Source organism: Lissotriton helveticus, chromosome 6 (assembly GCF_964261635.1).
Source record: "Lissotriton helveticus chromosome 6, aLisHel1.1, whole genome shotgun sequence".
NCBI classification, from domain to species: domain Eukaryota; kingdom Metazoa; phylum Chordata; class Amphibia; order Caudata; family Salamandridae; genus Lissotriton; species Lissotriton helveticus.
Window position 1 is genome coordinate 35,371,732 of NC_136067.1, and position 72,089 is coordinate 35,443,820.

Here is a 72,089-nt window from a genome sequence, read left to right on the forward strand (position 1 = left end):
AGCTGCCTCTCGTTCTGATTGTCAGAGGCTAGAGCGCGTCCCGAGCCGTCCCAATATGGCGGCTGTGCTCGTGGGCGGCTCTGAATACCCTGACTCCCTCCTCTCTAACGGGACTTCCCGCGGCGGCAGGGAGAGGGTTGTGCAAGTGGCAAGTGCAGTCACAACACCAGACAATGAGCACAGTGAGTGAGCCAAGTTTAAAAAACACGTATCAATCACGTTTTAAAAATACTCTTAGCAACACATATTAAAAATGAATTTTAGCAGCAACAATAATTTTTAGCAGCAACAGTATGTTTAAAATTCTAACAGCAGTGGTGTGTGTCTCCTAGCAATCAGGAAAGTCTACAAGTGTGAGCGCGATGTGCATGGGTCCAAAAAGTTAATCAAATGCACCCAGCCTCGCTCCGCCTAAATAGCTGCCTCTCGTTCTGATTGTCAGAGGCTAGAGCGCGTCCCGAGCCGTCCCAATATGGCGGCTGTGCTCGTGGGCGGCTCTGAATACCCTGACTCCCTCCTCTCTAACGGGACTTCCCACGGCGGCAGGGAGAGGGTTGTGCAAGTGGCAAGTGCAGTCACAACACCAGACAATGAGCACAGTGAGTGAGCCAAGTTTAAAAAACACGTATCAATCACGTTTTAAAAATACTCTTAGCAACACATATTAAAAATGAATTTTAGCAGCAACAATAATTTTTAGCAGCAACAGTATGTTTAAAATTCTAACAGCAGTGGTGTGTGTCTCCTAGCAATCAGGAAAGTCTACAAGTGTGAGCGCGATGTGCATGGGTCCAAAAAGTTAATTTACGTTAAGAATGTAATAATCTGGGGGGAGGGCGGCCAGTAAATCTGGGGTGGAATCTGAAGTGAGCCAGGTTTCGGTGATCGGTAGCACGTCAGGTTTTTCCGATGTTAGTAAGATAAAGATATTTAGCTGGTGTTTGACTATCGAACTCAAGTTGAGGTACAGCACCCGGAGAGACGTGTTGTTGCTTGTCGCAGGAGGCATAATGTAGGGGGAGGGGAGGGTGGCCGGGCGAATTTTATTAGCGGGAGAACCACTGACATTACATAAGATGCCCAAGGACCGAACACGATCAAGGACAGCTGGAGGAACCGTAGCGGGCGAGGGCTGCAGCTCTCTAAGTGCCCCTGAGGAATAGGAGAGGAATAGCATAGAACTTTTGGCCCCTGGGCCCGGTTTGGCGCAGACAGGCGCAGACGGGCTAGCCTTTGGCGCGCCGTCGGAGCGCCCGCTGCGCTCCCGTGGGGAGACCTGCATTTGGGCTCACGTCCAGCCTCCAGGCTCCACCCCGTCCAGGCCGGTTGGCTAAGGCCTGAGGGAGGTGAGCAGGGGGAGTGTTTAGGCAGCCCTGAGGATCGCGATTCGAGTGAGGTGACCAATTTTAAAAACTTTAAAAGCAGACAAATTCCAAATCAATTTGCACACAAGCGCACGTTTTTTCAGGTCAAAACAGCGCAGATTAACGAGCAGCGTGCGATAACAACATACAATTGCCTGTTTACTGCGGGGAGCTGGCTTTTAACCCAAAGATCCCGCCTCCAGGCTCACGGAACACCTTGTGTGCCCCAGGCAGTCTTTCATTTCATTCAGCCCTCCCTGCCCCAATACACTATGGCCTGTCTGGGGTGGTGCTAGCACCTCCCAAGACAGGAAACCTATTGTCCAAGCCTCCCTCGCTGGAAGGACTCCCAGCAGCAGGAGGTCAGACTTGTGTCTGTGGCAGCAGCATCCATTTTGTGATGCTGAGGCTCTGGTTAACTTTAACCGGGATTAGTAGGAACAACATGTCTTCTCCCTCTAGAAGGGTGGAATGCTACCCCCGTCACCAGAACTGGCGAGGGGGTAGTATTCCAAAGCGTATGACAACTTACACAACATGTTTTTATAAAGCCAAACCAGAGTTAGCATTCAACCGCGAGGTTCACAATGCACTTAAGAGTATATGGTATGGCTATATCCTAGAACAGCTATAAGGACATGGTTCCGAAAGCTGCAGACAGGCTCAGCTCATACTAGAGCCTCATCTCACATAAAACCAAGCACTCTGCCTCCAGAATTGTTAAGGCCAGCCATAGGAGTGACTTATAGGTGTATATGTGTCTAGATATAAAGGTAGATATAGGAATATTATATCTAAGCAAGGGGTGATTACACGACCTTGCCCCAGCTGAGTGATCAGCCAATTGTGTCAGTTTGGATGGCCAGCCAGGGGTGGCATAATACATGCTGCAGCCCCTGGTAGGCCTTGGGTGCACCTATGCCCTGGGTACCTATAGTACACTATACAGGGGCTCATAAGGTGACCCAATATCCAATTAGGTATGTACCTAAAGTACATGGAGTCCATTTTACAGTGCGAGCAGATAGCCTGGGGCCCTGATTAGCAGGATCCCAGGCCAACTAAGTCGAAAACCAGCTAAACACTAGGCAAAGAATCTGGGGTAACCATAGTCAGGTATCCACCTTCCTACACCATATATCTAAAAAAACATAGACAGGACAGCTGTACCCAGATTTAGCAATGGGGGAGATCTGAGTGTCCTTAGTTGGAATGTGGCGGGTCTACGTTCAAAGCTTGACAACCAAGACTGGATAAGCTTGATAAGGGAACACAATATTGTGATGTTCCAGGAAACCTGGGCCACAGAAGAACTGTATATTGAAGGGTTCCACTGTTTTAGTGTGACAGCCTTATCACCCAAGATAGGCAGACCATCGGGAGGGATTAATGTGGCCGCTGGCGGGAGTTTTAAGGTTATTTCAACCTGCAGTCATAAAAGTGGTGTTCTTTAAAAGGCGAGTCTGTTTCTATTTGGTGAATTTGTATAATAATGATTTTCGCTCTGTCCCAAATGAAAAATGTATTAGGCTTTTTGATTTTATTTCAAATTTGGAAACACAGTCCAATAAGAGGGACCCAATACGGGTCCTGCTCGGGGGGGTGATTTTAACACTAAAATTATTAGCAGGGTTATCAACGGAGGGTCGGGTTATTCCGGGCAATCAGCTCGTAGGGGTGATGAACTTGCTCTGCTCTTAAAATCAAATAATTTGGTCAATGTTATGGATTTGGTTGGCGGGTCAAACACAACTGACCAGATGCAACCAACATTAAGGGGCAGGGGCTGTTTCTCCATGATAGACTTTGTTTTTATCTCTCCTCTACTTGAAGACCTGCTAAAAGTAGCAGAAGTCATTGCATCAGATCATGGGGATCATAAACCCATAAGAATATTCCTGAACTCGGCCCCTAGACCTGTATTCCAGATTGAAAGTGGGGCTTCGAATCTGATGCTATCGAATAATAAGTTAAGATTACACTGGAAAGGGGTTGATAGTGGTAAAGTACTTAGGGAATTAATCAAGGGCAATATGCATCTTGTTGATTCCTGCCTGTCACTGCAATCCCCACACACAGAGATAATCCAGGATTTTAACCTCTTATGCCAAGCTATAAAAACACTTCTATCAAAACCTGTACCCCAAATAGTATGTAGCCTAAGGTGGTTCGACCATGAATGTACATTGGCAAACAGGAACCTACGTAGGGCACTAGCAGCCAACCCGAGGTGTGCAACGGACGTCCAACTAGCCAGAAAGAAATATAATGTGGTGACCGTAAACAGAAAGAAGGCCGTCCTTACTAACGCTGGGAAACCCTTTCTGAGGCGCCCAACACAAAAAAAGGTAATGTAATGTATGTATACTTGTAAAGCGCACTGTTACCTCGTTACGTGGTGTCCTGGCGCTGTATACCGCTGGGGAACCCGTCCTGGCTTTCCCTGTGAGAGGGCACCCCCAAGGTGAGGCCAGGCATCCCCGGCGCTGCTAGGGCCGTTGTGGAGATTAAGCAAGCTATTGCCCAGAGTTGCAGAGTGGGACCCATGGTTAGCGTAGGACCGCGAGAATTATCGAGTCAGCGGACATTGACCCAAGACCCTGCCACGTCGGGAATTGAACCCTGGTCCCGGGCCGACCTCTGCTTCAGGGTCTGCCGCTTCTAACCAGTGAGCCACACTTCTCCAATACTTTACTTACTCCAATACTTTAATACTTTTTGGGCAGCAGTAAAGGACCTCCGTTCAATGGGTCAGATATCAACCCCGATCAGTTGTAATATCTCTAGCTATGCCTGGGTAAACCACTTTTCAGCAATATATACAATACCATTATCGGGGGTAGAACCATATGTACCCGGCCCTTTAGCCCCAATAGAGATAACCATCACAGAAGTTCAAGAGGCCATTCGGCAGAGTCTAGGGAATAAAGCTCCTGGTCCAGACGGATTGCCAATTGATTTAATTAAATGGAACCCTGATTTTTGGGGCCCACTGCTTTTTAACGTTTTTAATAACCCAACTCTTGCCAGCTTACCTGTTACATGGGCCAAGAGTATTATCCTACCGATTTTTAAGAAACGAGATAGGTCCGAGCCGTGTAATTACAGACCTATATCCCTAATAGATAACACTTTAAAAATATTAGGAAGAGTCCTGTATAATACAATTTTAACATGGACGGAGGACAATGATATTTTGGAACCATGCCAGTTAGGATTCCGGAGCAAGGTGGGAACAGTGGAACAATGCCTCAACCTTAATTTGGTTATTGGTAAATACACCATTGCACGGAGGTCACAGATTTATATGGCATTTATGGATTTGTCCACAGCTTTTGACCTTGTTAACAGGGCAAAGCTGTGGACAATCCTTCTGGCGGGCGGGCTGGATGAGTTGTTGGTACATTTGTTAGCGTATCTTCATAAGGATCTTAAGGCACAGGTGAGGATCGGTATGGGAGGGGAGCTGTCGGGGGCAATTGATATGGGAAGGGGGGTCAGACAGGGATGTGTTCTGGCCCTCCTTCTCTTCATCATTTATATTAATGGGCTGAACAATCTTTGAAAACAGCCACCCAAGATGTCCCTGAAATTAATGGGAAACCAATCCCCGTACTTTTATACGCGGAGGATGCTGTCCTCATAGGTCGCACCCCCAAATCCCTGCGCAATTTGGTCCAAAATTTTAACAAGTATATGAATGACTTAGACTTGCGTCTTAATTTTAAGAAATCTTTTTTAATGTGCAGTGGACCGGGGAAGAGAGAGATAGGTACTATCATAGTAGATAGCCAAAAATTGACATGTATACGTTTGTTTATCTATTTGGGGTTGGTCTTTGCTGCAAATGGCTCCTGGAGTGAGCATTTAGCTCACTCCAGGAGCAAGTTCTCAAACGCCACCAATTAAATTTTGAGCCTCCCTCATCCTAATACTACCGGGCCATTTTAGCAATTCAGAAAATTTACAAACTGCAGTGTATCCCGGTGGCCACATATGGTGCTGAGATTTGGGGCATAGTAAAAAGCTCATGTATCCAATAAGAAGAAAACAGGTTCTGTAGGAAACTGTTGGGCGTCCCAATCTCGACCCCTCAATATATATGCCACAAGGAACTTAATGTTAACTTCATATCTGATTTTATTCGTGCCCGTCCTGCTCTTTTTGGGCTTTCAGTGTGGAAGAACCAAGCAGCTTCCCTCACCCGTGAGATTATTAGCGACTGTCTAAAGTGTGATAAGGGGATGGAAATCCCATGGTTAAGAGGTGTGCAACAAAGCCTGTGCAGCATTAATAAAGAACATATTTTCTTAGATCCTAGCACAGTAGTGCCAAAAAAGGAACTGAGGAACGCTCTTTACTCTCGTTATAATAAAGAGAGGATTGATTTAGAATCTGGGAAAACATTTGTGTGCAACTACATATCTATTGAACAGCCTTTTTGCCCCCTCCATACATATCTCACTTTACCTATGAGTCGTTGGGAGAGGAGTTTATTATGTCGTCTAAGAGCTGGCACCATCAGATTTGCACTTTGTTTTCCCCTTGGTTACCACCCTAATCTTAATCAAATACCCTGTCCATGTGACGGGAGGAGTGGTCAATAAACCTTTTTGTAAATATTTTTTTGTAAGTATTATATCAAATATTCCATGTGGCTTTTAAACTCTCATTTTAGAAAGAAACATCCTATTAGTCTGGACGAGGCTTATTTGTGTATAGTAACCTTGGATGATGAAGATTTGATCTTTCGCACATGCACTTGTGTTAGAATAGCTATTAGAACACGTAAAGTAAAGTAAAGTCCACATTTGTAAAGCGCACAATCACCCGTAAGGGTCTCTAGGCGCTGGGGGCCGTCGGGAAGATTAAGCGAGCTATTGCCCAGAGTCACATGGTGCTGGGCTAACCTGCCGCCGGAGCAGGGGATCGAACCGTGGTCCCCAGATTCCAGCGTCAGTCGCCCTGGCCGCGGCGCCACACCTCTCCGTAAGTCTATGTTGGATCCCTGAGCCCCGTGATGTATTTGAAAAATGTATAATGATTTAATGGTTTTATGACATATTTTATTAAGAGCAAAGTCATTATCAACTGAAATATTAATAACCATGTAATTCATTTTATATTGCTATGCCTTTAATTGATGGTGTATTTTCTTGTATTTGTTATGAATTTGTGCTTTTATGGGTACCGAGGTACCCGAATAAAGTTAAAGAACAGAACAGAACATAACTAATGCAGTCCAGTTTAGAGGAAAATCAATAAGTTCTTGGTGTTCACCTAATTACATTAATGAATTATAGTGTGACACACAGAACCATTAGATATACTGTAGTATCGGCCACCCAGTAAAACAGCCTCTACATGCCAATCATAATTTTCAGTGTAATTCCATATCAGGTGTATATTTGTTTACATCATTTGTCTAGGCTGCCTGTTTCGGAAGATATGAAAATCGTGCTTGATATGGAATAAAGGATATACAAAGAAAAATCAAGACCGTTTTATGGACTTCTTGTTTGATATTTGAGTGGCTAAAGCCAGTTGCACTGTATTGGACTTCTTGTTGTGCCTCAGCATTTGTGTAGCCTTTAGTTATTAGACAGAATTGTCTCAGCATGACAATTTCGATATAACATACTAACCTATGTACACGTGCTTGTTTCGCTTCAGAAGATGGGCTATTTGTAATGTTTTCACCACAGTATGAAGGCTACAGGTAGCATAATCTTTAGAACCTTCAGACCTTCGATATTTTAAGCAAACCGTTTTCTTTTTTACAAGTGTTGCATAGAGTGTACTCTGTTACTTTTTAATACTCTGTAGCATTTTTCACATCATAGTTTCACTGTCTGAAAACGGTGTGGTACACAATAAGGGCCAGATGTAGGTCACAAAATACCGGTCGGTAACGGCCAAATTCGACCGTTACCGACCGGTATTTAGGATTTGGCATGTAGGGGCCAACATTTTACAGAATCGGTAAATTTACCGATTCTGTAAAATACCGAATCGGTATTTTTACCGATTCGGTAAATCCCAGATGTAGGTGACCCTCCTAAGAGTGCCACAGGCCCTTAAGAGTCGGTATTTTACCACCCAATCCTATTGGGTAGTAAAATACCGAATTCAGGTGTGCATGCACATCTGTGCATGCACACCTCTGCCATGTGACACACAGACATGGCCTTAGGGCATGTCTGTGTGCCACATGTCACACATGCCTGTATTTGGGATGCTAGAGGGTGTCAAAGTGACACCCCCTGCACCCTGGCAGGATTCAGTATTTACCGATTCGGTAATTACCGAATCAGTATTTCCCATTGATTCCTATAGGCTATAGGAAATACCGATTCGGTATTTACCGAATCGGTAAATACCGAATGTTAACGATTCAGTATTTCTATTTAAAAAAATACCTACATCTCACACCTTCATATTTACCGATTCATAAATACCGAATCGGTAAAATTCGGTATTTATGAGTCGGTAAATGTCCCTCACCTACATCTGGCCCTAAATTCTCTCAATAGGGTAAACACTGCTTACAGTACCCACTTGTCTACTCATATCACATCGATTTCTCATTGTAGGTTTGGTGACTGCATAGTGGGGCATGGTATTTGGAACAGATGTTGAGTATCTTGAGGAACCTGGCTTTCTCTGAACAGTTGTATACAGATGGAACACTGTGTGCAATTAGGGATTCCCATATATCTGTGGTTGATTGTTAATATGAAGGAAGCTACCCATGAAGTGTATGGTATTGGGTCAATGTTGCACATAACATATGCTTGCTACACCTAAGGGATTTTTATCTGTGATGGTATTAATGATATTTCATATTATTGTGAATTATTTTGTATTTACTTTCAGGTCTCTAATGCCATATTAATTGATAGAGTAGTGTGTAGAAAAGAAGCTTGGGTATAATTATCAGTGATGTCAGAGAACATAATGAGTGATGCAATATGTGAGGTCATGCAAAAACAACAATTGATGGACAGAATGCAAAACAATGTCATACATTTACCCTAGTACAGAGATCTGGACCTAAATACATCGTTTTTTTGCTCACCATGCCATTCCAGTTTGAACCCAGCCGTATGCAAATCAGTCTTGACCCGGTGTCCCATGGGAACAGTCCAGCCCGAACTGCCAAGCCAGGTCCTCCCTGGACTAGAAACAAGCATCCTAGGACCGGTTTCAGGCTTTCAGCCCTCATCAGCCAGGATAGCTTGATTCCAGTGGCATGGAGAGCACGGGATTCACGTCTGAGCATACCCTGCCAACTTAGGAGGTGGTCTGTACTGTCCCCTACCCCATTCTGGCATATTTACACCCCGCATGCCCCTCTCCTTTTTAAATGTGGCTCCGGGGTGGGCTCACTGGAACCTATAATAGTTCGGGGTAGGGGGCCTCGCGCCCCCCCTACCCTTATTAAATGCAGCCACAGGAGTTGGCTCCTCAGGGCCTATAATGGTTTGGGGAAGGGAGCATGGGCACATCTCTCATTAATTAATGAACTGCCCCCAGAATGTTGGGTGTTTCATGGCTGAAACTGCCTTAAAAAAACAAAAATTGCAGAGTATCCTTATATATATTTTTTTCTCTACTTGAGGACAGGGGACTTAGTCCGCGAGTACTGTAATGGCTGCCAGCATTTTCCTGATATTGCTGGCAGCTAAACAGACTGCCCACTCTCTCTGGAGTCGGACTTCTACTGGAGTAGATTGGTCCAAGGCAAAAAAGCTCCCTGGGCCAATCAGAACTATCCATTTTTAAATTGCCACTACTGCGAGGTTCTCTTGAGCCTGGCGCTGTATACCGCTGGTGAACCCGTCCTGGCTTTCCCTGTGAGATGGTCCCTGCTGGGAATCCCCAGGGTGGAGCCCTAGTTAGGACACCCCCCGCGCCGCACGGCCACCAGCTGCTGCGTGTGCCTCCTGCCGCCTGCCTCGCTGCCCCGGCCGCCGCGGTGTGACCACGCCCCCTGCCACCGAGCGGCGTAGTCTCCCACGGCGCTGCCCCTCGACACTGTCTGTAGCTTCTTTTATTGTATTTACTGTTTTTTGTTGTAAATCCTGCCTGTTTGCCTGTTCTGCCCCCGTAGCGCGTAGCCCCTTTGCACTGTTTGTATTTCTTGTATTTACTGCTCTTTGTTGTAATTCTTGCCTGTTTTGCCCCGTCTCCTCCCTACCCGCCTCCCGCTTCCCGCCACCGCCGCTGACCACGCCCCCTTTCTCTTCTGTACCCTCCCCGCTCCCGCCTCCCAGCTGCCCCGCCCTCCCTCGCACTTCGCCATATATGGCGACCGTGCGAACGCGCAGCGGTCACGTGCAGCGGGAGCGCCGATTGTGCGCCGAAGGCGCGCCAAAGGTAAGCCCGTCTGCGCCCGTCCGCGCCTGGACCGCGCCCAGTGCCAGGACCCCTGGCCCCCACCGACGGAAGACGACCCGACTGTCCTACAACGCCACCGAACTCATCGCACTCCACACCGGCGGGATCCCTGGATGCTACCGAGCAACCCCGAAGCACACCCACGGACCCTTCAGCTGTAACGCCTGCAAGTTCACATGCATCCGGACCTGCCCCACACCAGCAGCCGCTAAGCCGATCACCAGCGGCAACCACCTCAAGTGCATCCTGATCAACACCCGCTCCGTCCACAGGCACGCCATCGAACTCTGGAACCTCCTCGACACCACAGCTCCAGACGTCGCCTTCCTCACGGAAACCTGGATGAACGACTCCTCAGCGCCCGACATCGCCATCGCCATCCCGGACGGCTACAAGATCATCCGGAGGGACCGCGTCAACCAGACAGGAGGAGGCATCGCCATCATCCACAGGGACACCATCCACATCACAACTAACACCGACGACACCCTGAAAACCGCCGAACACCTACACTTCCAGATCCGCACCGACCCGAGGACCACCCTCAGAGGCACCCTGATCTACCGACCCCCGGGACCACGCACACAATTCAGCGAGGACATCGCCGACTTCGTCAGCCCGCATGCCCTCCCCTCCGCCGACTACATCCTCCTGGGGGACCTCAACTTCCACCTGGAGAACAACAACGACCGCAACACCATCACCCTGCTCGACAACCTCGCCAACCTCGGACTCAAGCAACTGGTATCCACCCCCACCCACCTCGCCGGACACACACTCGACGCCATCTTCTCATCCAGCAAACACATCGCCTTCAGCCACGCCACTGGAGTCAACTGGACGGACCACAGCTGCGTCCACTTCACCTTCAGAAGAACGACGATCCACCACCACCAGCAACCGGTTGCTCGAAGAAGCTGGAACAAGATCACAGCCGTCCAGCTCGCCACTTCCCTGAGCCAGCACCCCCCCCGCTAGCTCAGCGAACCCCAGCCAGGCCGCCGACAACCTCACGAAGTGGATCATCAACTGCGCGGACGAACTCGCCCCACTGAGGACCCCGACCAGCAGACCCGGCAGCAAGAAGGCCCCTTGGTTCACCGACGAACTCCAGAGCTCCAAGAAGAACTGCCGAGCCCACGAGAAAGCCTGGAGAAGGGAACCAACACCGGACAACATGACCGCCCTCAAGCTTGCCACCCGGAAACACCATCAACTCATCCGCGCCACTAAGAAAAATGCATTCAAGGACCGGCTGGACAACAACGCACACAACAGCAAGGAACTCTTCAACATCGTGAAAGAGCTCTCCAACCCCAACGCCGGAAACAACAACATCACCCCATCGCAAGACCTCTGCAACTCCCTCGCCGCCTACTTCCACAACAAGATCGCGGACATACACAACAGCTTCAGCACTCACCCGACGCACGCCACAACCGAACAACCGCCCCCCACCACCACCCTCCGCACCTGGACTCCGATCAGCACCGAAGACACCATCCACATGATGAACTCCATCCACTCCGGATCTCCGACCGACCCCTGCCCTCACCACGTCTTCAACAAGGCCGACGCAGTCATCGCACCCCACCTGCGGGACATCATCAACACCTCCTTCGACACCGCCACCTTCCCGGAGAGCTGGAAGCACGCCAAACTCAGCGCCCTACTAAAGAAACCTACAGCGGACCCCACCGAACTCAAGAATTACCGCCCCATCTCGCTCCTCCCGTTCCCAGCCAAAGTCATCGAGAAGACCATCAACAAGCAGCTGGCCGCCTTCCTCGAGACAAATGGATCCCTCGACCCCTCACAGTCTGGCTTCCGAGCCAACCACAGCACCGAGACCGCCCTCATCGCTGCCACCGATGACATCCGAGCCCTGATGGACAACGGGGAAACAGCGGCCCTCATCCTCCCAGACCTCTCCGCGGCTTTCGACACTGTCTGCCACCGCACCCTAGTGCAGCGCCTCAGCAACGTCGGAATCCAGGAGAAGGCACTGGAATGGATCATCTCCTTCCTCGACGGAAGAACACAGAGAGTCCGCCTACCACCGTACAAGTCAGAGGCCACCGGAGTGATCTGCGGCGTCCCTCAAGGATCCTCGCTGAGCCCCACCCTCTTCAACGTCTACATGAGCCCCCTCGCAGCCATCGCACGCCAACACAACCTCAACATCATCTCCTACGCCGACGACACCCAACTGATCCTCTCCCTGACCAGCGACCCCACCGCCGCCAGAGCCAGCCTTCACGAAGGGATGAAAGACGTAGCCGAGTGGATGACGACCAGCCGCCTGAAACTGAACTCAGACAAGACGGAGGTCCTCATCCTGGGTTCCTCACCCTCCGCCTGGGACGACTCCTGGTGGCCCCCCGCCCTGGGCAGCGCACCCAAACCGACAGACCACGCACGCAACCTGGGCTTCATCTTGGACTCCTCCCTCACCATGACCAGACAAGTAAACGCCGTCTCCTCGTCATGTTTCAACATCCTGCGCATGCTACGGAAGATCTTCCGGTGGATCCCCACCGAGACAAGGAAGACGGTCACCCAGGCCCTCGTCACCAGCCGACTGGACTACGGCAACGCACTCTACGCCAGAACCACCGCCAAGCTCCAGAAGAGACTCCAGCGGATCCAGAACGCCTCAGCCAGACTCATCCTCGACATCCCACGACACAGCCACATCTCCGGACATCTGAGAGACCTGCATTGGCTCCCCGTCAACAAAAGAATCACCTTCCGCCTCCTCACCCACGCACACAAAGCCCTACGCGACCAAGGCCCCAGCTACCTCAACAACCGCATCAACTTCCACGTTCCCAAACGACAGCTCCGTTCAGCCAGCCACGCCCTCGCCGCCGTCCCCCGCATCCGGAGAACGACAGCAGGAGGAAGGTCCTTCTCCTACCTGGCCGCCAAGACCTGGAACTCCCTTCCGACCGACCTGCGCCTGACCCAAGACCACCTCTCCTTCAGGAAGAAGCTCAAGACCTGGCTGTTCGAGCAGTAGCAGCACTCCCCCCCCCCCTAGCGCCTTGAGACCCTCCGGGTAAGTAGTGCGCTATATAAATGTCATTGATTGATTGATTGATTGAGGCATCCCCGGCGTTAATGGGGCCGTTGTGGAGATTAGGCAAGCTAATGCCCAGAGTTGCCGAGTGGGACCCCTGGTTAGAGTAGGCACCGAGGCGAGAATTATCGAGTCCGCTGACCCTGGTCCACGACCCTGCCGCGTCGGGAATCGAAACCCTGGTCCCGGGCCGACTTCTGCTTCCGGGTCTGCCGCCTCTAACCAGTGAGCCACACCACTCCACCTGAATGGATTCTTTAATCTGCTCTGTAAATGGAGACCCATATTCATTTTCAATTTCAGAGGGAGCGCATTTGGGTAAAGATACATTTTCTGAGTCAGAGGGGGTATCAACATACAGATAGCATATATTTAATCAACTCCTTGCTACTAATTGGCATTGGCTTTGAATCACCTTTATTAGAACGAGTCTCTGCTATTATCTTCAAGAATATTTTTTTATGTTTCAACATTGCTCCATGATGCAGTTCCACCATGTGCCAATTGACATAAAGCTTATTAATCAGAGCATGTTGTCTAGCTCTTATTCTCTTTATTTTTCTGCTTAGTTGGTAGTAATATAGAAACTGTATTTCCTGGGTCAGATAAAGCTCAGTGAGGGTACCCTTTGCGAGCACTGGATTTCTTAAACTGTACCATCTCTACTTTGAAATTCTAGGGTAATAAGTGTTAGAAAATCAATTCTTACACATATTTTATGGTCAATTATTGATGATGGTCATATCAGACAGTAACCCAAAGGACATCCTTTACCAATCCACTATTCAGAATCGAACATTTATGATAAGCTTCAGGAGAGAAGAAACTGTCTCATTAGGTGAGGGGAAAGGAATGGCCGAGAAAAACAGCTTATATGACATAAATATCAATGTTGATTAAAAGCAGAGATGGTTATATATGTTATAAGGTGTATCCTATTCTCTGAAGGAGGCTGTTGAGATCAGTCAAAAGGGATTAAGTATTTCCAAAATACGATTGTCAAAAGGCAGAGCTGAGCAAGTTCAGTGTGGGCAAAAAGCCAGTAAAAATGATACCAATTTCCTAGGATAAAGTAGTTTTGGGTAAAATAGTTCAACTTAAGATAGTAAAGAAATCAAATGTGGGTGAGTCTAGCAAGAATTTGAACAATAGCCGGATGAGAAGATCAGCCAAACATAAAGACATACATACCTTAAAAGGTGTTCTATTGAACAGGAACCAGAAACTATTGGCAGAAATAGGAGAACGGGGCCCTCAGTATCCACCCAAAAAGGAGTACAAGTTAACTACATGCTGAGTCATTCTTAAATAGCCATGCTGGTTTAAGCAGCTTTAATTTATATTTTAATGATGAAACATGTGAGATACAAAAGAGGTCTGTTGGGTTTAATAGAGGAAACTTAAAAGTAACCTTGCCTCAAAACATAGTAGTATATGGTACAGATTTACAGACTGATAACCATTATGCTTGTCTGAGTGTCTTTTGGGATGAAGATAGGACCACAATTAAAGATACTGAAAAAAATCTGACAATCAACCCGTTGCTTTTCTCCAGGAACGTCCTCGGTTAAGTTAGAATGATCAAATGAGAGTGTATAAAAAAGTGCTAGAATGGAATAATGTAATTTGGTTCCAGGAGACTTGGTTGTTTGGAGTGAAAGCTATGTATTTCCTCAAATCTATTCCACTAGCAAGAATCTTGGGGGTACAGACCACCCTTCCGGTTTAATACCCCTAATATTCACAAAGATTGCAGTAAGTATAAAGCAAGTATGGACAAAATGTGATTGATACAGACATACAACAATAATTTGCATAATAATCCTGCATCAATAGAGAATTTAATTCTACTGAATGTACATGTAACAGGATAAGGCATTTAATAAGACCCAACAAAATATTTTTACACGATAATTTTAGTAATATATGTCCTAGTCTCTTAATGCCTCAATTATGATAATGGGGGATTTTAATTTATGCGTGAGCTCAAAGCAGGAGGATCAATGAAAAGCTGGTCCTTTGTCAGTTTACAACATACCTACATTGGCACTTCCAAAATGAGTTCAATCTAGGGCAGCTAATTATTTCTTAGCTGAAAAACATGTTCCCATTTTGCATGCCATTTCCACACAATCCTGCATGACCATCGTCTGTCACTCTTATACGAGTCTCACAGTAGTCTACCAATGTCTCTATGTATCTTGCCGGAGTACCGAGGTACCATTGGGAACATTACAAAAATCATTAAAGCAGTCACATCTACACAAAGTTCATTAATAGAAAACAAGACTCAGGTTTCAGAAATAAGCAGGCAACAACTACCACTCACCTATTGCTATTTCAGAGACAGACTAATTGAAATGCAATCCATCTCCATCAAAGCTTTAAGACACAATTAAAGGAACCAGGCATCTAGCAGTGAATATACAGGATTGACACCTTCTCTAGAATCATAAGATGCTGATTTCACTAGGCCCGAAAGGGAATCTGTAGTGTTGAGTCAATGGCCATAATGTGATTCGCACTTGGTGTAATAAGGTGCTTCAGAGGGCCAACCTAATTGCTTGTACCAGAGATGCAGAAAAACATCAGCCACCAAGAAAGGGGGATGAAACTGCACAAGCTGAAAATTCTGCAACAGCATGAGAGAGATGATAAAAACATGCAGGATTTTGCCATCTACTACAAACAAGGTATGAAAGTTGTGGCTTCTGGTGAAATGAACAAGAACGTTTTTGTAAAAGCTATGGATAATCATTTTATACACCACCACAAAAATGTGTACAAAAACATAAGAAATACAAAAAGATACATACTTTTTTTAACAAGACAATTAAAAAGTTGTAACAAACATTAGTTTATCATTGTTAAAAACATGAAAATAATGGTTCAAATCCATTATAAGGTTTAAAAGAAAAACAAAAAAAAACCTTAAACGACACAAAAAAAGATAAGATGTAAAATTGGCCAGACGCAAAGCCTGTTGTACATTTTCTGTATGTGCAGAGCTAGAAATTGTGTACACAAGGGGTGAGGATGGGTGCCAGAAGGGTATTGGATGCATGGGCAGGCCGTGTGCCCAAACACCACTGTGCACGGCCATCATTTGAGATGCTATCAGTAAGGTCATCAATGATGTCATTTAACATGTTACGAGTGAATTAATATGCGTACTGATAATTAGGGCATGAGGGGGTGCAAAATATAGTTAGTACTCTAAATTAGAATTGGTGAATTAGTGTTTTTTTTACACTTAAGTTCTTGTCTCATTCTGTCGCCTAACTAAAATGCTATTTTAACCTTTAGTATTGCACATTTTCCAAAACAATGATCTCATCCTGATCACAAATTGAGGGGCGCACGCTTGGAATGCTTGATTATTTAGATTTTAATTGCCAACACGACCACAACACCGAACAGATGCGTTTCAGCTTAACGCCTTTCTCAATGTCGGTGTGGCTTCCTAGAAATATATCTTTTAAAACAAAATTAAACATAAACATAAAAGAAGGAAGCAATTCATTCAAAAATTGGAAATAGAGGTCTCCTTCCAATAACAGAGTTTGATTCCATTGTCAGCCATCTTATAATGGTGTATTATAAAACAATTATAATGCAAAATACTAGGAGACGGGTCTTAAAATAAACATGCATACATTGATACCGCATTGCTTTTAAATCAAATTCATACTCTTACATTCCTGAGTTCAAATCATAAAATGATCATTTTTGGATCGAGCGCTCATTATCCTGCATTGTTGATAAATAACTCCCTAAATGGGCAAACGCTCCTAGACTTGGTCTATTATTATATGCAGTGACCATCTATATTAAACTCAGTACAGATTAGTACCCTGATAAAGCATCAAAAATCAATAATGCCCTTACCCTTCAATTTCATTTTTCAAATGAGGCAACTTGCACTTCAATAAGTAATTTGATATTATAAATTCATTGGTAATATTCTGTCATATCATTTCACTACAACCTGCTTAATGATCCTTTATCACAATCTTACGGAATATGTACCCACAACTCCTCTTCATTATTGAGACCAGTAACGGGTTTTTGTTTGTAACTGAAGTATGTATTTTGATTCCAGTGCCATAAGTCTTTTAGTTCTATCACCTCCTCTTTCTTCTTTCGGTACCTGTTCCAGACAAAAGAATTTCAGTAGATCTTGGTTGCTATTATGCTTTTCCTGAAAGTGGCAGGCCACTGGGTACGTTTGGTCGTAATTTTTAATCGCCCGCATGTGTTCTAAAACTTTGGTAGGGTGTATTGTACTGCCAATATACTGCATCCCGCATCGGCAAGTAAGACAGTAAACTGTAAATTCGGAATTACAATCAAGTAATTTGTTGATTTTACATTTTGTCATCCTGCCTGGTATATGAAATTCCTTAACTTTCAGACTGTTCTTACATGCCTTGCGTCTCATGCAGGGGTAAAATCCAGTAACCATATCCGACTTCCTCTGTCCTTTTATGAAGTGGCTCCTAACCAAATAATTCTTTAGTGCGGAGCCTCTTCTGTATGTAATGAGGGGTACTTCAGGAAAGTGTGGGCCCACGTTGTCAGTTTTTAATATTCTCCAGTTCCTGCCAAAGATCTAGTATACCTCAGAGGCACTAGTTGTATAGTCAGTAATTGTTGTTTCTTTCTCCTCTTGTGTTACCCCTATCCTGTCAGTTTTTTCCATCAAGAGATCTTGTCTTTGTAAGTTCTCTGACTTCCTTAATGCTTCTATAGTATCCCCTTTCTCTGAATCTACAGAGGGCCAGATCGCTTGATTTCAAATATTCTTCCTTTGTGAAGCAGTTACGGTTGATCCTCAGTATTTCTCCACAAGGGACACTGCTGATCACACTCCGAGGGTGGAAACTGCCTGCGGGCAGTGTACTGCTCCCTGACGTAGGTTTTCGATACAGCGTAGTTTGTAAAGTGTTATTTTCAATATAGACCAACAGGTCCAGATAAGCCGCCTGTGTACTGCTAATATATTCAGTGAATTTCAAATTAAGATCATTATTATTCAAAGTTGTGATGTAGCTGATTGCCTCCTCGGGTGTGCCCTTACAAATAATAAAGAGGTCATCTATGTAACGAGACCAAAGGGTTATCTTATTCTACCATTTTTTGGTTCTGCCAGACCAGGCCACGTGCATCCCACGAAAAGATTTGCGTAACTGGGGCAAAGCACGTGCCCATGGCTGTTCTCTGTTGTTGATGGTACAGCTCCCCTGAAAACAGAATTTATTTTATTTTTCAGACAAAAAGTTATTCGCTCCAACATCTCATTGGGTTCTTGATGTTTCAAAGTTCTCCTATTTAGGAAGAACTGTATGGCAGTCAACCCTTTATCATGAGTAATGCTGGTATAAAGACTTGTTATATCAAGAGTTATCAGCAGCATATCTGTCTCCCACTGAGTGTCCGTTACAATACGTAGAAAATCTTTTGTGTCCTTTTTCGAAGATACTATCGGCCGTCCAGGAGGATTCATTAAGTGATAAGCCAGTCAACAACAGGGAGAGGTCCTCAGGGGACCCCTTCCCTTTTGTGACTGGCAGCGGAAACATTTTCCAAGAGCAAGCAGTGGTCCCACGGATCACGTCTACTCTTAATTTATTTTTTTTTTAAACATTATCTTTTTGAAACGCAGCTTGTTTTCCTATAAGGAAAACAGGCTTCATTAATAAAAACAAGTTGCTTTATTTACAAGCAAAAAGACATGGAGGTCTGCTGTCCCCAGCAGGACACCATCCTTGTGTTTTTAGCGATTCCCAATGGGTCGCATACTGTGACACACTTCATGAATATTGATGAGGTAGGTCAATTGCGATTCTATTTGAATCGTAAAATGTGTCTGAGACACATCAGTACATCGATTTTGCGACTTTCTAATTGTGAGTAGCAATTAGGAAGTTGCAAAATGCTTCGGTCATTGTACATGTGGCCCAAAGTTCGGAGTAAATTCTAACCTTTTGCCACATTCAGTGCAATTCCATTCAGCCATTTTTTTCTGTATCAGAGATCAAAGTTTCCTATGTGATTAACATATGAAGCAAGAATGGAGTGTTGCACAAAGCTTATATAAAACCAGAAAATAATTAATTCTAACAAAAAAATACAGATTAGAATACGCCTATGCTTTACCGTAGCAAGAGGTTATTGTATTTCTGTATTCATTCTGGAAGATATAAGTAACAGATCAGTTCTGGACACTGGCTGGACTAAGTTTGTAAATTCAAATGCAAAACTACAGAGGATTAAAAGAGATTACACAGCTCAACTGCTGGATACAGATGCTCTGTTAGTGACGGGGGGATTGCAATTTCAAGATAAGCAAATCAATTATGCAGATGGGTACTCTGTAGGGGAGGGTGTGGCCAGGACTATGTCACAGATAACCGTCTGCACACATATTTTCATAATTATTATGAGTTTAGTGAAGGAACTTCACCTGGGAGCAGGCATTAATATCTTTGATTATAACTAAGTCTTCATCAATGAATTGCCCTTCATGTAAGACAAAGGAGGTAATATAAAGTGTGGCTGTGACAGGGCACGTCAAACATTGGGGAATATCATGTTCCTCCAGACTCAAGGTTACCCTTCTTCATTTAGATTCACAAGAACTACTTGGTATCAACTGGCAGAGCCTCAGTTCGGTCCACCATATAAAACCTTTACCTGCAGAGAAGAAACTGTTGCAGACTAACACTAATCAGAAAGGAAACCAAAAGTGACAGAAGCATTTATAGATTTGAGTCCCAATCTCAGCTTACAAGACCAAGTGCCCCAGAATCTTTCTGACAGATTTGAAGCCCCCGGTGTCTATCCGAATGTCTAAGACAGATATGGGTACTAATTCTGTGCACCAATTTCTTGGTCTGATCCAAAGAACCCTTTAAATATTTACAATCCTGTGAATCAAAAATGTATTCAGTTTCTTCTTATTCTGTAGCATTGCATAATCATTAATCACAGAGTATATGTCGCTTCCTATGTGTTAGCCCCTTCAAGATGCATTGCATTCCATTAAAGGAAAGCAGCACCAGGGCAGATTTCAAATGTTCAGCCCAAATTTCGAAAGACAGCTTCTATTTTTTTTAGTATTTTACAAATTTGTTATATCTGCCTTTTTTCCATTATACATTAACATCAAATTGTTTTTTCTAGCATCACACCATCTTGTCTTGCACTCAGCTTTTCTGAGTCCAAGACTCTTAGTGGGGAAAGTGCCATAATCATACTGTTACTAACAACAAAGCAAGGGAAGGAGGCTTTGAATTAATCTTAGGCACAGGATATGGCGCACAGCAGCTTCCCAAATTACTGTTTTTCACTTGTGCCTCTCTAAAAAGTGTTCCTTTGTTTCCCTGTTTAGAGTGGTATAGTGGCCAAAACAAATTCTGAACTGGAATGCCACCACATTAATTACCAGTGACTTGTTTTTAGTCAAAACATGTTACCCATCACTTTTTTGATTGAGAATTTGTGAGATTATTTTACTGCCAAGTCTAGTTTTCTGTAACAGCTTTTTATTGGCTATAAGTTTGTGCCCATAGTGATTATTAATTCTTGATTTTCTATAACTTAAGCAAGGCCATGATCCTAAATTCCTGCCTGTTCCTGAGGAGTTATAATACTTACATATTCTCCAATGATTGAGACAAAATATTTATGGTATCTGGTTGTATATTACTATTCCCAGTAACTTAGGCCCTAATGTAGTGTTCGGCGAGCCAGGGACTGCCAGACTCGCGGTCTCCCAATTAGTAGTCGGACGGTAGGACCTCCACAGCCCTGCCGCAGCTGCCAGGGAACCGCCGTTCCCTGGTGGTGTTGTGGCGGTTAGAAGGCCGCAATATGCTTGGCAGGACTGCTGCGGTTCCGCCAAGCATATTACGAGTTCTTCTTTGCCGGCAGTGTCCTTCTCCATTAGCACTGCGGGGAAGAGGAAGCAATGGGAGGGGCGGCGCTGCAGGGCCCCCTTTGCCTCTGCCGCATGGGGATGCACACAGGGGGGGCATGTGCCCCAGTTCTTCCAGGGCATGGACCTTTTAGTCTATGCCGTGCAGGATCTAATTTTGGAGTTCCCACTTCAATGCCTATTTTTAGAGGCACCACCATGGGAACGCCAAAAACCAGTCTGCCAGGCGGAAGGAAACTTCTAATCTGGTGGGCAGTCTGACAGCAGCTTTGACGGTGCAGTGGGCCTGGCGTCACAGCGCCTAAGCCCTAATCTGGCCCTAAATGTAACTTTTAAACAGCTGTTCAATTACACACACTACGGTCCCACATCCCACCAGGGGAGGAAACTATGGAAGAATCTCCTCTAGAAAGACGATTGCTGGACAGACACAACCACAAAGGCCAGCTCCCCAACATACTGCACACTCATGACAAATACACAGGAAGAACGGAGCAAACTTCAAACACGCTGGCAGGCAGGTGTAGGAGATATAGATGACAACGACTGAAGAGAAGCCCTGCAGTTCTCCCAGAGGTGGGGATACAGGTGCCTGATCAAAATTAAAATATTGCACAGAATATACTACAGTAAAACGCTATTGCACAAAACAGGAAGGGCACCTGATGACAGGTTCTTACAAGGCTGTGGCCAACAGAGACCCTCCCTCCACACACACACTAGAGATGTTTTGGACGGGGTGCAGACTAGGCCCAAAGCCGCTGTGGGTACACCAATAGAGGAGCAGGTGACCATGCTGCTACTAGCAGTGTAGGGAGACTCCGGCAGACCATCACACCAAAAGCACCTGGTAAACCTACTGCTCAAAAAAAAATTGAGAAGAAATGGGGGGTGATGAACAAGACATGGGTGAAGGAAGTGCAGCTCTGTAAAAACTGGTGTATGAAGGCAGGGGGTGCCCTCAGTAATTTGGGAAGCTATAGGACAGCATGTGATACAGAGGAATGCTACTCAAGCCACCCGGGGGTGGGGGCTGGACAGAAGATCACAGTATAAGTAACTCCAAAGACTGAAGGAAACTATGGGCAGCTACATACTGATGCGAACGATGGGACAAAACCCAGAAACTATTGTGAAGCGAAATTTAGAGGGATTCTAGGTAAGAGAAGAAGCATGGGGTGATGGGGCAGTCTGTGTAAGTGTTTAGTTATTTCATGGTTACCTTGTTGGGAAAGCTATGTCAAGTTACAAGTGTTGGAAACCTAAAACTAACACTTATGTACATTAAAACTCAATTAAATGTGACATAAAAAGTGTGCATTTCCACTCCTTTCTGCATTTATTTGATTTACATATTTTTTCTATTTATGTGACCTATGCAATAATTACAATTCTCTGTAGAAGGATCGTAGTTTTTCCCCAAATAGCACTGATGTATATATTTCTGGTCAATGTGGGATAGCTCTAACAGGCCTTGATGATCACAAACTTTCCAGTTTTCATGTCTTTTCCATAGCTGCATTTTCTAACATTTTAACAGTTACTTTTTCTGCTTCTGTAGCCCGTTTTACTTGTGCTTTTCATATTGAAGGACACCTGTGCTGTTGGTTAACGCACGTACTAATTCTTTTTGGGGAAAAAAAATAATTACAGTAGCTTCAGTACATTAGTGTTCTTGGATACAATTAGCTGTCCATAGACCTAGTACTGTAGTCAATTTTAGTAATGTCCATGCTTCTTCCATCTCTCGCAATACATAATCTCTGGCGTATCGTTGTTTAAAAAGCTGTACCTGTGACCATGCACTAATTTAATGAGTTTCATATCCAACTGTTTCATTTATTTGTGGGCACAATTCGAATCGGAGGTTACAGGCTAGAATAGGGAAGGGGAGCAGATTCTCAGGACTTTGTTACCTGCGGTTACAGACACTTCCGTATTTATTTTACTCTTCTGTAGTTTTTCTTTTCTATGGTGCATGTTCTGTATCTCTGTTAATAGCAAACAGTTACTCCGTCATTATGTACTAGATTGTATTAACCAATATAGCATTAACTCTCCTCTTGATCAGAATGCCTGCTCATATTCAGTACTATAATATGGTATTTCAGCTCCGTGTTTTCTGAGATGTTTCTCCAGCCATGTTTTCCCCTTGAAAGTCTTGTCACATTCCTTACATGTGTAGGAGCTCTCTCTAGGGTGGGTATTTTGATGGTACTGAAGGCCTTGCTTATGTCTAAAAGATTTTTCACATTCAGGACATTTAAATGGTCTTTCACCAGTGTGGGTTCTCTGGTGTGCTATTAGCGCATGCTTTGTCTGGAAAGCCTTGCCACATTCAGAACATTTAAAATGTCTTTCACCGGTATGGGTTTTTTGATGTAGATTTAAATGTGCTTTGCTTATGAAAGCTTTGTCACATTCTGTACATGTAAATGGCTTTTCCCCAGTGTGGATTCTCTGATGCAGCATCAGCCAGTCTCTTGATTTGAAAGTCTTCTCACATTCAATGCATTTAAATGGCTTTTCACCGGAGTGGGTAGTTTGATGGTACTGAAGGTGTTTCTTCAATTTGAAAGCCTTTTCACATTCAGGGCATTTATATGGTCTTTCACTAGAATGAGTTGTTACATGTACAATTAGTTGTCCGTTTGTTACAAATGCCTTGTTGCATTCAGTACACTTGAATGGTTTTTCCCCAGTGTGAATTTTCTGGTGTTGTATTAGTTGTACTTTTGTTTTGAAAGCTTTATCACATTCAATACAGGTATGGGGTCTTTCGTCAGAGTGGGCTCTCTGATGCCTTATTAATGCACCTTTTGATATGCAAGCTCTGCCACATTCAGTACAGCTATAGGGTTTTTCACCAGTGTGGGTTCTCTGATGAAGCGATTGCTCAGCTCTTGTCTTGAATCCCTTACCACACATCAGACATTTGTACGGTTTCTCACCAGTGTGATTTCTATCATGTAGCATTAGCTGTTCCTTCGATTTAAAAGCCTTATCACATTTGCCACATTGATGTGGTTTTTCACCAGTGTGAATTCTCTGATGTAGCATCAGCACTCGTTTGGTCTTGAACGCCTTCTCACATTCAGTACATTCATATGGTCTTTTCATGGAGTGAGTTGCACGATGTACCTTTAGGTGCTGGTTGGACCTAAAACCCCTGTAACATTCAGTACATTTATATGGTTTCTCTAAAGTGTGGGTTCTCAGGTGTAGCATCAGCAATTGTTTTATCTTGAAAGCCTTGTCGCAATCTGTACATTTAAACGGCCTTTCTTCAAAGTGGAGTCTCTTATGTACTAGTACTTCCCCACTTGTCCTAAAAGCCCTGCCACATTCAGTACAATTATATGGTTTTTCCCCTCGGTGGATTCTTTGATGTACGATTACGTATCTTTTTGTCCTAAAACCCTTGCCACACTCAGTACATTTATATGGTTGCCTATCAGTGCAAGTTCTTTGATGTGGTACAAGACGTTGCTCCATTTTAAAGTGGTATCGCGTTCATTACATAAACAATGCCATATTAAAGGTTGCTATGAAGTCAATCTTTGCTCATTTAATTCCTTAAAGTCTTTACAGTTTGTGCACATGTGCCAGCTCAAACAGATAAATGTGACTAAGAGAAGCCAGGCACCTTTAAAATGTGTTTGTTTTCTTGAAATCACATTCTGATCTACGAGTATCTAAGAAGGAGGTTTTCTTTGAATAGTACTGCAATTGAAAGTTGATCCTCTGTACAAGCTGCTGCTGCTATTTTTTTTCCAATGACAAAAGGCATCCAAAGAGAAAATCGTTTTTTCCTTTCTTGCTGTAGGCCAGGCACCTGTTGGATTAGGAGAAAAAAAGAATTTCACAAGAATGAAAACATATGCCTCAAATTTAATAACTTACATGAAAACACAAACAGTAATTGACTGCATATTGAGTCGAGCTTAGCAAAATCTAGAAAACATAACAAAGATATGAAGGGCATTGAGGCAATAAAACAACTTCTTAAGCCTTAATTTGGATAAACAGAGACATCTCGCTACATGAGGTCAATTAGCCCTGCTTACAACAAACACCTAGAATGCCTTTCCTCTTTACCAGCAGCTTTTTCCCCTTGTTATCCTTTTTAGGTCTTGGCTGTCGAAAGAAGCGTGCATGCGCTGCCCTCCGCATCCGAGAGCTTCTTGGAATCAATACAGATTCCAAAGCTCTCGGAAGCGGAGTTGAAGCCCTGCCCATCTTTGTAATTGGCTAGTTAGTGTCAGCTTAGATGCAAAACGCTGCCTTTTGATTGTAAAGGAGGCTTCTTAGTCCCGCCTTGTTGCAACATTGTCTTCTTTTGGCCCCACCCATCAGGATTTGATCTTTTACTGGCGGCATGATACTGTGGGCTTTAATTACTGGGTAAGCACTATTTGTTTCCCCTTCCCTCTGACTCTCTCCCCGCGCAGACCATTCCCTCTGTCTCAGAGAGACAGCTGCTTGCTCGTTTCAGTTTTGCGAGGCAATTTCTTCCCATTCCTATAAAAAAAAAACCTCTCCCCGCAGTCCGATGTCTTCTCGCTCGTCCCCGCCGCTTGCTCGTTTAAGTTTTGCAAGGCAATTTCTTCCTGTTCCTATAAAAACCCTCCTCTCCCCCCCAAGTCCGATGCCTTCTCGCTCGCCCGCCGCCCCACCCCCCTTTGCGTTTCTTTGTCAGTCCTGCTCCTTCCTCTGCACAAGACCCGCCTTCACCACTTTCAGACTCGTGACCCGGCCATTGCTTGCTGGTTTCAGTTTCGTGTTTTGCGCAAGGCAATTTATTCCTGTTGGAGCTGGTTGTTCTTCTGTGTGTTATTTTTTATTCTTTCTACCACTGCCACTGTTTTTACTTCACTCTGACTGTGCCGAGCAGCACCGGTTCCTGGTCTTTATCTCTTCTACAATCTCCTGTGCTGTTTGTTTGGAAAAGGAGCCGATGTGGGGAGAATCAAATACTTTAAGATCGGAGGAGCCCCGCCCAATTTGACTCATTTGTAGTGTCAGGGGGAGGGAGAGGAGAAAAGTGCTGCATTTAAAGTGCAGACTGCGCAGTGACATAACAAGCCGACAGGCACACATGTGGATTTCCCATTGTGCTTGTGGGCAGATCAATGCCTGAATGCAGGGGATGTTTTTGTTTTCTTTTGGTACACCACTGGAGCAAGTTTGGAATACACTGAATCCAGTCATGGGTACTGGGGGTGCTGGTGAGGTTTCAGTATTCTTTGTTCAAGCCCCTGCTGATATTTATCTTGTGCCGTCTTTTGCTGCCAAACAAACATAACAGACTTTTCAAAACAAATCTCTCATTGGGAAATAGAAAGTTGTCTTTCTTAGATGTATGTATCATGTCTCCTTCCGCCGCTTCCAAGTGGTCTCTCTCCTTACGCAAAATCTCCTAACAGCCATGGCCAGGAGAATTTTACGGTCTCGGAACACGTTTGAACGACTTGCTGTTTAAAAAAAATAAAAAAAGAATACATGTGCATGCGTGTTTCACACTTGACATCTTCTGCCTTGTGCCATCCGTGGTCGTGTCGCGGTGCTGCTCTGGCTTGTCAGGAGTTAGAGGCGAGCAGGAGGGTGGCAGAAGGTAGAAGGATGTCGCTGAGAGGCAGCAAGGTGTGGGGCAGAGGGATGGGGACAGGCGGAGCATGGGGTGCACAGGATTGATGGCAGGAGGGTAGTGAGTCGGGGAGTGGGCAGCAGTGTTGAATGGAGACCACAAAGGTGAAGGGATTAGAGAGAGAGAGAGAACGAGAGCAGGGTTCGTTATTGTATGGGTGAAGTTTGTTGCTTCATTGGAGTTTACCCAGATGCTGCATTAAATTAACTTACGTTTAAGTGATGCCTTGTATTTAAGTGATTGAGAATTAGAGCTAGGGTGTTAATGCATTACAGCATGTCTTTTAAGGCACACAAACTTTACTACACTACCTAACTAGAGTAATGTGTCAATAATTATTTTGTGCCTTCAGCTATTTAGCGGGCGACTAACCAGCATGGCTATTTTTAGGTGTTAATGTACTGAGTTCTGTGGTAGCTGCAAACTGCTGCAGAATAAAAGGAAAATGCTTGGTAAAAGTAAGAAAAGTAATGAAGGGGTTTCTAGCTGAAAGTGAATGTCATTTTCAGTATGCTGCAATAGCCATTCATGGTTAAAGACAAAAATGGGTCCGTCGGGTGAATCAATTGCTTTTACGTGAAGGCTAGGTTAGCTCATAACAGAAGATAACAAATTTTAAGAGAAAACCTCTCTGACAACAAATAAAATTCAAAGTATTTTTATGAAAGAACAAAGTCACATTAAAACACCGGAATTACTTCATTCCATTTCAATTTCAATTATAAGTGAAAAAGTGACTATTGGTGAACAAGGTGAATAGTGCAACAGTTTCAGTGACACTTATTTACAAATATTTACAAAGTTTATACAAGGAAGAATGGGCGAGGGGAAAGATTTTTGGCGGTCAGAGTTCTGAGTTAATACTCCAAGGAGACAGATGGTGACTGTGCCTGTTGATCGAGCGACCGCGAGAAATGAAAGCCGGTTCCCTGCTCTATTGGAAAGTGTTTCTCCATGTGAGATTGACCTATTGGCCTACGCACAGCGTGTGACTGTCGCCTCCTGTGTATCCGGAAATCAATACAACCAAGTCACCCCCCCCCCCTTCCCCCTGTACCACCCCCCCCCCTTGTCTTGATAAAGATCCGCGTGACCACCAACCGGGGCACATTAGGATCGAAACGTCGACGCACAGTACTGGTCAAGAACCCTCCGGGAACAGGCACAGTCACCATCTGTCTCCTTGGAGTATTAACTCAGAACTCTGACCGCCAAAAATCTTTCCCCTCGCCCATTCTTCCTTGTATAAACTTTGTAAATATTTGTAAATAAGTGTCACTGAAACTGTTGCACTATTCACCTTGTTCACCAATAGTCACTTTTTCACTTATAATTGAAATTGAAATGGAATGAAGTAATTCCGGTGTTTTAATGTGACTTTGTTCTTTCATAAAAATACTTTGAATTTTATTTGTTGTCAGAGAGGTTTTCTCTTAAAATTTGTTATCTTCTGTTATGAGCTAACCTAGCCTTCACGTAAAAGCAATTGATTCACCCGACGGAACCATTTTTGTCTTTAACCATACATACCCAGGTTCTGAGGGACACAGGGTTACCCCTTTTTGGTACAAACGCAATAGCCATTCATAGCTGGTAAAGCCTCGGGTTATTGCTAGGGGGAGAGGGGGCAGGGTTCAATGGCTTTGGCACCGGTGTCACTGCACCTGCTGCTCTAATTGTAGCTACGCATTTAGCCTTTCCGGTACTACCATGCCCGCTGCCAAGGCTTGCCACCCTCGATGGCCTCTGTTGCTCCAGTACATGTGTTTTTACACAGGGAGATGGAGTGAGTTGCCGAGAATCCCGTGCTCTCAGATTCTTTACGGGCCAAAACTGTACCTGAGATCTTCAGATGCAAAGTCAGCTGCTCTATAAATATCCCTATTGCACCCTTACACTGAAAGTACTGCTGATGTAGACATATTTTCAGGTTGTAAATATGTCACTGCTCTGAGATGGAGAAAAATGCCCGGCATCACGGTTGTCGTTTGCTCAACTACCAAAACTGGGGTTCGAACTCAGGTCTTATGCTGCAAGACCACTTATCAATATGGGCTTGAGCACGTGTCCCTGTGCACCAATGGTGTGCCTGCTGTTTACTGTGGCCACAGGTGTGCAACACTCCAGATGCCTCTGCTGTTTGTTATCTGGATTCCAGCGTGGCCACTCTTGTTAAGTCAACTATAATTGGGCACATCATTAATTATGCAGCATTCCATAAACTTTAATTATGGGGTACAATGGTGGAGGAATATTTTTCTCACTGCGGGTTGACATCTGTGCTATATAAACAAGCTTTAAAAATGCAATAGGTCTCGCCTTTCATTAAGGTAAAGCCATTTGCTTTGCTATAGAATACCATTAGAAAAGCAAATGGCTTTAACTTAATCAAAGAAGAGACCAATTGCATTTTCAGTGCTTGTTTTGTCCTTGGAGAGAGGGCTGATTAGGGAGTACAGAAATTATTACTATGGTCATCGATTTGCATGTAATGGTCCCCTCTACATTTATGTAGCAGATTGGTGGTTAGAATTATGTAAGAGGATTAGGAGTTTTGCATTAGACAAAGCCAGTATACGGAGCTGAACTGTCAGAGTGCAAAGTCTACATGTCTCCTTGGATATCCAGCACAGCTCCTCCCTCTGCAGGGCATGATCTGGCAGTTCCTGGCATAAGATCAACTAAGCCCGATACTTTGCCCCCTAAATGTTGGGATGAAGTGCACCCAGCATTGCACAAAAGACATCAACCAGCCAAACCTTGGGCAAATCAACGCTTCTGGACAGGATAAGTGTTCCATCTTGTGTGCAGCTTCTTCTCTCCCTCCTCACCACTACTTATTGCTCTCCCAACAGCTCATATCTTTATTTTTGGGGGGAGGACCAGGCAGTAAACTACTGCCAGCCTCCCACTCCCATAATTTAAAAAAAAAAACTGCTTTGTACCACTACTTTGGATTGGTAACTACATTTTAAAAGTGCCCGGTAGCATATAGCCATGCATGCGTAATGATGAGTGTAGATAGTACCTATGGGCTTTGCCAATGCTTGTTAGCTATCTGAGGGCTGTCACACATGCCATATGGGAACAACTATAACATAAATAGGCCCCTGGGTCTGGTGGAGGATAGCAGAGAGTGCAGGAGTGTCCCATTTATAGGACGGTTTCCCTCACTCACCTGAAGGTGGCATGCTTCATCACAGGGTAACCTCCCTGCAATGTAACCTCGTCACTAAGCGGGTTACAACCTCCTCTCTGAGAGGGAGGAGCACAGGGATGTTTAAGGGTAGGCTTGGGTATACTAAAACCTGTGGATGAGCAGGGTGCGGTTACGGGTGTGAAAGGGTTTGTAGAAAGAATGTGCAAGTTAATAGTAACTCAGAGGACACCAAAGACTTTATTGGAGTATCCCAGGGTTAGGATTAAGAGCAAAACCTATAGCAGGAGTGGATTCAACCTGTCATAGTAATGTGTTGAAGCAAACACAAGGAGATGACGGACGGAGCACTGAAACTTTTCAGACACTCACCCACAGTCACAGACCTGGGTTGAATCCATCATCGTTCTTTAGCTCACTTTGGCACCCCAGTTCAGACACAGATATATGCAAATCAGTCTTGATCCTGTGCCTCATGGGCACAGTCCAGCCCGAACTGCCAAGCCATGTCTTCCCTGGACCGGAAACAAGCATCCTGGGACCAGTTTCTGGCTATATAGCCATGTCTGAACTGGGGTGGCGGAGTGAGCTAAAGAATGATGATGGATTAAACCCAGACCAGTTGACTGGGGGTGAGTGCTTGCAATGTTCAACACTCCGTCCATCATCCCCTTTGGTTTTGCGTTGTTCACCCTAAGTTGGCAGGGTATGCCCCGACGTGGGTCCCCTGCTCACTTTGCCACTGGATTCAAGATAGCATGGCTGATGAGGGCTGTGAGCCCGAAACCGGTCCCAGGATGCTTGTTTCCGGTCCAGGGAAGACATGGCTTGGCAGTTCGGGCTGGACTGTTCCCATGAGGCACAGGGTCAGACTGATTTTCATATAGCCATGTCTGAACTGGGGTGGCGGAGTGAGCTAAAGAATGAGGATGGATTAAACCTAGATCAGTTGACTGGGGGTGAGTGCTTGCAATGTTCAACACTCCGTCCATCATCCCCTTTGTTTTTGCATAGTAATGTGATGGTCAACATGCTTCAGCCTCGTACCATCTGTAGAAGTGTAGCGGCATGCTTCAGGACCAATAGTGAGAAGTATGCCATCTAGTACACTGCAGAAACATACACATCCATAAATAGGTATACTAGACCAGTGGTTGGATGGATCGCAACTCAGAGTCCCACCGGTAAATGTGTTACCTGAAAGAAATAACTTAATGAAAGAATCAAGCAATAACTTCATGCGATGCGCTCACTCCAAATACCATTGGTTTTGAGGGAACGGTGATTAACACTCTATATCTTTATACTAGTTGGCTACTATCAACCATCCACTTCATTTGATCAGTGACAACATTGGCCTTTTGACTAATTGGTAAGCTTACCCTCTGAGTCAGATAACCACAGATACCATCACCAGAAAAGGCCATCTGAGTAAGCCCAATGCAACACGGCGGTTATAAGATCAAGAAGGAAGGCATTTTGTCATGTCAGCTCACCTCACTTATATGCTGCAATTCACTCGAACAATAACACAAACCCCCACTAGGGGGATAGAACATATTAAAGGATTTGACAATAAGACTACATTGGCGTCCTGCCAATAGATCATGGCGCTATCCACTATTCAAAACAAATAGATTTATCACAAACATTACCCTTAGGAATTCTTTTGGAGTCAACGGTTTACCGTTTATTGGTCTAGGTGCCATTCACCTACAACTGCTTAGCCACCAATATTTCCCCTCATAGAACTTAAATACACCTTGTGTTTTGCGCCGAGGTGAGAGTGTCTGTGGTTACCCAACACAGCGGTAAGCATACTAATTATTCAAAATACCAATTTTGTCACTGATCAAATGAAGTGGGTGGTTGATAGTACCCAATTAGTATAAGGCTATAGAGTGTACATCACCTTTCCCTCAAAAAAAATTGATATCTGGAGTGAGTGCATCGCATCAAATTATTGTGTGATTCTTTAATTTTGTTATTTCTGTCAGGTAACACATTTAGCGGTGAGACTGAGTCGAGGTCCACTCCAACCATTGGTCTAGTATACCTTTTTATGGGTGTGTATGTTTCTGCAATGTACCAGAAGGCATACTACTCACTACTGGTCCTAAGGAAAGCTGCTACACCTCTACTGAGGATATGAGGCTGAAACATGCTGACCATCACAATACTATGACAGGTTTAATCCACTCCTGCTATATGTTTTGCTCCTAATCCAAACCCTGGGATGCCCCAAGGAAGTCTTTTGTGCCCCTGGAGTTCGTTTTAACTTGCACACACTTTTCACAAACCCTTTCACACCCCTCACCACACCCAGCTCATCCACAGGTTTTAGTATACCTCAGCCTACACTTAAAACATCCCTTAGCCCTCCCTCTCAGAGAGTGGATTGTAGTCCACTTTGTGACCAGGTTCACATTGAGAGGAGGTTATCCTATGATGAAGCATGGCACCTTCGGGTGGGTGAGGGAAAATGGTCTATAAAAGGACACTCCTGCACTCCTCCGCTATCTTCGACCAGACCCAGGTGCCTATTAATGTTGTATGAAATTGTCGAAGGGGAGTCGCCCCCTGCCAGTCTATATATCTTCTCAGGCCCTTTTTGTCTGTCTGCATATGGCAAAACGCCGAAATGCTTGTACTAGATTAAGTTACAACCACAGAAGTGTTACAAAAGATTAGAAGCAAGCCAAGAGGAAAACCAATTTGTATTAAAAAAAATGTATAACACGAGAATAAGATTGTCAATGTTAATATAAACTAACAATGCTACAGATGTGAAAAACTAAAGGACATTTCTCAGTTGTTGCATGCATGGAGGCATGATTGGGTATATATGTAGCAGGATGAGAATTTAATGAGTGATTATATGGATGTTGTTTTGGAAACCTGTATTTATATGTATGTTGTCTTAGTAAACCTATATTTATCCAACCCAGAATGGACCACCTGAGGTTGTTATATTGTTGCAATAGTTTCAAACCATCAAATAACAATTGGTTCAATATGATAAGGGCCTTTTTAAGAAAAAAGATGTACATAATTATTGGAATAAAGAATGAATACATTTCCGAAACCATGTACTTCCTCAGCTTTGCATTTAAAGCCCATTAGGTACAGGGATAAGTGAGAAGTTTATTAAGGTTGCCCGGAAATTTTACTAATTCTAATTTTGCCCTGTTCTATGAACCTTATCTAGAGCAGAGGTCCCTTATTTTACTAATTGATATATTGTTTGAGAAACAGTTTGCAATTTCCTACTACATACAAAAATTCTTAATAAAACCCCATTTTCTTACCATAGTGTATCTCACTACTCATTTAACATTCCAAATATGATCGTATTTCAGAACATGATTGCACTGTCACCATCCTCTGATGGTCCTTATACCTTTTAACAGGTTAACAAATATCGGGCCGAAACTCACATAATAAAATCAGTACACTAAAATTATATGCAGACCCAAGCTATTATTGCTAGTCCATTTTACAACCACATTGTAATAGCTATTAAACATGTCTTTAACCTTCCTAACATACAAGGCGTACTGACTCATTCAACTATTCATATATGGTGGAATGTCCATCTGCAATTATAAACAAATAAAACCATGTATTACCAGTAATGTCACGGTAGGTCTGAACGTTGAATTCAAGTCTATCCCTAATCCAACCTCATAAATTAATCATCAAAACGTGTAAATATAATATCCCCCAATTCTATCTCAAGTCATAATGAAAGGGCAATGGTGCCCCTGTCACATTACAGATACTTTAAAAAAAAAAAGAGGGGCTGATGGGGATAACAGCAGAAGTATGTCTCTTACACCGTGTTTGAATTTTGTTTTCGATTCAGTTCCTCTGGATACTAAAGTTTAAAATAACATGCAGCAGTCCTTCCGCAATATTGTTAAGTGGTTTTAATTTTGGGGAGTAGAATTGTGGTGGAGTTTTAGTGAATTTTATGGATTTAGGTGGCATGCACATACATTTTATTTGGTTATAGCGACTGACAATGCTGAATTATGAATACACGGACATGGTTACAACTGTTACCATTTCATTTGATGGAGGTGCAATAGGCATGCAACACAAGGGACCATGTATATATATTTGTTTTCTTAATTTAATTGCTTTAAATGCTCTATAGTAGGTAGGTACTTTTGACCAGGAAGATGGCCGCCGAATAAGAGCTCTGTGAGAGAGCTCCTGGGGTAGGGATCACCGTAACCGGTTTAAATCCCAGAAATACCCTGAAGAAGACGAACAAAACTCCCTTACCAAATCTACGGGATGAGGAGCTGAAGTGCAGAGTGCAGAGAGCTACTACAGCGGAACAAGCAGTGTGGCGAGCGCACTAGCAGGCAACCCAGAAGACCGGTCAGCAAATGGCGGACACACACTGACCTGGAGGACTGAGAGCCACCGGAGAAGAACTGCCCATCCGTGGAAGCTGCCGATGTGAAAAGACGACCCTTGGGTAGGCGTTGAGGCGGGGGTCTCCTACGAGGACCATCTCATGCAGGGAAGAACATCTTGTAGCAAGCCAGCCCCAGCCGGAGCCTGACAGCGCGTGTGGAGACGAGCGTCTTGACGGAGCCATCAGCAAAGACGTCGGGAATTGCGAGCAGAGGACAGGAGCAAGACGGCAATCCAAAGCGGGGGCCCACGGAGGTCCTTGCGCCCAGCGGTTAGTGAGGCGGAACCTTATTTTAATAAAATCAGGAAGAGGGAGTCAGGCGGGAGCCTAAACTGTGCCCTGCCTGACCTTAAAATGGCGCCCAAAATCAGACTGGACCAATAATAACCCGGTGATCTAAGTACTCGAATCTCCAAGCTGAGCTGAGCTGACAATTAAATAATAAAAGTAAGATCACCTCCTGAACAGGGAAAACTAGCACCTCTGTGAAACAACCAACAAGGAGTAAAAACAGTCGACCAGGGAAGAAGGACCAAATTGAAGTAGTGTGGTAAATAAATAAATAATACCCTATTTTTGACTAGACATATATCATAACAGATAGCTCAATAAATAAGAGTCAAGATTCGAGGTAGTAGGAGTTTTGCAGGTTTAATACAGCATAAGGACAGGAACAGGACAACCTGCATAGGAATAGGATGACAGGGTGACAGGGCCCAGCAGCTGCTGGGGCTGGATCTGGGATGAGCGCGCTAACTTTTAATAACAATACATGAGCATATATACATAACGCAAACACATAGCATTACATTGCAGTAGGCGTAGCAGTGGGTGGAGCAGAAGGTGTGACGCGTAGCAGTCGCGAAAGATAAGGGCGAAAAGAGGTGTAACGGGGCGTATACATAGACATGTGATGCAAACGTAACAGAATATGTCATGAATGGGGCGGAAACCATGGAGGGGGCTACCTAAGGAGCCGGGACCTCTAACCTGATGGTGCGCGCAAACTAGCAATGACGTATCACTAGGAGAAACTGGGGGCTATGAACTCTGTGCTAGGAGCAGAGACTGAAGTCTGGAGGGTCGGAGCGACATGTACCTAAACCCTATCTAGTATCTGATGTTTAGGGAACATGTTGATATGAACTAGAAGTTAGGAGGGGAAAGGCTAACTTGATTCTAAGACTGGACCATGCATTATTCTACATGCAGTGCGTGATGAAGAATATGAAATGACCATTAAATGCAGTATTTCTCTAACGTGGAGACGTGAAGGCTAGACAATGACGGAAACTATTGATGCAGTTCAGTAGCTTAGGAATGCAGAGAAGGAGGACTGAACTGATAACTGGAACTATAACATACTCTTGGCAGACTCAGAGACTGAGCCAGGCTGGGCCGGGCACTGCGAGGCAGGAAGTAAGTGAAGGGTCGAGGATACAGGTGGGGGCTGTATCGCTCCTCAGCGAGGCTTCAGGAGACAGGAGCTGAATCTGGTGTCCGGGCCCTTTTGAGGCCTAGAAACGGGGACTTTATAATGGAATAACGTGCACACTGAGAAACGTGGCAACGTAGCTTTACATAGGCCTGATATTCGTATTATTCACGAGGACTGGAAACTAGCATACTAGAGGGGGACACAACTACAATTGCGTCATTAATCAGACATGGGGAGTACATATGCATATTTAATCATGCACACATAACATATGATGGATGACACGTAGGGACACAGAACATGGCAAAATTTACTTTTCCACATTCCCTCCTTGTCACTACGTTTCCATCAGGAAACATCAATATTCATGATACCATCTATCATTTCATACAGTATCATTTGCTCGTCTCGAATTATCCTGGAACGGGATTTAGAACGGGGCTTGGGACTAGGAATACAAGAGGTAGCACAAATGCCGCAAATCGCAGGGCCACATTGTATACAGAGGCAGCAGCTAAATATGATCGCTACTGCAATACCTAGAAAGGACAATATTTTCCATCCCCATGCGGTAATTATATTCCAGAACCAACCGGACCGGACCATGTCCAGGTGCCTGGATCTTGGTGTATCAGATGGGCAATTTTATGGAGTCTGGTTATAGCTGAATAAACAGACAGCGCGTTATTTGGAATGAAAATGCAGCAACTAGATCCGATGACTCTACAGGCCCCGCCCCTATCGGCCAGTATGACGTCAAGGACGAGACGATTTTGCAAAACTACAAATCTCATAGCAGATTGCTCTTCGGTTAAGTTACCTAGAGCAGAGGCAGTCTCATTTACTACAGCTTCAAGGGTTCTGGTTAGTCTACGGATTAACTTACTATTCTGGATAGGTCCTATAAAGAAGAAGAAACCTCTATTGAAATCTGTATACTGTTCTAGAGCAGTTTCAGTATAATCGACAATTGGGGACTCCCTTCTATGTCTAATGTGTACTAGATGTGTATTTCTATGATAATCAGGTGGGGCTAGGAAAACTGGTGGCAGTAGGAAGGCAATGTAACAGGTTCCCTCCCAATCGAGGGGCAGACGAACATATGCGGTTTGACCACAAATAAAATATGAATGACGTGAAGCTTTGAAAATAGATTTCCCACTGTCACTATACTTGACAATAGTAGTACATTCACTATGTCCTACATGTACAGAACCATTATTTCGGACACATAATTCGCCTTTGACTGGTAGTACTGAAATAGCAGGTAAGTCTGGAGTAGTATCAGACTGAACATTCAGGACCATAAAATTCGACGAATAATTACCTAAATTATACACTTCATTTTCTAGATCTAAACCTGTTCGGTGAGGGAGACCTTGCTTGTCTGGGAAACATGTACTGTTAAGAAAAAACATATCTGTTGAGGATGACGTTAACGTGGACCATGCTCCACACGAACCATTATGTGAAAAAGGATAAGGAAAAAGTGGCAGAACTCCCTTCGGGGTCTGGAAAGGGGGAAGTCGACCACACACCCAACAATTAGTGGCATTGCTGGTCTGGTGTGAGTAATGTAACATGCGGATAAAGGAGTTATTACGCATAGCGAGGCGGTAAGAGAGTTCATGAGGGGGCAGATCACTAAACGTGTGCTCTGCTGTAGCATTAGCAGACTTATTTACACGAAGAACTGGGAAACATAGGTAAAATGCATAACTGGTGCAGGAAATCATAATGCTGAGAAATAATATGAAACATAGAAAAACGATACATCGGATTGAGTTTTGACTGACTCTCTCACTATGGGGGTCTATTTTATACATGTCAGAAACAGTCTAACCGTTTCACCTAGGGGAGGACTTAGACAATCAAACTGGCTGACTTAATTTACTAGACCGTAGTTTCTGTTTATACTCCTGCTGCGGAGTTTTCTCTAACAGGGGAGGGGTTGTAACAATGTCATTTGCGGGACAGTCCTTGAGAACAATATTCTGGCAATCCTTTGAATCCTGGGAAATGTTCCTTAAGGCGGGTTTCAGTCCATTAAAAAGTTTAACATGAGAAAGGTGCACCCAGCCTTTGCGTCCTTCCAACTTCACGGCTGTACGGGTGGTGAGGAGGACCTGTCGGGGCTCTTTCCATCGAGGCTCCAGCGGACTTGATCTGTCAAAGTTGCGGACCATCACCATGGATCCTGGAACGATTTCGTGCGGTGCCACCTCGGTATTGTCTGGAAATGCGGCGGCAACCTGTGAACGACATGAGTTGAGGGCAGACATCAAGGAAGCTAGGTAATCTGTCAACATATTACTTGAAACATCGGTAATACTTCGGGGTCTAGGAGTACCCCACATGTTAGGGGGGCGGCCGAAAACGACCTCGTACGGGGACAGACCTGATCTGGAATGTGCGACCATGCGCATATAAAATAAAGCGACTGGCAGAGCTACTAGCCAGTCCACACCTTTCTCTTTACATATTTTGGCGATTCGGATTTTCAGAGTCTGATTATGTCTCTCAACGAGACCGGCTGCTTCAGGATGGCGTACACAATGGAACTTCCACTGGTACCCTAGCAAAAGGGAAACATGCTTCATGAGTTCAGATGAGAATGGCTGGCCGTTATCAGAATATACGACTCTAGGGAGTCCATAACGGGGGAAGAACTCACGAACCAACTGCTTGGCAGTGGTCGCGGCTGTGTAATCTGGGACTGGATATGCTTCTGTCCACCTGGACAAAGCGCATACAACTACAAGGACATACTTGAAACCTCGACATCGCTCCATCTGAATATAATCCATCTGGAGGACTTCAAAAGGGTGGTCAGGGTGCTGGAATCCACCTTGTTCCACCGGGACACTTTTAGCTGGATTAAACTGACAACATATCATACAGGTACGGACTTTCTGCTTGGCTGCAGCTCGTAAATGCTTGTTGAACCAAATGTTCTGGATACTGTCTAACATAGCTTTTTCCCCTAAATGTGCTGGACTATGTGCGGTATTAATAATGACTTGAACCATAGAGTCGGGGAGAAACCATGTGGCTCTACCCTTTGTTAACCATCCTTGGTCTGTCTGGACCCCTCCTTGTTCGGACCATTTCTCAATTTCTTCGGGAGTAGCATGTAACTGGATATCTATGACATCTTGAGTAGGGTCCTTAACTGTTATGCATGTAGTCGGATCTGGAGTATGTGTCTGTGTCGGATTAACTTGAAAGTCTGGAGTCTGTGCTGTAAGTTTGGCTGTGCGATCTGCTAGATCGTTACCCTGAGAAATAATGTCAATGGCTTTCGTATGTGCTTTGCATTTCATGATAGCGATGGATGTCGGTAAATGTATTGCATCTAACAGAGCTTGAATAAGGAGACCATGCTGAATCTTGGTTCCATGAGAAGTCATGAAACCTCTCTCCTGCCAGAGCACTCCGAAGTCGTGTACGACTCCAAATGCGTAGCGTGAATCTGTGTAAACATTAACTTTCAAGTTCTTGGCGTGTATGCAGGCTTGTGTCAGAGCAACTAGCTCTGCTGCTTGAGCGGACAGAGTGTCAATACGGTGTGTCTCAATAACTTCGGTGTCAGTAGTCACTGCATACGCGGCGACTAGTTCTCCTGTACTAGTTCTCATACATGAACCGTCCACATAAAGTGTCAGGTCGGGGTCTGGTAACGGAATATCTGTCAGATCTTGCCTTGGTTTTGTCGTAATGTTAACTACTTCCACACAGTCATGTGTGGCAGAATTTGAATTAACTGATGGCAACAGTGTAGCAGGATTAAGGATGTTGCAGCGTCTGATTTCTATGTGTGGCTGGAACAGTGTCAATTCATAACCTGTTAAACGTGCAATTGTCAAGTGCTGAGTTTGTGTTCGGTTTAAAAGAACTTCCACGGAGTGTGGGACTTGTACTGTCAAGGTATGTCCTAAGACTATGGAATCACTTTGTCTGATAGCTAGTGCTGTGGCTGCAACTGACTTGAGGCACGCAGACAGAGCCTGGGCTACAGGATCTAATGTGCTCGAAAAATAAGCACAGGGCTTGTATTGTCCTGCTTGATCTTGTGTGAGAACAGATAATGCTGTACCTTCACGTTCAGTAACGAAAAGTGTAAAAGGCTTACTGTAGTTCGGTGTAGCTAGAACTGGAGCTTGGCATAAAGCTTTCTTTAACTCATTGAAACTAAGTGTATGTTCAGATGTCCAAGGGAGGACAGTCGCTACGGCTGCCTCCTGTGTCGTTAACTGTATCAGTGGTTTGGCTAGAAATGCATACTGAGGAATCCATTGTCTGCAGTAAGAAGTAAGGCCGATAAAAGCACGTACCTCCTTCTGGGTCTTGGGCTGAGGAAGACTCGCTATTAACTGGATACGGTCTGGTGTCAACTGCCTACCCCTCTTGGACAGTAAGTGTCCTAAGTAGACCACTTGCTGGACACAGAATTGAAGCTTAGAAGGGGACACCTTGTGCCCCATCTCGGCTAGAAAATACAAGACTGTAAGTGACACTCGCTCGCAAGCACGTTCAGAACGGGCTGTGATCAGTAGATCATCGACATACTGGAGCAGGGCAGTGTCAGTTGGCATGTGAATGTTGTCTAGTTGTCTCTTGAGTGCTTGACTGTAAATACTAGGACTTTCTGTGAAACCTTGAGGAGCGCGTGTGAACATATAGCTCCTTCCATTTAAACAAAATCCGAAAAGGAACTGGCTGTCTGGATGAATAGGAACACTGAAAAATGCATTCTTGAGGTCGATTACTGTAAAGAACATGGCTTCGGAATCAATGGCTGTCAATAGGGAAGAGATGTCTGGAACAACTGGGTACTGAGGAATAATACATTTATTAAGCTCTCGTAGGTCGATCACTAATCGATATACTGGGGGTGCATTTGGATCAGTACGTTTCATGACTGGAATGATCGGAGAATTGCATACATTGGAGTCAGTTTCTACAACTACTCCTTGAGCGATGAGCTCGTCAATAATTTTGGATAAGGCTGCTACAGCCTCGGGTGGCAATCTGTACTGTCTGATTCGTGGTAACACTACACCTGGTTTGAGAGTCACACGATAGGGTGTGATTTGCATATAACCTACATCAGTTGGACCGTGCGCCCATAAATGCTGTGGGACATTAGAAAGTCTTGAATCAAAATCTCGTAATACATAGTGACCCTTGAAGTCACGTAGGAACAATCGTATTCCCTCTGGGGAACAACATATAACTGCACCTAACTCTTTCAGTGTTTTAATGCCTAATAGGTTTTCTGGACATGACTTAGTAAGTAACAGATCAGTAGTGCGGGACAATGGACCTACTTCTAGAGTAACTGGCTTTGAAATCTCATTTACGATAGGTTTTCCTGAAAATCCAAGGGAAACATTTCTTGAGCCTGAGAGCGGAGCCCCTGGAACTTCGGCATGACTAATTGTGGTCCTACTTGCCCCTGTATCAATCAAAAACTTTCTGTCTTTCCCTAATACTTGACTGTGAACATAGGGACCTTCTTGATCTACAGGTATCTCGATGAGAGGCAAGCCTACCTCCCTCTCTAGGCTGTTTCATGAATACTGCTGATATTCTGGATATTCCGACTGTGCATACTGGTACATCTGCGATGTAACATGCTGTGTTGCAGCAATAGGCTGCGGCACTGTAACTGTCTGTGGTGCATTCTGTGGCTGAGGAATCTGTGAAACTTGTTCTTGTCTAGGCGGACGTGGTCTTTCTTTAGTCTTACCAGTAGCTATGTTGTGTTTCAGAACTGCACACTCATTTATAAAATGACCTGGCTGTTTACAATAATTGCAATTCCCTTTAACGGGAGCCGCAGGATGACTGGCTTGATTCGGACCCCTCTTCTGACTGTCTTGAGGAACGGATTGTGCAACTAGTACTTTCATTTTCGTGTCTTTCATACGTTTTCTCTCGTGTTCTTGCTCTTCCCTGATTCTATTCTGGTGGTACTGGAGCATCTGGAGCATTTGGGACGGAGTATTAGCTTGCCAGGTACTTTCGACTTTCAAAACTCGATTCTTAACTTGTGGGCTTGAATTCTCGACTAATTTAGTAACAAAAAGATGAGGGTATGACTCACTACTTGTCTTGAGGCCACTGTTGATGCTGAAACATTTTTCAAATCTAGAATAAAAATCACTAATATCCTCATCTTGCTTCTGTTTACAGGCTGAGATTGCATCCCAGTCTTCTTTTCTCGTTGTCAATAATCTGGGTAAAACTTGAATCAATAATTCTGGTAATTCTTTACATTTCTCTCCTAGACCAGTACCTGGTACTCGTGCCTTGTCTTCAGCTTCTAGAACTGCCCAATCGATCTTTTTCTCTCCCACCTCCCATTCTTTTTCCTTTAGCTTTTCATACACCCCTGCGGGCAACAGGACCTTTAACATTTTAATGATATCTGGGTAAGTGTATTCTCCCATACGGAGCATGTCTTTCAATTCTCTATGGAACCCTGCTGGATCTTTGTCATGACAGGGAATTAATTTCTTCATTTCGAGGAGTTCCATCTTTGTAATCGGGGTGTAAACAAACACTCGTTGCATTTCACCGTCCTCTGTCTTAACTGGATGCACTTCTCGTAACGGGTTCTGTCTTTCCATGTAAAATGGTTTACTTTCTGGGGGTGAGACATGAACAAAATGCGGGTTCAGAAACGTTCTATATTTGTGGCGCTGTTCTAGAATGACACTAATTAAATCGGTACCTAAACCTCTCCATCTATACTGGAGTAACTCGTTCAGGATATCATGTAACGGACCTGGATCAGAGTGTTGACCCTCATACAAAGTAATGAGGTGCTGAATCATATACATACCCACCAGTCGTTGCTCGGCTGGGGGCAGTTTCAGAAACATTTGTGCCACTATTTCGTCTGGAAAAGTGGTAGAATCAGTAATCCATCGGACTGCTGATCGGGCTAGTTCTTGTTCATGCATGGTACTTAACTCACTGTAACCGATTCGTGATTTCAGAATGTGATCGGTAACTTGGAATACTTGTTCTAGGGAACCTTGTTCTGGTGCTGAATGATGGAAAATTGACTTGTGTTCTAGGCGTAAATGGCGATCTGGAAATCTAGATTTTCCTACATACGCTATTCTGGCGGAATTCTCGTCCTCTACCTCTTCAGTATCAGAGTTACTTTCTTTCTCGCTTACTTGTGCTGCTTTACGTTGTTCGTGTATCTTTATTATTTCTCTACGGATTTTCTTGTACATACTCTCCATGGCACTAATGGTATTGTGCTTGCCCTCGGCTATATTATCACTCCACTTTGTCAGGGTTTTCATTTCGGCCGGATCTTTAGACGGGTAATCTTGTTCTCTTATTAGACAGTTAATTAAAAACTTTAATATCATACGCTGGATCTCAGCTTTCCTTTGAGACATGGCATCACTAATACTTTCTAGATCATCCCCTGTACGGATGAAACGATATATTCTGTCTAGATCTTCTTTCATATTGGGTAGGGTGACTAGATACTCGGTCACCCTCCTTACGCGTACTGAATATAAAACCATATTATTCTCGCCTGGGACTGGGTCATAGGCACATTCGCCAAGGGCTTGCCTGATTTCTGCAACAGACTTATTACTCTTGGGAGTACGCTGTGATGCTTGAGCATGTAATTCGAGTGCTGATAAACGCTTGCGTGGCGGCGGGGTTTGAGGAGGACCTCCTCCTGCGGCCCCTAGACTAGAATCGTCGACTGATATTCTTCGTGGCGGAGCGGGAAATTGAAATGCTGGCTGGACCGGGGGTACCGTAGCAGGTACTGCATGGGGTGCCCCGGTGTCTGGAGGAGCAGGATGTGCCTGATTTACAGGGACTGGCGGAGCGCGAACAGGATTTGCATATTCAGGGACTGTGTCGTCCAGATAGGACGAAATAAAAATATCAGCTGCGGTCGGTTTGTGACGTAGCTTGGTCGGAACTAATGGTGGCGGGAAATTACTGGATGCCTCCGGGGTCGCTTTTGGCAAGCCCTCGTCAAGAAGAGGATACATACCCTTAATAAGGGCATGCCTCTGTCTGTCTGACTGTTCGGCTTTGACTTGTTCACCTATCTCGATTAATTCTTTTTCTTGGGCTCGCTCTAAGGATTCTCTACTTAATTCTGACTTTCTGATTTCTTTTTCAGTTCTTTTATGAGCTTCTTTGCGCCATAACTCGATGGCATCTTTCTGTGACTGTCTGGCTTTCTTTTTCCATAATGCTTCTTCTACTCGCATGATGCATTCGGCATCCCATGTACCCGATACGGGCCATCTATACTTTTCTTCTAACTGTTTGGTATACTCCACCCATAAGTCTAGATACAATATGGCACTTATGCCATGTTTCTGATACATAAAGTGACCTGGACTGTCCCTGGGCGGGACGGGAACTGCTGCTTCCAGCAGACCCTTTCTAGTTTTTAACTGACGTAACTTGGAAAATATGGGCATGACTGAACTGTAATCTAGACACAATACAATACACAATGAACACGATACTTATTCCCCATTCATACCACGACATTAAAATACATGAAAAACATTTAAAATAACAGTTCGAACAGAATACTACCTGGAAATATTGAGAACAGAACACATAAATTTTCTCGAGAACAGAAACTGACTAGAACAGAAACTAGATGCACTGCTGAAACAGTACGAAACTTACCGGTCTCATAAAGAGACACGTCAGGACCCGCATCCACCGAAGTGGACACTTCGTTTGTGGGACTGTGTACCACCAACCCACAGACCAGAGTCAATTAAATTGACCCTGTCTAGATACCACCCCAGTAACGGTACTCACCGGGCAGCAAGAACGGAAAGCCTCAGACTGGACTGGACTGCTACGACGACGGACGACGAACTTCGGACTTCGGACTTCAGTTACGGGTGGACCTCCGGATACCTCGGACCTTGGACTCTTGGCTTGGGCTCTGGTCGGGACTCGCCGCGTTCCTCCACCGTCTCGTCTGGATGCTGGACCGCCTCCTCCGTCTCCTCCGTGGGCCTGAGGGATACTTGAGCAGAAATATCTGCCACTGCGCAGAAGAGTTCCGTCACGACTGCAGAGGGTCAGGGGGTCGGCGTGGCTTCACCGACGCGTGGGGAAAGGGCAAGTCCCTATTCGGGCGCCATTATGTGGTAAATAAATAAATAATACCCTATTTTTGACTAGACATATATCATAACAGATAGCTCAATAAATAAGAGTCAAGATTCGAGGTAGTAGGAGTTTTGCAGGTTTAATACAGCATAAGGACAGGAACAGGACAACCTGCATAGGAATAGGATGACAGGGTGACAGGGCCCAGCAGCTGCTGGGGCTGGATCTGGGATGAGCGCGCTAACTTTTAATAACAATACATGAGCATATATACATAACGCAAACACATAGCATTACATTGCAGTAGGCGTAGCAGTGGGTGGAGCAGAAGGTGTGACGCGTAGCAGTCGCGAAAGATAAGGGCGAAAAGAGGTGTAACGGGGCGTATACATAGACATGTGATGCAAACGTAACAGAATATGTCATGAATGGGGCGGAAACCATGGAGGGGGCTACCTAAGGAGCCGGGACCTCTAACCTGATGGTGCGCGCAAACTAGCAATGACGTATCACTAGGAGAAACTGGGGGCTATGAACTCTGTGCTAGGAGCAGAGACTGAAGTCTGGAGGGTCGGAGCGACATGTACCTAAACCCTATCTAGTATCTGATGTTTAGGGAACATGTTGATATGAACTAGAAGTTAGGAGGGGAAAGGCTAACTTGATTCTAAGACTGGACCATGCATTATTCTACATGTAGTGCGTGATGAAGAATATGAAATGACCATTAAATGCAGTATTTCTCTAACGTGGAGACGTGAAGGCTAGACAATGACGGAAACTATTGATGCAGTTCAGTAGCTTAGGAATGCAGAGAAGGAGGACTGAACTGATAACTGGAACTATAACATACTCTTGGCAGACTCAGAGACTGAGCCAGGCTGGGCCGGGCACTGCGAGGCAGGAAGTAAGTGAAGGGTCGAGGATACAGGTGGGGGCTGTATCGCTCCTCAGCGAGGCTTCAGGAGACAGGAGCTGAATCTGGTGTCCGGGCCCTTTTGAGGCCTAGAAACGGGGACTTTATAATGGAATAACGTGCACACTGAGAAACGTGGCAACGTAGCTTTACATAGGCCTGATATTCGTATTATTCACGAGGACTGGAAACTAGCATACTAGAGGGGGACACAACTACAATTGCGTCATTAATCAGACATGGGGAGTACATATGCATATTTAATCATGCACACATAACATATGATGGATGACACGTAGGGACACAGAACATGGCAAAATTTACTTTTCCACAGTAGTGGAAAGAGAGAAAGTCTTCTCTGCTCCCACAAGAACCAGCCCGACAGCAGCCATCTTACACTATCTGGGGCTATATTTCACAACCCAATGACAATACAACTTAGAAGATAACGAGAGAGCTAAGAGTTCTCTAACTGTGACCAGCTGGAATTATAATTGACAAAAAGGATACCAGGAGTAAACTGAGTTGAAATTTTCACACAGCAAACTTTTATATAAAACAAGACTAGATTCAGAAAGTAAGCACAGAAGGGGAACAAAGCATCATAAGCAGCATTCTTACCCGGAAACAAGCGGAGGAAAGAGTCACTTGAAGACTTGCTACATTTATACCCTGAAGCAAGCTGAGGAAAGAGTCACTTGAAGACGTGTCACACAAAGCTAGTATGAGCGGGCGATACCAAGAGACGGTTGGCTTGAAAGCTCAGACTATAAAATACCCACCTAATCTATCTAAGAATGCAGCTAAAAAGTTTAAACACGACACCCTGAGAAAAAACCAAGATATACTATTTACGGACCTATATTTCAATATAACTAATGACGCTTCAATGAATGATCTCATATTCTACACGAACAAAACAACAAAATGGCGCAACACCTTCTCAAGGATGCTTGCCATAAAAACGACTACAAACATCCCTCATGGCATAAAAATGATGACTTCACCTTCATACAGATGCAGAGCAGAACTAAGTATCACCATCTACAAATCGGGTATAGTATTGATACAAGCAGCAAACAGAGAACTGGAGAAATTTGCCAAGATATTCCAAATAATGAAAGACTCATTAGAAGACCCAAGACACCAACTACACCAGATCCCACCAGGAGACACTCCTGTCACTAATGATAACAACAGTGGAGTCATTAGATATAGGGGACACCACGCTCAAAACTCGATACGAGAAGACAGACCTGAGATAGCAAGGTCCAAATCTGAGAACACGACAGAAAGAACGGAGAGATTTATCAATCAGACAAACAATGAACAGAACCGACCCCAAAGAGAAGAGCCGTCCTCGCTCAGGAACGAAGAAGCCTCCCTGGTAGAACATACATCGAGCTCGAGAATAATGCCCCATGACAACCAAGAAGTGGACGAGGGAGAAGATATCAGCCCCCCTACACCTCCCTTGAGTATAACACCAACACCATGCAGACCTTCACCCACAAACGCACCCATGACAACACATAACGGAGCGAGCAATGACGACACCCCCAATAGTAACGGAAGGAACAATCAAACAGAGGTTACAAATGAAAGGGATACGGAAAAAAGAACAGATCCAATAAAGAGAAGAACAAAATACAAACTCCGGAACAATAGATCTGCCTACCCTAAGAAATCACACCAGAACAGGAAAGATATTAATATGCTCCAGAAACTTGTAAACAAGATGGCACAAATCACTATAAATGCCTCACAGGCAATGGATAAAATCGAGGAGACGATGACGAGCATTCACTCCAAGGTCACGCACATCCAAAACGTGATACACCGCTCACAAAGAAAGAGTAACGAAACGTTCTGGCAGTTGAAACACAATGACAACAGACCGAATAGGGCAAAACCTTTATCAAAGGAGGAAACTCTGGCCTTAACCCGATCGTATGAAATACCGGAACACGAGAGAGAGGAAAGAATCGAAACAGTACCACTCGACTCAAACAGAACAACGAGAAAGAATGATAGAACATCTAACCCTCACAATCTACAACAGGTACAATTAACAGCCACAGAGAATAAGAATGGAAACGTCAGCAACAAAGAAAAACCGCTGACATGTCTACTACTCAACTGTCGGTCGGCAACGAAACATGCGTCGGATATAGCTGACCTCATCATCAACAAGGACATTGATTTAGCAGTCCTTACTGAAACATGGCTTACGGAATCCTCATCCCCTATCATGGATCTCCTAGTACCACCCCAATTGACATTTTGAGACTCGATAGACCCATAAAGTTAGGAGGAGGCATAGCCTGCATTCACAGATCCGATATTGAGGTCAAACAAATCCAAGCCGACCCCCTAGAATCAAGCGAATACCTAGGTCTTAATCTCAGAACAGCTACCAGACAAAGATTCAACCTCCATTCTTTTTACCATCCACCAGGAGACAGCGAAAAGTTTACAGAGGAGCTAATGGAGATCATAACGACCAACTCTAATGACGGCGTCAATAATATATTTCTTGGCGACTTCAACTTACATTGGGAGGACCACAACGACAAACTGGTCAAATCGCTGAAAGATTTCCTTGCTGAACTGAACCTTACTCAACTATGCACACAACCCACACATTCGAAAGGAGCGACGTTAGACTGGATTATTGCGCGAAACAAAGATACAGCAATCCTCTCTATAACACCATGCGACTGGTCGGATCATCATGCCATAACATTCACGATACCTATAATGGAAAAAGGCACAACCAGACAACCCCTCAAGACCAAAAAATGGGTTAGAGACACAAGAGATGCAAACTTAGAGCTACTAGTGGAAAGCTGTGAAAGAGACCTAAAACCTCATAACAACCTGCAGAACGTAAACGAACTGACCGAACATTATATAACAACGGTCGAAACTATTGTCAATAACACCATGCCATTAAAACTGAAAAATATCTCGGAGAAGACAAAAAATCCTTGGTTTAATGAATCGCTAAATGAAGAAAGGCGGAAATTGAGAATGGCCGAAAGAAAATGGAGACAACACCCTTCATCCCCAGAGCTGAAAGCACTCAGAAAAATTAGAGGCCAATATAATAAAATGATCATCAAATCAAAACAGGAATTCATACGGTCTGAACTGGATAGTGCCAAAAACAGACCACGAAAACTCTTTGAAATCCTAAAGCAACAATCAAACAAATTAGCCAAATCTGCCCTTGAGAACTCAAAAACACCCCTAAATTGTGAAGAATTTTCTACATTTTTCACAGAGAAGGCGAAATCACTAGAAGCAGAGCTCAAAGACGCCGTGACAAACATTCCCACTGATCAAATGCCTGCCGCCGTTACAACGGAGAGTACCATAACAAAAAATGAGGCAAGTTGGGATACGTTCGAACTATATGAGCAGCACAGTATCGCCAAAACGCTTTCCAAAATAAAACCAAACAATCACTATCAAGATCCCCTTCCCGCAAAATGTGTAAAAGAAATCTATCACGTTTTGATTCCAATATGGACCGAAATTATAAATGCCTCACTATCACAAGGGATCCTCCCTGACTGCCTAAAAACAGGTCAAGTTGCCCCCATAATCAAAAAACCCACAGCAGATAGATCAGACCCAAACAACTTTCGCCCAGTGACCAACATCCCGCTACTGGCCAAACTAATAGAAAAATGCGTACAGAACCAACTAAGCCAACACATCACCAAGTTCTCATTGCTTGATGAATGCCAATCAGGATTCAGAGCAGGGCACAGTACTGAAACAGCGATCCTCCATATTGTTGACGATGCGCTACAGGCACTTGACCAAAACAAAGCATGCCTACTGATTCTCCTCGATCTGTCGTCGGCCTTCGACACCGTAAATCACGAAGCATTATTGTCCAGGTTACGGGACAGGATGGGTCTGTCAGGAATTGTGCTGAAATGGTTCATCTCTTTTCTACAGAACAGATCACAACGATTCATGGTCAACCAGTCACTTTCACCTCCATGCCCTATTTCAATCGGAGTCCCTCAAGGATCAACGTTATCCCCAGATCTGTTTAACCTTTACGTTGAGCCGCTTACAGAAATTCTCCAAAAAGCACAGATATCGTATCACATGTATGCAGATGACACGCAAATATATCTAAAGATCTCTTCCCTAAAAGACTTGGAACGAGTGAACAAGGCTTTAAAAATGGCTCTGCAATGGTTAACTACCAACCAACTGAAGCTTAACGCCAACAAAACGGAGTTCCTACTAATCTCACCAGCAAGGAGCCGTACGGAAATAAAGGAGTGGACGAAAGTGGTGACTGCGCTAAACTGCACCCCAACATTAATCAAGTCAGCGAAATCTGTAGGAATCACTCTGGACGAGAATTTAGACATGAAAGCCCACATCAACTCAATGGCCAAGAATGCTCGATTCCACCTGAACTACTTAAGAAAACTGAAACCATTCATCTCAGAGGCGGATCTCAAATTGGCTATCCAATCCTTAGTTATCTCTAGGATTGAATATGGCTGCACCACCTTAGCGGGCTTACCAAAAATGTCCACAGCACAATTGAAAGCATGTCTAAACGCTGCGGCAAGAATTATCACGGGATCCAGGAAATACGACCATATATTGCCACACTGGAAAGCTTTAAGTTGGCTACCCTATGAAGCAAGAATCCAAATGAAGATAGCTTGTATCACCCATAAAGCGCTTCACCACAACACCCCAGGATACCTAGCGAAGAAAATCCAGCTATCGGGAGGGAATCGACCAGCGAGGAGTACTGAAGAATTTCTACTACGGCCAGCCTTTTTCCACAAGAAAAAAACTTATGACAGAGCGTTCTCAGGAGCTGCCCCCAGAATATGGAACTCAATTCCTCCTACCATCAGGAAGATCCAAAATGTGGCATCATTTAAGCGAGAAGTAAAGAGCTTTCTGATGAAGAAATACACTACCTACAATAGACCAGTCACGAACTGACAATGACCTAAATATCATACTTGTTTACACATTCTATCTTTGATAGAAAATTTCCACCTCTGACTTTATTTATCATCTACCTCTTATCATCTACCTCATATTTGCTGTCCGTATAACTGTTTGATATATATGTTTACCTAGAATAGATTAGTCACGAAATGTTAATGACCCAACCATTCATACTTGCTTACACATTTTTACTTGTGATAGAAGTATAGCCACCATTGACTATATTTATCATCTACCTCTTATCATCTACCTCATATTTGTTGTCTGTATAACTGTTTGATATATATGTCTTTCTCCTACGCCTTCATATGTTATTCGTTCCGATGCCCATATAACTGTTTGATATATATGTCTTTCGCATACGCCTATATGTTAAGCGCTCTGATACCCACGGGTCTTGTTCGCGCTATACAAAACTTTCTAATAAATAAATAAATAGGTTGTATGTACCGAATCCATGTTCACTCATTAATGGTGCACGGGTTTCAATGTTATTGCCATGGAAATAAACACACAAAGTCAGATGATGATGTTATACACTGTAGGGCAAAAGTTAGCCTTATATAAAATATAGATTTAGGTTTGATTCCTAGCCCTGACTGAGTCGTGGGGCAAGATGTGCAAAATAACAAAACACATGTTGGCAGTGGGCAAAGAACAATAAAGATTCAATGTCGATCAAGAATGAAAATCAAAATATGAAGATTAACTGCACAACTGAGGATATAATTTGTGTGTGCTTAAGGTTGTATAGCTATTCATGGAACCCTAGCGTTTAATTGTGGATGTTGTAGGCAGGCTGACCAGAATGTTGAAGCCAAAAACCGGGACATTTCCCAAAAATAGAAGAAGGGCTACAGTTTTACTTCAACCCAGCGCACAGAATGACAGTGCTCCTTAGCAGAGAATTACAGAGGAGGCAGTAAGAACATACATAAAATGCAATTTGTAAAGTCAGTAGCATTGCAAAACTTAAAAAGATACCTCCCACTGTTTTCAGCCGACCCGCTCTAAAAACCGGGACATGAGCTGAATTTCATGAAATCTGTGGTGACAGCTGGCAAAAAAATGGTTCTGTCCGGGCAACCCGCCCCCCCGACTCATTTTTTTAATTTGTATTTATTTAATGTGCGCAGGAACAAGTGACACCGACCTGATGGTCCCTGACCTCTGGGTGATTCAAGGTCACGCTGCTAGCCTCGGAGTCCCTTGCGGGCGGCGCAGGTGAAGCGAGGCCTCCAGGTCGAGTCACGGCACGGCCTCAGCCAGAGAGCAGCCGAGGGTGGACCGCGCCGGGCAGGCCCCGCTTTGTCCCCTCCACCCGGATGTGGCGTCCGATAAGTGTCTGTCGCTCGGAGCATGCGCAGACTGTGCATAGATACTCGGAGCATGCGCAGACAAGTAGACGCTATACTCTAAGCATGCGCAAACTGACCGGACTGTGCATAGACACTCGGATCATGCGCAGACTTAGGGGACACTTCACTCAAAGCATGCGTAGACTGGCCCCGGAATTACTCTTAGAACCTGTAGCCATGCGCGTCCGCCTACGTGTAGGAAGCACCGAGCATGCGCAGACCTGCACATACACTTGTGGTGTAGGCTCTGCGCATGTGCAGATATGCAACATTTTTGTGATTTTATAAGCGCGTTTGTGGTTTAACAGGGTGAGCCGTAACCTGATCAAATGCAGCAAGAGACCCTGGAGGTGTATTTATTTTATTTATGGGTTTTTATATAGCGCGGACTTTACCCGAAGGTGTCAAAGCGCTTCACAATAGGAACAGAACTGATACATGAGGAGGAAATTACAAGTCAGCTTGTTACAAAAGCAAACGTTACATTACAAGAGGCAATAGTGACAATTGTGCATGTATCAAGAGCAAACAAAATACAAGAGGTAGCAAACGGTACGTTACAAGAGGAAAAATTGACGTGTGTATGTTACAAAAGCGTAAAAAGTACAAGTTGAGGTATAATACTGCACTAAAGGCAGACATTCAAAACACAAGAACAAACGTTACATAACTTGAGACAATGGTGACAATTGTGCAAGTATCAAAAGCAAAATTCAAGAGCTAGCAAACGATACGCTACAAGAGGAAAAGTGACGTGTGCATATTACAAAAGAGTACAAAATACAGGTAGAAGTATAATCCTGCAATAAATGGCAGACACTCAGTGCTTTAAACGGGCCGGTACTCACCGGTACGGAGTACCAGCATTTTTTATTTTTCTCTCTTTGAGTACCGGCACTTTTCCTTCGCCAAGGACAGTACCGGTACTCTTAGGGGAAAGTCAGGCAAGAGACTCGATGGCATTGGGGGCTGTGCTGCTGCGCAGAAAGTGCTTTGCTCAGCTGCTGCTGAAAAAGAGAAGGCAGAATGGAGGGAGGGGCCAGTGTACACCTACGAATGGAGCCGCTGCTGGGTAACCCGCAGCGGCTCGTTTGCATCAATTAAGGGCTGTTTAGGGTTGTGGATGCCCTGCAACCCTCTGTGCATAAAAGTTAAGGGTCCAATCAGACCCTGCCCAGTCCATCACACTGTAGGTGTGGGACTCTGAGCCTACCCCTTATCCCACAAATCTAATTACAGCGTGGCACCGGAGATGAATGCACCTCTCAGCACAAGTCTGCCAGGGGGGGGGGGTTCACACACTACCCAGAATCAGACTGGGAAGGCAGACATCGGGCGATAGGATGTTGCCTAAGGGTGTCTCTGCTTTTCTTCGCTGCTTGTCCAGACAAGCGCCTTGAAGCTATAGTTTGCTGGTAAAAGGGAGAGAGTTAGTGAATTGGCCTTGCTGTGTGCCTGTTGTTAGCACCTTCGCTCCAGTGTTTTTCATGCCTTGGGAGGGGGAGGGGGGGCTTATGTTTGCATAGGCTGTGAGGCATCTTTCCCAGATAGGAAAGTTGAGAGGATGTAATGTTAGGGTCGGCGCCGCCTAATAAGGAACTATGGAAATAGGTTTGAGTCCCAGCTTCTGCTCAACATCCTGTGATTCTGGGCAAATTACTTTTATGTTTCATATGTGCCTAGGCTCAGGGACAATCTGCATTGGTATGACATTCCCACAATAATAAATGTAACCTTTTGCACATGGGAGGAAAAACCAAATACTCTACAGTTAGCAGAAATATTTCTGTAATATCAAGCACAATTGGCACTAAGAAAATGTGACTCCCATTAAATGCCTGCCTCCAAGCTCCGCCTCTAGCCCCGCCCACAATTGCACCGCCTCCATTCACTGCTTAAATTGATGAGTACCTGCACTTATTTTTTCCCATTTAAAGCACTGCAGACACTCAAACCACAAGAACACACCGGGAAGGCACTTCTCCAGTCACGGAGAATAGAATTTCCTATAATGGAAGGACTTCCTTCAGATAATAGAGAAGGCGTGAATTAAACGGTGAAGCGTCTTTGAAGGAGGAGAACTTTGAGGTCAGGTTTGAAGGCCTGGGAAGAGGTGGTGGTCCGGAGCTGAGGCGGAAGTGAGTTCCAGATTCTCATTGCGTTACCTGAAAAGGATTGGGCCATCGATCTTTCCTTCTTGAAAGTGGGAGGTTCAAGCAATACATTTTCCGCATTACGTGATGGTCTACAGCCTCCAGAGAGTTTCAGTTTATTCGCCAGGTAGCGAGGAGAGGAGGAGTGCAAGGCTTTGTGGGTGATACAGGCAGTCTTGTAGATAGATCTTGCCTCGATGGAAGCCAGCAGAGGGTGGATAACATGGGTGTGATGTGGTTGCTTCTTTTGGCCCCATATATGAAACGAGCTGCAGAATGGAGAACAGATTTAAGGGGGGACAGGTGGGATTTGGGGAGGCCAGTAAGAAGAGAATTGCAGTAGTCCAGTCTGGAGAGAACCAGCGATTGGACCAGGGTTTTAAGGTCTTGCTCCAGGAAGACGCGAGGAATCCCCCAAAGAAGGAGCAGTTGGTACCGAGCAGACTTTGCAATGGAATGTGGGAGAGTAGATTGAGTTTTTTGTTGAGTATGACACCAAGGGATTTTGCGCTGTCAACAATGATGGGTTTATTGTTAAGTAGATTAATCTGATCCATCCATGATTGAACCGGGGGAGGAGAAAGTGAGGAGGAGGAATTCAGTTTTGGAGGGATTCAGAATCAGTTGATGAGTTAACATCCAGTTTTGAATGGAGTCGAGAGTAGAGTTTAGGATGGAGAGATCGTGAGTGGAGGCAACCTTGAGGTAGATTTGAGTGTCGTCTGCATAGAGATGATAGTGGATCCCGGATTTACTTAGGAGATTTCCCAATGGTTCTAAATAGAGATTGAACAATGTGAGTGCAAGTATAGAGCCTTGAGGAACACCTTGACCCACCGCCAAAGCAGATGAAAGACTGTTCGCTATTTTGATCATTTGGCATCTATCAGAGAGGAAGGAAGCAAACCATTTAAGCACAGTGCCCCCCATGCCCATTCTCTGTTGAAGAGTGTTGAGGAGAGTGTTGTGATTGACAGTGTCAAAGGCTGCAGAAAAGTCAAGGAGAATTAGAAGACAAGACTCCCCAGAATCGAGTATCCGCAGCGCGTCATCAATCACTTGCAGCAGGGCTGTTTCAGTGATGCAGTTTTGAATGAAGCCGGACTGGAAATTGTCTAGAAGATCATTGTCCTTGATATGACGAGAGAGTTGTTTCGCTACACATCTTTCTGTGATTTTCACAAGAAAAGGTAGGTTAGTTATGGGGCAGAAGTTGTTGTGGTCGTTCGCATCAGCAGTGGGTTTTTTAAGCAGAGGGGTGACCTGCCCAGTTTTGAAGGGAGCCTAGACAGAGGGAGAAGTTAACCAGAGTGGTCCAATAGGAAAGAGAATGGGTGTAGAAGTCAATGGCACTAGGGATGGGGTCAAGAGAATGGTTGGAGCTCTTTGTTTCGAGGATGCATTTGAGGAGGGCATCTTCAGAGAAGGGATCAAAGTTCTACCAAATGGCTAAGGATTTGCGCTTCTCTGGAGGGGTAGGATGAATGACCTACGCTGCAAAGAAGCAAAAGATTAGTATGTCTGTGCATTTTGTCCAAACATTAATTAAAAACAGATATGCTTTTCAGTGAGTATCCCTCTCTATATTTTATTTTTGTCTGTTTTGGTTTCAACAGAGATATAAATAGTCGAGTACTAACCTGCCATGCCGGGATTCTTCTTCTGATTCTACATATGCACAATCTAGGGTAGGCAGCTAAACTTCTTAAATGCGCCAGAAGCAGTTCCAGTGTGTTCGGAACAGCTGGTAAGAAAACAGAAATTAAGCGTGCCAAAAAGTACAAAACAAAGTGTAAATTGCATTTCAGTGATGGTGAGGTAAAATTAAAGAGTCATATGGCCATTGGAAAGTATGTTAAGCCAAACTAGCAATGTAGTTTAACCGCATGCGTGCGGCCGCGATTTTTGCGCTGTGCGGCGGTTTTTAAAAAACCGCGTTACATGACGAGCTGAGCTCGTCATGAGCATGCGAGAGGCGCAACTCATGACGAGCTCAGCTCGTCATGAGCATGGAAGGGGTTAAGTTCAAAAGCATAGCTAAGGTGTGAACTCAATCACCATTGAACATTTTATATGTTAGAAATGTCCTAAATAACATGTGGAATGATATCTGCTCTTAGAAAGTGGTTAATTAAATATAACAATACGTAATATAGATATATCTGAGAGATACGAAGAGATGTGACGCGCTTTATTGTTCTTTGTAGTCTACTAGTTAGACGCGAGAGAGAAACACTCAAAAGGGTTTCCGGTGCGTCGGAACTATGACAACTACCGAGGGCACCGTAATATAGCGCCAGCAACCAAGCAATAGCCCAAATTAGGCGTATTACGAAGTGATGAAGGAAAGTCGGGAAGAACAGTAAGATGGCGGACCGAGACGCGCAGAACCGAAACTAAACACCCTCTGCATCAATAGGGAAGCTGGACTGCTCGCTTACTAGTGTTGGGAAAGCGCCTGCAGCAGATAAGCAAACAAGTAAGCTAAGACAGCAGGCGAGTCAGCGAAATGTACTCCGGTGTAAATGAGCGATTTGTGTGAGGTGGAGAGAGGCTGCAGCGACGCATAAGAATCAGCATCCCTGTATCGGGCTATGTTAAAGTCCCATACAGACTCGCAAGCAAACTGGCCTGTGACCAAGAGACCCAGTGAAAAATATCCAACGAACAGAGTGCCCGGGAGGTCCATCATTCTGCTGGTCACACCGACACCACCGATACCGGACGCGAGCTTTGAGAAGCACGCGTGGGGACAAACAGCATCGGTGGCGATAGGAGACAGCCCGCCATTTTCGCTGACATCGCTCCACAGCCTTGTGATCCCGCCGTGAGGGATCGCAGGGCCAACCTTTATTTAGCGGCGTGCGGGGAAACGGAGAACTGTTTGATGCCCCCCACCACCGCAGTGCGGCACGAGAGCCCCCGATCAGCAACGGGTGCCTGACTTCAAAATGGCACCTGGAGTCGAAAACGGACATCGGAGCTCAATCTCTAGAGACCCCTGAGGGCGCATGGCACCGTCTGAAAAGAGGTGAGCAGTGGGCGCACGCACCTAGTGACAAATTCAAAGAGAATTCCCCCCTCAGTGGCAAGGACTTGCAGCACACGTGATGGCGGCTGCCTGACCTTCAAGTGGCGGCCCTACAATCCTGGCTCATCTCATCGTTGGAGCACTGGTGAGATAGGCAACCCGGCAATTAGACCACCGGGGGCCCCCGCAAGGACGTTTGCTCCGTGACAACTCACAAATCACGCCACACCTTTCCCTACAGCACCCTCTTTTCCCCCACAATGGCAAGGAGGTGAGCGGAACACTGAAATAACCAGAGCTCAGGTCCCCCCACACTTCCAGATGTCCACCGACCTGCTGAAAGCTCCCTTCTTCGCCAGGTGGGCGCAATTTTTCCAGAGGGACCACACAACTCAGCATCGGATCATCCACGACGGGCATATCAACATGCGTAACTTCCACAACCACCGCAATGGGGAAACCGAGAGCAACACAGCACACCACGGTCCCCTTATCCTCACTTTCCCTCCTCCCCTCCCCCCACTACTTTCTCACTCCTCTCTCTCCTCCCCTAATGTATTGCTGATTGTTTGATATAATGTTTACTTGTTTGATCTTTTCCTGATATATTGTTGAACCACATTGTTGCACTTCCTTTCGTCTCTCCTGCCGTCTCCTACCGCATCCGCCCTCTATTTATGTCTCTCCTTCCCTCCTCTCTCAATGTATTGAGACTGAACTATTTTGTCTGACGCCCGATGAAGCTACTTAGTTTAGCTATAGGGGAGATGGGCCGTGGATTCCCTCCTTGGTCGTCACCTACCCAGTCGGTCTTTAGACAGACTTCTTTACGTCTCTCCTCATTGTCTCGTCCCTAGCTCCTATCCCCTCTCCCCCGAATTCTCTCCCCTTGCCTGCTACTCTGCCTACCCCCTGTCCTTTGTACCCTTTGACTAAGCACTCCTTCTCCCCTTGTTGGGGAAAGATCCAATATTTATACTCTGGAGACTCAGCGAACCCGCTGAGTGAGTCCTCTGCGCCAAGGGAGCCACTCACACTTGAGGTATGGTATGGCATCCCTTGCCAAAGCACTCCCTCTCCCCTTTCTGGGGAAGGATCCAGTATGTAGGTCTTGGAGTCTCAGAGACCTCTCTGAGAGAGTCCACTGCGCAAAGGGAGCCTCTCGTAACAGCGATAGGGAAGTGATACCACTTCCCCTGGGATCACAGCTTACTGGACTTTGGACGTTTACCTTGACTCGTCTACCGGTTTGTGTACCCGTCACCCTTCCCCTCCTCTTCCCATGCTGTGTTTCTCACCCTACCCTCCTCTTTCACACCTTCATTATCTGTCAACTTCCCCTGCTCCAACCCCCCTCCCCTGAATCTCTCACCTTGCCTGCTTTTCCCCTTACGTATTTGTGCTTATTGTTTATCTCGACCTTACAAGTAACTATGTGGCCATGCTCTAAGAACTATGTAACCTTTGTTATGATGTAACCTGTAACTATGATCTGATGCACATGTAAAGCGCTCTAATACCTCTGGGTCTAGCCAGCGCTATATAAAATTTTGAAAAAAAAAAAAAAAAAAGCACTTGGCTCAGTATTAATGAAACCTATTTTTCGCCTTTCTCTTGTTATTTGTCTTTCCCATTATTAGCTCCACGTATTACTAGCAACACATGACTAGTCCCTAAGTGCTGCTTTCTGAAACAGAACAATATACCAGCTATGACTTTCTTACAGTATATTCTTCTATACCTTCAGGGTGGAACATGAGACTATATTGAGTGTACACTCTGGGATACGGCATGTTTCAGATTTTTCTTCACAATTTTAAATATATGGCACATAAGTGTTTTTTCTTGCTCTGACATGTATCGATGCACAGTGGGTCAGACACCTCTATATATATTTTTTCTGGTATACGGCTTGGTGCATTTCCAATAAACACCTATCTGTAGTTCGCATAGTCTCTTAGACGTGTACATACTCTAGGAACAAGTCTAGTTCTTTACTGGAGAATCATTTACTTTGGATCCAGTACTGTTTTTTACTCACTTTTCGGGTGAAGTATGGGCAACTCGCTAAAGGCCTGTTTCTTTGTTTCTCTTTTTTTCTGCTTCTCTCGTTAGATCGCTCTTATACATATTCTGTTTACCAAAGTTCATACAACCTTGAAAAAGTCACTATGTGACAAAACACGTGTCGGCTGTTATTCAATATCAAGCAATGAAGAGCATGACATGAATTTATAAAGAAGTATCTCATCTCAACTTAAGTCCTTACTGTTTGGACCGTATATGTTTTTCGCTATTATGCAATTGAGTGTTTTGGTTTTCCTTATTATAAAATTATTGCAGTGGATCTTTGGTCCTATTATAACTCACACCTTTGGTAGAAGGGTGTGGAATAACCTCAGAAGCACTGCCCCATTATTTCCTGTGCGCTACATGTATTACTGCATTCCCACTACAATTGTACACCAATACAAGGTGTGATTATTAGTCTATTACTACCATTTCCCAAATTTAACCCAGTAGTCTATTTAAGCTAGTAAAATAAAATAGGTAAATGACCTTACAGTCAGTATGTTGTCCGCGTATCAGTACATAGTTAAAACAGCAAATGTCTTTATAAGTATCTCATCCCCACCCATACTGAATTCTAAAATTTGGGCAAATGGCCTTACATCCTCTGAAACAAATTAAAGGACTTGAGTGTGGCTTGTGTGACAGTACACAGTTACTTTAATAGGTTTGGGATTTTGTTTTCTGGACATGGGCTCCTATGGAGGAAATTAGCATTACCAATGATGGTTTAATCTGGCAGTGGTGACCCAAAATGTAGTGCTTCAGCACCCTAGTTTTAGTCATTGAAATCAAAGTTTCAGCCCATTCAGACGGTGTAGAAAATAGCTCGGAGCTGGTCATAGGACGGATAATTGGTGACTGGGCCCTCAGTTTTCTTTTTTTGGAGAAAAAGAATGAGGGGGAGAATGTGAGTCTGATAATCCTTCATACCAATTTACCTGCCACTGCTGCTGCTACTCAAAACGGTCGGAGGGGACCGTAACACCGCACCAGCCCTCACGCTGCTGCAAAAGTCAACATTAGCCCCCCCGAGGTAATGTACAAGCAAAGAAAAGAAAAGCACGTAGTGCCCCAAAAGCCAGCCTCCAGGTTTCAAAGCAGGCTAAGAATAAGAGTGTTGTACCAGGGAGGGGAGGGATCCCAGTTCCACCCGCTGAGTCTGACACTATCAAGTCGGGAGTGTCTAGCATAGTTCCTACTCTACTGGGGCCCGACACTTGGACCCTTTAGAGGTCCAAGATGACTTTTTAAATCGGATGGAAGCTAAGCTATCAACCCTGATCGATCCCCTTCTGTCTAAATTAGTCGCAATAGATCAGAGACTAACTAAAATTGAGCAATGTATAACCAAAGCTCCGCTCCCCCACTTTGAGAGTAGCCAGCCTGTAGCTACAGGTGCTAGTCAGGTGGTAAACATATCTGGGCCACTCCGACAGGTCACAGCTTGTCCCCCACCTTCCCTGGTAATCCCCCCCAAACCCCTTACACCACTTTTGCAACCAATCAACGGTCCATCGATACGCAAGGAAGGGCCAAATGGCCCAGTGGGAAGATTACAGGGTCATGGAGGGGACACGTCCTCGGATGTTTTTCTTCACCTGCCACCAGAAGCAACACCCTACCCTATAGTTCTGGCTAACGTCCCGAGACTTCGACCCCAAGAAGAGGAACATTGGTCCTCGCTTAAGAACAAGGCCCTTCACTACTTGAACTCTAGGACTGGGCTTGGGAATCACCTTTTCTCTGAGTTTAAGATGGTTAGAAGGGTCGAATGGGTTGGTCAGTCAGCTAAAGACCTGAACGGGAACTGTATAGTCTTAAGCTTCGGGACTCCAGGAATGGTCCGGTGTATCCTTGAACGAGCAGCCTCCTTCAAGTTACACCAAGAGGCTATTATTGTTCTCCCGCTGGGTCCTTTTTATCAATTGAGTACAAACTTCAGAGGGGTAACACAGAGGATACCAGTGTATCATGACCTCCAATAGATATGAGGCCCTCAGCTCGTTGGAGGACAATGATTGACTGCGTCTCAATTTTGATTCCCCCATGCATGCGGATCTCGTCCCTAAGGATCTGGGAGACCAAGTTCATATTTCGAAACACTGGAGACAAGGGGGGCCATTGTCAGCAACAGTTAATGTCCTAGGGGGTTTAACTAATCGGGAGGGTAGAAGTGGGGACGATAATAACTTGATCGAGTTAACTCCTATTGAAGTGAGCCCACTGGTGGGGGTAACTGATCCCTGTGTAGTATTTGGTGACAATCGGTCACACCCATGTATTAATTCCAGTATTGGTTTTCCAAACTTCGCTTTGGTTTCTTGGAATATTGCCGGCCTGAAGAGTAAACTATTATCTTCGGACTGGCAGTCTTTTATTGACACCAACAAAATGTTGGTATTTGAAGAAACATGGTCAGTCATTCCAGACTACAGACAAGGCTACCTAAACCTTTTTAAACCCGCTACGGCTGGTGAAAGGGGAGACCGATGGGGGGATTAACTACTTGGGTGAGACAGGACGATAGGTAAGAAGTACGGCAGTAAGACACCGACAGTAACAATGTTTTATTAATTAAAATTAAAATTTTAGATGCTGAGGACCTTTTGATTTTTTATGTTTATGCCAGAGGGATGCCCGGCGGGAAAGCCTGTGGCACTGTTGCTCTCCTTGATTTCTATCTCAATCAGTATAAAGGAGGGCGAAATATAGTAGTAGTCGGCGATTTTAACTGCTCATTCGAACCATTAGACACCAACGACGTTGACCATGGACTTGTGGAGGACCTTCAATGGGATATTCCTCAACTAACACTAACCCCCACTAAAAAATGGACGGAAGCTGCTTTACAGCTAAAAGTCTTATGCCTGGAGCATGGGTTAAGGGCTGTAAATGGGAGGGCGAAATCTGATAAGCAGGGCTCTCCTACTTACAGCAATGGGTTGCGTAGTTCCCATATAGACTACATACTCCTAAATAGACCTCCCTAAAAGATATGGCTGTAGTAGGAAGGGTTGAAAGTGACCATAATCCCCTGGTACTGTCACTTCACCTGGATGGAAGATATGTTGGAGAAGGCCATCCCGCGGGCATAGAAGTGCAGCTCAGTAACGATACCAGAAGAGTATAATGGGCGAATTGTTTAAACAAAGAGGATCAACTAGAGGTCATGAGTCAGCTGGCCGTCAAGGCAACAACTGACCTCCAAAATTGTGTCACACAGCAGGAAATTGAGGTTAAAGCTATTTCTATCCATACTGAGCTTTTTAACAAGCTCAAGGGCTTTTTTATGACTAGTGTACAAAAACCCAAGAATTATGCCAATCAGACGGTCGAAACATGGTATGGGAAATCATGAAGGGAAGCCTACAAAGCATTGGCAGGGGCGATAAGATCCAAGAACAGGGACAGAATTAAAAATGCGAGGGTGGAGTACAAGCGAGTACAACACAAGGCTAAAAGGGAATGGGACGAGCACTATTGGAATGAGCTCTACCATGCTAGTAAAGATAGAAACATGGTGGCATTTTGGCATTTGGTTAAATGGGGCAAGGGAAAGCCCAGTCAACCACCTACCAATTATGTAGATCCCGAATATTGGGTCTTATATTTTTAGATGCAGTTTGCCATTAGTGCTCGAGAACTCGAATTATCTCAAGGCCCTAGCCCTATCCTTGCAGGAAATCTCCCCTTGCACTTTACAAAGCAGGAGGTTGACACAGCACTTCACATGGTCCCGAGAGGTAGAGCGCCCGGGCCAGATGGCGTACCCGCTGACCTCTTCTTGTATCAAAAGGATGTGTGGGTAATCTACATCCAGGCCCTAGTTAATGCTATTGCAAGTGGCTCTCCCATACCTGATTCATGGAGGGGGACTGAGATCATCCCGATCTTGAAAAAGGGAGATTGTTCAGATCCTGGTAACAACCGGCCCATCAGTTTAATCGACTGTATCCAGAAGGTGACTGCTAGGCTCGTGCTGAGTAGAATTCAAGGGTGGATTATTGAGTTTGATATCCATTCCCCCTTACAGGCTGGGTTCCGCTCACACACGAGCACTATTGACCAGGTTTTTAGATTGTTTTAATATATTGGCGTGTAGTGATCCTTAAAGGTACAATATATGCTGCGTTTGTAGATCTTAAGTCTGCATTTGACCTTGTTCCGCGTGCTAAGATGTGGAGTGTGTTAGCGGAACAGGGCATGCCCTTAGATCTCCTGGCTTTTTTAAATAAACTTCATGATGCGAACTTTGCACAAGTTAGATGGAGTCAGCAAGGGAGAGTGACAGATAGATTTCCGATCGCCAGGGGGGTTCGCCAGGGGTGTTTACTGGCACCAACGCTCTTATCTTTGTCCATTAATAGGGTGATCCAGTACATTACAAACCATCCTACCGATGCCCCTACACTTGATGGCAGGAAGATACCCCTGCTAATGTTTGCAGATGACTCCTTGTTAATCTCTAAAACGCAACAAGGTCTACAGATGGCGATTGCGAGATTTGAGGTGTTCTGCCGGGACCACGGCCTTATTATCAATGTGGACAAGACAAAGTTCATGGTGCTACATAAACAAAAGATTGTAAGAGGGAGGGTAGCCATGAATGATGTCACATTAGAGCAGAGCCAAGTTTTCACTTATTTGGGCATCACCCTAGGGTGTAAACTAAACTGGAAGCTGCATATAGACCAGATGGTTCTTAAACATGCCCAACTATCTGGCGCTTTAATAAAGGAACAGCGCCTCTCTCATACTAAGCCAATTGCCCCTGTGCTAGAGATCTATAATTCAAAAAGGACCGTATCAGTCCTGTATGGGGCCGAATTTTGGGGCTATAGTAACCAAGCGACACTGGCGACCTCCCAAAATAAATTCATGAGGGGCATAATTGGTACCCCACAATCTACCCCACTATTGCCCCTTTTTTATGATTTAGGATTTCAGTTCCTAGAGGACGTGGCACGCTTTAGACCTGTGGCCTACTGGAGGAGGCTCTGTGTTACTCCTGAGCTCGCCCAGTATGTCCAGGCCGTACTTGAGATTAGGGATGCTGATAGTGTAAAATGTCATGGTTGAGGCAAGCAAAGGCCACCTATAAAGATATGTGGCAAAATCCAGCAGATAATGTCTTTCCATCTAGAAAGGATTTTAAGGAGTTATATTGGAATATGGTCACCATGAAACGTTTTGCGTCTTTAACTAGGCCTTCTCTATCAAGAGACTTTTTGGAGTGTAAACACGCCACAGTTTATGAAGGGTACTGGGACATGATCACGGTTGCTACTAGCGATAGAAAACGGTACCACCAATTTAGGGTGGGCACCCTCCCAGTTAACTCATTTATTGGTAAATGGCAATCCAAAAGATGCACGAAGTGTCACTTTTGTCCGACTCAGAATTAAACTATAGCTCATATTCTCTTTATTTGCCCATTGTACAAAAAACCGAAGCATTCCGAAAACGGACAGCACGGAACCAATCGTAATAGCAATTCATACACTGGATGTGGGCTATTCGTGCTTACAAATTGAGCCTGACTTAAAATGTTTTATATTGTATACCTGGTTGTCAAAAAAATGTCTCTAACTAAGTAACTGTTATTTAGTGGCCTCTACTGTACTTCGGGATTTTAGTTTTTGATAATTTATCATGTTTTTAGACTAATTTATTGTATATAGGGATGGAGTAACTTGTGGACTCATTTTTCTGCTATGTCACTTTTATAACTACGAGACTGGAATGGTTAATATTTTAAATGTAAATGTCTCTTATGATCATGTGTATCGCAATAAAGACTTATCGAATCGAAGTTTAAGAGTGGAAGCCCAAACCTGTTGAGGGTGATGCAGATTCTGAAGAGAAGGGCAGTGGTCTGCCTGGCTGTGAGTGATCTCAGTTGCCCCTCCCATTCTGTGAGTGAGATGCTCGCATTAATGATTGACGGCTAATTAGGTCAATTACATTGTGGGACCAGCTAAACTCATAGGCCCAGATGCATCAAGCTAGAATCCGCTCGCAAAGGGGCAGATTCTCAGAATCTGCCCTTTTGCGACTGGTATTTTTGCATTTGGGATGCATCATCCCAAATGCAAAAATCACAAATTAAGAAAACGCAAAATTGCGATTACTTGCATTTAAGGAATCTCAAATTGAGATTCCTTAAATGCAATGCATTAAAGTTTAAAAAATAGCGATTTCACTAATAGGGTTCGCAAATTACCATGAAGTTGAACTTCATGGTAATTTGCAAAAACTTTGTTTCATGTTGCGCACGCACATGCCCTAAGGGCATGTGTGTGCGCAACATATGTGCACAGATCAATTTCAGGGGTGCAACAGGGTGTCCTTTGGACACCCCTGCACCCTTGAAATCGCATTCTCGATTTGCGATTCGCTAATTGCGATTCGCAAATTGAGAATGTCTTCCCATTCAATCCTATGGGCCTGTAGGCCCATAGGAATGAATGGGGAGGTATTCCTTAATTGCGACTCGCAATGTGCGAGTCGCAATTAAGGAATTGTAAGAAATCGCTATTTTTTTAGTGATTTCTTCATGCATTGCATTTTGCTATTCCTTAATAGCGAATTGTTATTTTTCGCTATTAAGGAATAGCAAAATGGGTTCTTGATGCATCTGGGGGATACCCAATTGTTGAGAAAGACAATCAACCAATCAATTGGCTTGTATAGCACGACTATTCACCCGTAATAGTCTCAAGGCGGAGGGGGGGGGCATAGGGGGATATGTTGGTCCGTCAAAGGCGATCGAGTGACTTGGCTGTGGCGCATCTTCCTTCCCTCCCTTCACACATGGGAATCGACCAAAGGTGAGCGGCCGGTGAGAAGAGATATAACATTTCTCCTCTTTTGTCTTTGGGAACCCCTACTGACACGAATCATGCGATGTAAGCCCTGGCCCATCATGTAAGACAAGTTCAACAGAGGGATGCGGCAGAAGCAGCAGCATCCTTATCTATTTCTTTGTTGCCCAGTGCGGAGGACCAGTAACATAGACCCCTTCTACAAGTTTGTCTGGCTCACACCAGTTGGTGTACTTAGTTATGTTTGTTGTTTTGAACTGTGCCTTAATTATTTGCTTTAGCAGCTAAATATGCCTACAAGGGATTTTCTTACTTTCACACAATTTGACGGGAAACATCCATCACAACGCAACTTTTACGACGCACTACCATTACAACGCAGGATTTACAACGCAAGTCATTACAACGACTTGCGCTGGGGGGGCGCTCCAAGATAGGGAATAGTTTAATTTACTATCCAACACCTTTCCTACTATCCACGGGGACTGGAGTTGGAATAGTAAATTAAACTATTCCACTATCCAGCGCCCCCAACGCAAGTCGTTGTAACGACTTGCATTGTAAAACCTGCATTGTAAAGGCATGCGTAGTAAAAGCATGCGTTGTGATGACATACATCCAATTTGACATTTAATAAGCAAACAATGGTTGCAAGCTCTATCTAGTAGCTCACAATGAGTTATTTAAAAATTGAATTAACTTATTTGAACAAATCAGCCACAAATGATTTATCACTGGTGTAAATGCTTCAAGACGTAAATTTACAATGAAAAAACTTTAAAGAGGGTGCAAAAAACGAATACATATGTTAATATAAATCAACACACAGTGACTGAGATTTACTAATGATTTGTTATTACAAACATCTCACTGTCACTAATGTGGACACCTATTCCAAACAAAATGCATAGCAGGAAAATGTAACTGATCAAACAGAAAACAAATCCTCAAGGGCCCGATTCACAGAACTAACTTACGACAAAATCCTAAACTTACTACTTTTGGTATTCACAGAAGTTAGGATTTTGTCTTAAGTCTGTCTTAAGTCCGTCTTAAGACAAACTTAAGACAAAATCCTAACTTCTGTGAATACCAAAAGTAGTAAGTTTAGGATTTTGTCTTAAGTTAGTTCTGTGAATCGGGGCCCAAGTGAATAATTCACAAAGAAAATAGGTGTAGTTGTCGACGTTTTGGTCTAGATAGTGAAGACATCTGTTAGACCATATTCAGGAGTGTTGAATGACTCTTAGAGAACTACATGAGCAATTTCAGATTGTAGTTAAGTTCATTAAAATTGTCTATCTGACATCAGAAAGAAGGCTTCTGTTGTTTCCAGGAGTTCCTTGCCAGTTCAGTTCGGTTATTTCAGACCCTCCTGTAACGGTCCTCATTGTTCCAAATCTAGCGTTTGTCCAGGGAATAATTGGGCACTGCTCCATCGACGCACCGCTGTCTCTGCAATCGGCATCTGACTGTAAAATCATTTGTGGCAGGTTTGCTCAAATTGAAATAAGTTAATTCAAACGCAAAAAAACATGCAATGAGGCCGTGGTACAAAAAGTAGCGAAAACCAGCCACAGGCCTGCAAATCCCACGTGTCTGGCAGAACAATGCACTATAAAAAAAACACAGAAAAAATACACCAAAATCAATCCAAAGTGCGTAGCAACATGGATGCACCCTGACACAGGCCAGGGGCCAACCCGAGCTCCACAACACCCACAGACTACCAGCAAGGAACAACGGGGCCGGGGAAGGCAAAGGAGAAGAGGGAGAGAATGATGGGGTGCAAACCGCAGGAAAACATGACCAGCGTCACGGAGGTGACAGAACACTACCAGCAACTGACCCACAAGCAAACCACCTGGATTGCAGGCCGAGTACCCAGGGGGCCAGGAGTCGCTGGCAGGACGTGACAGCCAAAACAAGGCAGAAACCTGCTGCCAACAAGAAGGCAGCAACGGCGACAGGAGATGGCAGTGCAGCGCCACAGGATGAGCTGGAGGAAACCCAGGCCACAGTCATCAGTGTGGCGAAGGTGCAAGGAGCAGGGAGTACAGACACAGCTAGAGAGGACCTGACACAACTTCAACAGGGAGTGGAACAAACAGGGACTGGAGGACGGGGGGACAGGGGACAATGGCACACATGCATCTCCCCTCCACATTGCAGAGGGGCACACTACACCTCCAGCAGAGCACAGAAGACAACACTTCTGCGATGCCGGAGAGGACCACCACACCGTCAACACCGATGCCCTACAACAGCCCATGGATATCCAATGCAACCCGCCACCAGGACACGGGCAACCAAGCTACTCAGAGGATACCACAGGGCCATATTCGCAGAACTAACTTAAGACACAATCCTAAACGTACTACCATTTTGGTATTCACAGAAGGCACTTACTCATTTTGGTATACACAGAAGGCACTTACTCATTTCGGTATTCACAGAAGTTAGTACTCCTAACTTTAGGACTCCTAAATGCCTTCTGTGCATACCGAAAGTCTTGAAGTTAGGATTTTTCTCAGTTTAGGAGTCCTAAAGTTAGGAGTCCTAACTTTACTACTCCTAAACTGAGAGAAAGGGATGCAGTCTGCGTTGAGGCCTGTACAAAGGCCCACAGCCACGTGTTGTTGTCTTGCGATGCACAGAGTTAGTGACACCAGGGAAGTTGTCTGTAGTGTTTGCTCACCTCCGTAACGATGATCCTTTTTTTTTCTCCTACCTGAACCGCGTCTTCCTCTTATGCCTCTCCATGCGACCACTTGTGTGGACTCTGCCAATCGTGATTTGCGACTCGGTGCTGGATGTGGTACCTACTGGTCCGCAGGGTAGTTCTGGTCCCTCATCCACTTGTCGCCGGCTGGGGCTGAACAGGGATAGTGGCACCATGTGTCGCCGGCTAGCGTTGAGCAGGGTTAGTGGTACCACGTGTCGCAGGCTGACGTTGTACAGGGTTAGTAGAACCACATGTCGCAGGCTGGTTTTGAATAGGGTTAGTGGCACCACGTGTCGCCGGCTGGCATTGAACAGGGTTAGTGAAACCACGTGCCGCAGACTGACGTTGAACAGGGTAAGTGGAACCACGTGTCGCAGGCTAGCGTTGAACAGGGTTAGTGGCACCTCGTGTCGCAAGATGCTCATATGGAACAGTGCCCCACTGATAGGGGGGTCTGGTGCTGGGCCCAGTGGCCCAGATTTGGGGTCACTGCCATTCATGAATCTGGACACATTTTCGATCACAAGTGAGTAGTCCGAAGGCAGTAGTGGAGTACGTCAAGGTAAATGGAATAAAGCGGGCCTGAGTCGTGGAGGCCGTGATGGACTGAGGAGGCTGGCAAGGTTGCAGCCCTCGGGCTATGAGCTTGCACCGGCGACACACGCTGGTGTCAGCAGGTGAACAGTGTGGCCTGGCTGCCCAGGGGCGGGCCTGACGGGTTTGTGGTCTAGCGTGCCAGAGTCCAGCTGGCGCACAGCATCGCAGGCAACTACACTCAAGAGGATGGCGTCAGCATCGTAGCGGGGTGAGAGGTGCTGCCCTGGCAGAGACGTTGGGCTTTCTGGAAGAGGACCACACCCAGGGCTACGTGCTTTTTATTCACACCCCTACGCTGGTGTGGCTTACGCCGGGCCATCCCACTCTGATCACGCTTTGGCGGGGGGGGGGGGTAACAGACAACATTTCTGCAAGGTAGGTCCCCCACTGGCTGGTGTGAAATGGTTGCGTCCACTGTCCACTAGACTCCATACATCAGAGGTGTGTGTCGCCATGGACATGGTTGTGTTCTGCATACTGCGGTCTGTCCAGCACATCTCTGCCACTCTTGGCATTGTGTACTTTCCCAATCATGGTCGTACTGCATCCTTCAGACATGCCTAGTTGCCACCTCTCTCCACATTCGGATGTTGTGTGACTGAGGAGCCATGCTGTTGATGGGACATGTACAGGGCTTGCCCAGGTTAGCATTGTTAGTTGTTCTGTCGTGTCTGGTGGGAGGGCATGTTGTTGTGCTTGTTGATAGTGATTTTGTGACATGTGCATAGCCAGAGTTGTGAATTGCATGGTTGTGGAGTTGAGGTTAGTAGGGTGTCCATTTGAAACTTGCCAAGGGGCTGTGCATTTCCATTGTTGCCATCCTGGGTAGGCTGATTGATGATGGACTCTCGGAGGGTGAAGGAATCATGCACACTTAGAGCAATCAAGCATATTTAGAGCAGGCCCCAGTCACACACCCGCCGGACCCTGTAGACATTGCATTGGAATCAGATATCACATCCCAAGAAGTGATTGACGCAATAAAGAAACTTAAGCTAGATAAAGCTCCGAGCAACTAATGGTTTATAGCTGCATTCTATGAAATGTTTGCCATATGGCTTTCCCCCGTCCTTTCCCGCCTATACAATTCCTTTAATATAGAGGGTGCCCTTGCCGAATCCATGAAATCAGCCACTACAGTCGTTTTACCAAAGCCGGGAAAAGACCCCCAACTCTGCGCCTCATATCGCCCCATATCTTTGCTGAATGTTGATGCAAAACTATTCACTGGGATACTGGCAACTAGACTGGGTCGTCTTATCCCGGATCTGATTGATCCGGATAAATCAGGTTTTATCCCTGGATGCACGTGCCGGAGACAACACCAGGCGTATATTTCACTTAACAGATAAAACAGGGAGGTCCAAGGTCCCCACGATGCTGCTATCCATCAATGCTGAAAAAGCATTCAACCGAGTACATTGGCCATTCCTAAGGCTGGTTCTAGAGGCCACAGGCCAGGGACCCGGGTTTCAGAAATGGGTAATGCCAGTTACTCCAACCCGGTGGCAGTGGTTTGGGTTAATGGCGCAACATCTCCCTAATTTTCCATCTCAAGGGGAACACATAAAGGGTACCCTCACTCGCCGCTTTTGTTCGCGTTTTATATGGAACTGCTGGTGGAGCGCATATGGGGTCCCCCCTCATAGAGGGTTTTAATATGGCAGGTCAGTCCCACAAGATATTACTATACACCAATGACGTGCTCCTGGCCATCACCAACCCACACCAGTCTTCGCCTCCGCTGCTGGAGGAACTTGAGCGATTTTGGAGGGGCATCAGGGTTCAAAGTGAACATGTCTAAGTCCCAGGCTCTCAACCTCACTATCCTACTGGACGACCAATCGCTTTTTGTTAGGACATTCCCATTCACTTGGGCCTCACAAGGAATTTCCTATATAGGGATCCAACTATTCCCAACCACCATAAAGGCTGTATCATATAAATACGCCACTCTACTGACTATGACGTGCTCCCTGATACAATCATGGCATGGAGTACCACTTTCTTGGTTGGGGAGAATTGCAGCTGTTAAAATTTCCCTACTTCCCAAGATCCTATTCTACATTCAGGCAAAGTAGCAACAACCCCCTCAGTCCATACTGCACAAAATACAACAGTCCCTTGAAACTTTCATCTGGGGTGGCAAACAGTCAAGAATGGCGTGAGAACGAGCCTACCTACTGGTAGTAAAGGGTGGGCTTGTCATACTCAACCTCTTGCGCTACTATCAAGTCATCCAATTGCGCTTCCTGGTGAAATGGCAGCAACCATACACAGAAAAACACTGGTGTTTCCTCAATCAAATCCCTTGGCTTCTACTCCCCCGTAGTTCGGGCCACAATGGGGGTGTAGGATAGACTCTTGCATTTCTAAACCCAGTTTCCCCCTCCCCCCGGCGAAAGACGATAAGGTGGTAAGGCTTTCCACTCCTGGCAAGAATCAAACGGCAAACGTATTGGGGACCTGTTTGATGTGCGGGGACTCTTGGACTTCCCACAGGTGTAGACAGACTTTGGGTTGCTGGATTCAGAACATTGGCATACTTAATGATATGGCAACCCCGCTAACATGCTCTCATGCCAGCAGACAGCTTACCCAATTCGAACGGTGGCTGCTATCACAGCGGGACGATGGGCGGTTACTATCAGATATCTACGCATTTCTAAACACCACTTTGGGAGAACTCTGTTCCCCAGCTAGATCAAGGTGGGAAACCAGAATGCGAGTGCCAATTCCCCGACAAAGAATGGCGGGCAGCACCTCGGGTAGGGAAACTCTGTTAAAAATTGTTCACTACTGGTATTATACACC

The 72,089-nt window shown here is 44.9% G+C and overlaps 1 protein-coding gene across 1 annotated transcript; it reads right to left on the minus strand.

Moving 5' to 3' along the window:
* Positions 1-22,101: 22,101 nt before the first annotated feature.
* Positions 22,102-51,864, minus strand: LOC144762162 (uncharacterized). Its single transcript, XM_078647322.1, has 2 exons — positions 51,668-51,864; positions 22,102-24,620 (listed from the first exon to the last, which is right to left on the minus strand). Exon 2 carries the CDS (start codon positions 24,278-24,280, stop codon positions 22,853-22,855), a length of 1,428 nt encoding a protein of 475 aa, XP_078503448.1. The 5' UTR covers positions 24,281-24,620; positions 51,668-51,864; the 3' UTR covers positions 22,102-22,852.
* Between the last annotated feature and the right edge of the window lie 20,225 nt (positions 51,865-72,089).

Excerpts from the sequence above, each read along its gene's own strand:
- LOC144762162 (XM_078647322.1), bottom strand. The coding sequence starts at position 24,280 with ATGGAGCAACGTCTTGTACCACATCAAAGAACTTGCACTGATAGGCAA.